The sequence below is a fragment of the Hetaerina americana genome, unplaced genomic scaffold (genome assembly GCF_022747635.1).
Source record: "Hetaerina americana unplaced genomic scaffold, ioHetAmer1.1.p SCAF_10, whole genome shotgun sequence".
In the NCBI taxonomy this organism is placed as follows: Eukaryota; Metazoa; Arthropoda; class Insecta; order Odonata; family Calopterygidae; genus Hetaerina; species Hetaerina americana.
The window spans coordinates 58,506,688-58,576,727 of record NW_027286070.1 but is presented as its reverse complement, the minus strand read 5'-3'; the positions used below and the strand labels follow the sequence as shown (position 1 = coordinate 58,576,727).

Genomic DNA, 70,040 nt, shown 5'->3' with positions numbered 1-70,040 from the left:
CCAGTTCCTTTCCCTTTGCCGGTTATGGTTTCCCAGGAAGACCTAAAAATCACAAAGCTTGGGTGAAGCTGCAGGTAGCAGAAAAAGAACAGAAACTGTAATTCAAAGTGGAATAATTTTTTTTATGAAAAGGCCATCCCCGAGTCAACGGGAGAATTTTATAATTTGCGCTTTAAAATACATGTAGTTACATATGAAACGGATGTTTTTATTTTAACTTAATTGCCTTTCTGGTGTAAAGACTCGTGCCATAGCAAATTTGCTTGAATAAGGCCCAATAAACAAGTTTGGAGTATCATTGACAGATAATACGAACTCCCTCATGCATTTCATAGATCTCCCTTTGGATTGAAGGACAGTTCTTCTGTGGAGGCTCCATTATCAACAGTGAATGGATTATGACAGCTGCGCACTGCTCACAGTGAGTACACCAACATTGCTTTTCCTTTAGAAAATTAAGTTCCTATTATTTAAAAAACATTTGTCTATGACTTCAACGAGTAACTAACCGGGAACGTAATTCACTCTATCGTTAAATCCCTAATGGCATTTGCTTTTGGTCCATTTTTTTCGGTATGTTCACGAATCCATATGACATCGTTCCAGGTTTCTCCCATCACAGGCCACGGTGATTTCAGGATCTAATTTGTTGAACAGTGGAGGAACCAAACACCAAGTGGTGGAAATCCATTTTCATGACAAATTCGATCCGATCGTTACCTTGTACAATGATATCGGTGTCATGAAGGTAATAATTTTAAAATCATTCTTTTGCTTTTCTTTTTTGCCTAGTAATACAAACGGGTAGAGATAGAAATGCAATCGATCAGAAAATGGATGGAAGCAGCACTGAAAGAAATAAATGTTTTATTGAAATCTTTGTAATGTCAGCAGTTATAAAACACTAACGCCTTTGGAAAGTGCACACCATTAACCATTAATCATTACATTTTTTCATTTATGTATTCCACAGTCTAGTTCACAAAGCTATTTGGCTCCATTGAAAATCATGCTATCTTTCATGTTTAATGAGTATTCGTATTTTTTTAATGTCACTCTTGCACGAATTCGTGCTCATCACTCGGATTTAATAGTTTAACCCTCGATTAGTAATCGAAAGTACAACTCACTTGATTAATAAGCCACCATTTTGTCTGATGTGTTGATAAAAGCTGGGTCACCGTCGATGAAACAATATTTTTAATGCCTGGAGTCATTTTTTGTGGGGCAATTTACGATTTAATTTAATGATTTTATATTTTGCCTACTCAATTTTCGTTAAGATAGGAACCGTTCATATTGATGGCAAATCATTGAAAATCGTATTTGATTCCGTAATAATTTTTCTCTATTAAAGTTGTCCATATTTTGCTTTAAAATATTTCATAAAATAATTCTTTCATAGGTGACTCCACCTTTTGTTTTCGGAGATGGCGTTTCACCCGTCAAATTACCAGCGAAAGGGCAGGAGACCCCAGGCGGTAGCGAAGCAACTGTTGTGGGCTGGGGTAGAACATCCGTGAGTATTACTGATTTTATCTTTTTTAAGAGGGACTCGAATGCATTGCAAGGGATATCCAAGATTACATAATGCATTTTCCTCGAAGCATTCCTTGAATGCCAGAGGAGAAATGTAAGTTGATGTTTGTTGTTTCCCTAAAATTAATTGAGAAAGGTGAATAAATACTCGTTCTCTTACAGAAGAGGCCATGACCTTTCGCGTGCCTTTATTCGAAATTTTATAAATTAATTTTGCTTGTGACGCTTAAAGGCATGCATGATATTTCAAATCAGGTATGGGGACCTATACCGAACGAGCTGAGGAAGGTCGATATCAAGATTGATGACCAAAAGAACTGCAGTTACGTGTGGTCAACGAACGGAATGGATATCGTGGACACGCAGATATGTGCAGCAGGGGAAGGAGGGAAGGACGCCTGCAACGTGAGTGAATGCTTTTGTGATCGTTTATTGCCTGCGTTTCTCGCGTTTTGGCATTATTCCTTTGGATTCAAAGATTGGTTTCCGATTTTCTGCATAGGAACTAACTTTTTCATCTCCTTTGCAATACAGGTCACAATGGTGACACGGCTATTATATAAAGTTATAGATGAAAATAAATTACGATTATGGTTCTGGAATGTAAAACGAGAAGCTTATGTTTAATTATGACGAAACATTTAAGTGCTATGGCTGTATATTCCCAGGTTTAACACAAGTTATATTTATTGGTATGCCAAACAGAGTATGTGAGGCCTGTTCAAAAGGTGTCGTGACTTTTGTTTTTTTTTCCAAAATTATTTATTTATTCATGAATATCTTTTTGTCCCCGTCAAAGTTATCCCCATTAGATATTATACCCTTGCGCCAACGTTTTTTCTAATCCTCGAAGCATTTCAAAAAATCATTTTTTGTGATCTTGTTCAGCTTCTCCTTCGAAGCAGTCTTTATCTCGTCAATCGTAGTGTAGCGTCATCCTTTTCAACGGCGCTTTTCGGTTTTGGTTCGTGCTGCACGCTTGGCACGCTTTTTTCGGTTATGGCTCGTGCTGCAGCTTCCATTGGGATGATTGAGCTTCAGTTCCCACATCATAGCCATAAACCCATGATTTGTCACCAGTTATGACCCTCTGGAGCAAATTTGGGTCGTTGCAGGCAGATTCCAACTCCTCATTAGCAATGTTAATGCGTTGCTGTTTTTGGTCTAAATTGAGCAATTTCGATATGAATTTCGCGGCAAACCGTGCCATGCACAAATCATTGGTAAAAATTGAATTGCACGAACCAATCAATATGTTAAGGCCCTCAGCAACTTCTCTAACGGTGATTCGACGATTGGCCAATACTATGTTCTTCACTTCATCAATGTCAACTTCGTTTGCTGTTGACATGCTCGGGCGACCGGCACGCTCTTCGTCGTTCACATCTTCTCTATACTCTGAGCACATTTTGTACCACCGATAAACGTTGCTTCGGTCCATGGTAGCTTCTCCATATGCCAAAGTCAACATTGGGAATACACCCGCGCACTTAATTTCATTTTTCACACAAAATTTGATACATATTCTTTGATCCATTTTTTGGAACAGGCAAAAATCGAAGACAAGCCGAAACTGGTCCAAGTAAAACAGCTGTCAACAATTAACTGATCATTCTAAATGGCCGAACTTTTCGGCATAAGTAAAGAGACAATAAGTGCCAACATAAAGCCACGAAAAAATCGAAAATTAAATATACGTAACCCGCGAAAATTCAAAATTCGCGATACTTTTTGAACACAACTCTTAAGTATCATTTTCCAATTATAAAATAATGTCAATATGAAAGATATAATGATAAGGGTAGGGATGCTGCGATGCCATGCATGGAATTAATGGTGCGGCATTGCCTCAGCCTCCTGAGTTTCCTAAAGAATTTAAAAGTGTATATTTCTTCACGTAATAATCATAGCACTGATACTTCCCCGGCCAAGCAATTTCTGATTCGAGTGATTGAGTTTTATCATATGTGGTTTTCTCTTCCTTTTATTTCTCCAAGTGGTCAGATTGTTAAAATAATTATGGCTTGGGTTTCTAAACACCAAGATATCGAAATAACCGTGCGTAAATTGACGCGAAAAGTTAGCCTTTAACAAAGATTGCATACTAATCAACCAACATATTTTGGATCGTTCCAGGGCAATTCTGGAGGACCACTGCTGGTGAACAACGAGATCGTCGGAATCGTTTCTTGGGGAAGGCCATGCGCCGTGAAGGGATACCCAACCGTTTTTACGAGGGTTGCCGAATACATCGACTAGATAGAAGAGCACACGAGGTCCTGAATCACGGCTGAGATTAAAATCCCCATTGCCAAAGGGAATTATCAGTTTTATGCTTCAAATACCTACTCATTTACTGTTAGCTAGCGGCATGTTAATTTTGAACGTAAATTTAAAATAAAAAAAGCTATTCATTTGGGCAGAAGTGGTTGCTGTCAAATTAATCGGATCATATTCCTCATGCGTGAAATTGCCAGGAAAGCTTGAGAACGGAAGTAATTGTTTCCAATGAAGGAATGATGAATATATCATGGAAAAGAACGTGAAAGTGAGAGATAGTTCAAATTTTCATCAGTTCACTTTTTAAGGCGAAGAAGAGAGATCGACTTGGGACTGGGCGAAGCTCTCGTGCCTCTAATCGACTGCAGTTCAGATTACGGGACATCAAAACCAAATAAAAATGGGAAATAAGCAGCAAGTTGGGTGATACCGAGAGCGACCGCGACTCACAATTGTTGAAGATGCATTACGATAACATCGAGCGACTTCGTCGGTCTGCACCAATTGGGGAGGCCATGTATTAAACCAACTTGAACAATTAATGAAAGGTTTTTTATCATTAAGATTACTTTCAGATCACGAGCTGGCACCTTGAGGCATGAATTCATTACGTGTATGGGAGGGGAACAATTGCCTCAAGATGACGAAATGGATAATTTCCGCTTTGTTTTTTGTTTACTTCTCCAATTACATTAAAACCTATGTTTAACATTCAAATCCTATCCATTACTACTCACCAGATTGGTTTTTTGAGCTGCTAGATGTCTTCAAGAGATTAAAGGAACTACTTAATGTTAAATAATAAAAACTTTGGAAAACATTTAAATATGAAAGTGATCTGGTGATACCCATTCCGTCGGCCAAAGTGTCTTGTCATCGTCTATATTAGCGTCATTATGTCGGAAATGAGATAAATACTGAGGTATAATAGATAGTCAATTGATTGAACTTGAAGTATATAGATGAAAATTCCGGGAGTCAATGAATGAATTTTTCAGAAGAGAGCTTCTATTTTGGAAGGGTAGATGACTATCATCAAAGGAACTAGTCAATAGTGCACGCCTTTGCATCGCCTTTAAAAATTTTAATTTAAACCATCTGCATCAATTCATCAGTCATAAACAATTTTTAATATACCTTCACTCAATATTTACAATTACTCGTAAACTTACTTAGTGGCAATGGCCATTTCTATTCAATATTTTCTAACACGAAACCTATAAGGGTATTACAAGTTTATTTCTCCCATAAACATGAATTTCTTCAGTCAATGGCAACGCATTGTCCTTGGCCTTTTGCAAAACAAATACGTATTTTATTTCGTAAATTTAAGTCAGCATGGTAATCAAGATGCCAGAAATAGATGCAAGTAATAGAGTGTTATGCAACAGCCTTAATGTAAAAAGTCTTATTTTCAGTTATGCGAGTTAAAACATTCATATGTTACATTATACATGGGAATGTCATCTTTCAGTCACGCTTCAGTTTAGCCATGGAGATGGACTAAAAGTTGTGCTTTTTATGCACGAATTTTAATGCACATGAGTTCACAAAAAACAATAAATTGTATTATTTGGGAAGGATCTAAGTACGAGTACGTCGAATCAATCCACTAGTAAATAATCCAACAATGATTCCGTGTTAGGTTTAGGTCAATCACGACTTTATGCTTTTCCCTTAACATTTTTTTTTGTTATAAATTTCATTTGGTATAAGAATGGGAATAGCTATATTTTAGCAACTATTATGTGTTTGAGGGATTGCGGATTTTGCGTTAGCGAGGTGAGAGAAGAGTGCCCTCGTGGCGAGTAACCTTAAGCCAATGATGTTGACCTAAAATGAAGTTTAAGGGCGTCTCTCCGTTTGATGTTCGAGCCTGATAATCATAACGCGTATTATAATAATACGCAAACGAATGGCTACAACTTTTATCCAGGAAAATACGTCCTTTTCATCCTATAAATTAAAAAATGTCATTAACTATGTTTTTAATACACTTTTAGGGGACGTAAGAATAAAAATACACAGATTCAAATAGGAATAATAAAAAAAACAAATTAGAAGTTAAAAAGATAGTTGGCATTCACTCAGCCGTTATACGCCATTTTTCGATAACTTTGTTTACTTCAGTTCAGTGATCCCATGAGAAACAATGAAATCTCACGAGAGAAACGGCATTGTAAGTGTCGATGTGTTGATAAAGGAGAATATTCGTCGACTTGTCTTAAGCAATAGGGATAAAATGAGATTACAAGAGTAGATTCAACTGTTTTTTATCTACGTCGCAGTATTTAAGCGTGCATACGATTATATCAAACGTATTTATGCTCCACGAATGAAGCATAGGGGTTAAAATTCCTCTTACCAATAGCCTCGATGGTCCCCAATTAAAGAAAATATAAAATCCTACGTTGCATAACTCAATTCGGGCAATTTATACTGTCTTATGGAAGCGAATTTTCAGTTTGTACTTTAATTTTCTTCCATTCACCTTTGCTAGAAGGCAGTTGTATCGTTCTTAAACTATAGGTAAACATACAAAATGAAAGAACGACAATACTTTGGCAGGCATTAAAGAAGTTTCGGAAACATTAAACTATTACTATTTGAGAGTGCTATTCAAACTATGCATCAGTGCCTACATTCTCTCTCTCTCTGGGTTTCTAAATATCTCTTTTTAATTCATATGAAGAGAATTTTGGACCTTAAATACTCAGTCCCAAAAACTCAGACCGTAAAACTTACGCCTGGTCTCTAACGAAATACATGCCTCATTTCTTGGATTTTTATTTTAGAATTGTCGGTTTTTGATGGGGGATAGTAGAGCTCACTCCGGAATATAGTATGCCTCAACAGGTATGAAATTCGCGTACATTCAGGGTGGCGGGTGGCTTTCATTTTGCCATTGAGGTGTTCCCATTAAGCTCTGTTGAGCACATAGAACACCCCATAATACGATTATGTAGGACTAATTTTTCAAAAAAATAAATATTTCATTTCTCAACAATATTTGTGATGACCATCAGAAAAATTTCATGTTCAATCTGGCTGGATTCGTAAAATATTCATACATTAAATTAAAATTGTGAACATTTCTCGACGTTTGTAGATTCGACATCTTGGTCTTAAGTGGAAACGAAATCGTTATTGTTCCTCGTTGCCTGAGTTCATAACTGATTACTCTGATTATTAACAGATTCATAACTGATTATTTATTTTTAGATAAAAAATGATGATTTTTCGCGAAAAAAATTACAAGGAGAAATAATAAAATACAGTTAATTCTTGGAACCATTGTTCTTCAGATCACTCGTTTTATCAGTGGCTAACTAATTTACGAATCAAAAACATTTGCGGCTATGGACATTCAGAAGTCGAATGACTTTATTGATTACTTGGTGCAAATATTTTAGCCGCAAACTAAATGGAATGGGATGACAGTATAAAGCTTGCTTCTATCGACATGCAATAAGAAATGCCAGGTTGCCCCTCAATTTTCGTTATTTTCATCTAGTTCTGTCTCCTGTAGACAATAGGTGTATGCAATAGGGATTTTTTTCGATACAACTTTCTGGGAAGAGTATTTTTGGTGGATTTCCGAGAATTTAAGCATTTTACCATGATTTCCTTGCTGGATGCAAAAAGGGAATATTGGTGGATGAAAAGTCTGCCGGCTGACTGTTGAATGATGGGTCACCCATTTCGTCTTCAAGGATATTCAGAGAAAATCGTAGACAAAAATAAACCTAGCATCGCGGAAATACCTGTACAACTACCACAATTTGTAACCTACACATTGGTGAGGGTAATTTGGCTTTAATTTTTATCTGAAACAAAAACAAGGTAAAATAATTCCACCAAAGAAAATATTATACTACATTAATTCATCTAAAAACCTTGATTAACCCCTCCACGCTGAGTTCCACCGCAACAGTGGAGTTGAGATAACATATTTAGGCCAAAAATATTGTAAAAAAACTAAGTGAATCGATATGAAAGTGACCTGTTTTCCTATAAAAAGTGTTCATATTATATTTTTCATGCTTAACTTTCCATAAATTCCTTCCTATTGGTATCTGAGACCGATAAAGACTTCATCTTGGGTTTAGAATTGCTATCACCTGGCGACATTACACCAATTCCACCCATATATCAAACCAATTATAGAAATAATGACAGAATATATTTCGCAGTAACTGTATGTTTGGTCTTGAAACATGATTTATTCTCAAGAACAAATACTTATTTTTACATGCACTGACCTATCAATTACTCGGACAGAAAATTTACCGAGAACTTATATTATTCCCTTTCTGTGGACGTTGAACCTGAAATATTTTATCTAAGTGGTATAACTCCTCGATTTAATCTTATTGCCTCAAGTAGCCCTAGGCAAACATAGTGCAATCTACAGTTATAGTGCGACGCTTTCTGCTCGTTCATAACGACTTTTCCTGTATTACTTATAAGAAATACACTGCTTTCTTCGGCGTATTTCTTTTATATCTTGAACATTCTGCATTAGAAGCAGCATAATTTTACCGATTTGACTTATGACATTTAATTCTTGCGACACGAAGCAATCCAACGCAAGGATTTGATTTTCTTGTGTCTCTAACATTAAGGAAGTACCAATAGGTAAGTCCAAACCTGTCAGCAAAAAGCAAAACGGTGTCATCATTGGGATATGGTGACCTCCAAATGGACAGTTTATCTTATCAAAGCAACGGGGAAACTCAGGTGACGTACTGTTCATAAAAATTCATATCGTTTAGTCTATGGATAGAAGAAATCCGACGAGCATGGTGTCGTAAATGGGGAAATCCCACGCATATTAATGAATGTGTATACAAAATGTACATATATATATATATATATATATATATATATATATATATATATACAGAAACAGATATAAGGAAAAGGGATAGGAACACATATAAAGGACGAACACATATATGTGTTCCTATCCCTTTTCCTTATATCTGTTTCTGTATATATGAGTATTTATTCGCCGTTTGGCGGGATTTCGTGTTTGAATGTATATATATATATATATATATATATATATATATATATATATATATATATATATATTTCATCTCCACTGCCGAAGCTGTGCGGCAATCTCTCAGAATAAAAATAATTGAAAAAAATTATTATGAAACTTCACAATATAAGTTTCAAGCGGCTAAAAAAAGTTTAGAAGGCCTAGAATAAACCCCGAGTTTTCTCAATGACAAATAAATACAAGGCAGACAATACTAACCTGGAAGGAAAAAATTTGAACTAATGCTAAACCACATGATCAGATCATGACAGGAGGAGGGATATATCTTCAATATCCTTGGGATAACGGAAAAATATGAATTTAGCCTTGGAAAACCATTGTATTATCACTAACACATTTTTAGACTCTATCTTAACGAATAATGATTTAAAGATTTCTTCAAATGATACACTATTACTAAAATATTACACAATATGCAATATACTGCAATGTACTTGGCAAGAGACGCACCATTTCTTCCAAATTTTATAGGAATAAGAAATATTTGTACGGGAATCGATATTATCAGTTTAAATTATCATTTTCCATTGCAATATTGATTCATTGTAAATTGTAAGGACTTTGATTTATGCTATAAGGTAATTTCCGTCGAAGGTACCAACACATACAGTAAATTGTCATCTTATCAAAATTGATAATTCACCGCAGGTATGGGACAATTTTAGTTTTTCCGCTCTCAAAATAGCTTAAATAAACTTTTATAATCAAACAACTCTATTTTTGCAGAGGGGTTATTCGTGTTAGATAAATATTTTCATGATTTTAGTATCACTGAGGTGATAACGTTATAGGCTCATCAATTAGTATCGGATAATTCATTGGCGGCCTTCATTAGCAGCTGAGGATACGACTAGCTACCATTTTTGAGCTAGAAAATATAAGAAATCATTGAAATAAAAACTCTTTGGACTCCCAACTCAAAATTAAAATTTAAAATAAGACATATTATTCACTCTATGTGTACCACCGTCCTTAGTTTCCTTAGAAGGTAGGAAATACAAAAATAATAAGTAATTGCGGGTATATAAACAAACTTTATGCATCTACGAAGAAATTAAAAGTAGTGTATATGATTGCCATTTCTATAACGGACCCAATATACGAGTATTAGGTATCAAAAAGCTGCTTACTAGGATGCAAAAAGTAATTGATCGCCAAGGCGACTACGTAGAAAAATAGCTAAATGCTCAATCTTTCCAACGACGTACGCAAAGTTGAGAATAAATTTGGTTTTTCATGAAAAAAGTTGGAGACCTGACTTTTCGAATCGCCCTCGTACTAAAAAGCATCCTCCCATTCAAGGCTATCGCTTTGACCATAGTTCAAAAAGAGAAATGAGTTTGATTATTTATTAACTGCGAAGTTCCTAATCACACTTATTAATCCATAAAATCAAATTATTATTTAGCGGCGATCACAAATCGTCTTATGATGTCATAGTCTTGGAGACAATGAATAACCGTAGCACTTTTCCACTTGATTAAATGTTATCAAGTGGAAAAGTGCTACGATTAGTTATTCCTTATTTTCGACTTCCACAACATCACGCCTGGAGCTACTCAATTTAGTCTTGGAGACCTTGAATGAATTTTTCCTCAATTAAAATGCCTGTCTCTGTCGGATATAATCGGAGAAAAATAAATTCTTACCTTTCACTTCACCGAGGTACTAGGACTAAAAAAATGAAAATAATATAGGCTTTGGAACCTTTTTTCAGTGAAAAGTGAACGTGAAGACTGGCGGGCAAAGGGAAGAGAAAGGAAAGGAGGAAGATGTAATTAAGAGTAAGGTGGAGCTACCAATGCCGGATTCGGTACGCCTAGAGTTACTTCATGAAAATTTCTTATATCCATGATAAAAGAATAAAGAATGACCACTCTGTTTTTTTTAAATAAACTGACATTGGTTTCAAAAATTTGTTTCATCATCAAGGTTTTCTCATGAAAATTAATATTAATGGACGTTTTTTTTAAATATAGTGTGAAACTTTGATTATTATTGCATCATAATAGTGCCCGCTAAGGATGTAAAATTAAATGCACTATCTGAACTTTAACGGCTGTGACATGTCCATGCATTTCGATAACTTAGAGTTGAGAGTGCTTCTTTTCGTGAAAAAATCGTTGGGCAAAAATGAACTGTGCTCTTACCACAGTTCAACTGAAGGGTGACATTTTTTTCTCCAAACTGAGAGTTAGAGTTTAACTTCGAATATATCTCATGCGTATATATTTTCAGTTTCTAGTACTTCGTGAATGTCCTATGCATATTTTTAAAACACTCAATTGGCTAACATTCACTGAAACTTTCCTTAAGCTAACAAATGCAAATGGCAGAAGTTATCTTGAAAAAAATTAGTCAGTCTGAACGGCATAAGAACTCGTTGATTCCAGAATAAATTAAGAGAGATAGATCGGTGGTTCTCGATCTTTTCTAAATGCACAGTCATAACAAATTGAAATGAAAACACTCGTACATTTTCAAATCAAAAATCATAAATTAAAAATTTTTCTCGAGCACGCCCACTACTTCATAATGTAGAGAAGAATGTGTGAGTGTGCGTACGCGTAGGTGTGCTAATATACGTATCTTTGAAAATATATATTTATATTCAAACGGTAATGGTTTTGCCCTATCATCCCCAACACACGCCCTTGCGGAGCTTGAGATATATTATTTAGCATAAAGCCGTGTTGAAAGAAATCACACCATTTTAAAGCAGCCCTAAAATGTAAATAACACAACTGATTCCGATTGGTTTGTGCCATTCTATTTTTGGGACTTCTAAATCCCTTGTACTCAAGAGTACATTCGACCAATTTAACTATTATTTTCGATACCTCTTATAAAAGCTCGAAAATGAAAAAAGTGTTGTCGTATCTCAAATATCCATTTTGTGATTAGACCATCATTAATTCTGCTGCATGAAAGAAAGGGGAGTACATTTCGTCTTCAATCATTTATCACTGGTGTATATAATGCACGTTTTTTCATGACCGACTATTTCTCAATCTTCCCTCTAGTGTTTTCCGTAAAACCTTCTCAAGCAGGCATCCCATTCCAACTAGAATAAAATATTTTAATAATAATGAGAATTGACGAATATTGAACAGTTATGGATTCTTCATTACAGAAGGCATTATATCAAGCAAGCAACGCAATGTCTCATTTACTTTATGCTTAGTCTGGTGTGTAATCACCTCCGCCACACACCCTAGTGATAGTTTGCATGGTGCTATATAATGTAAAAAAGTAATGTATGGTTTCGTACTTTAAATATTTTCATTAATAACAATGCTATATATCTCAAATACCTGTTTTGACATTCCCTTGCCATTTACAACAATATTAGTGAGTGATATTTGCATTACAGTCTTATCGTTGCCCATTTCTGCCAGCATTTCACAAGACAACAACGAAGCCTAGTAACAAGAAAATGCACGTTTAAGTATTACAAACAGTTATTAACTATTCTGAATTACTATCTTGATAAATACTTCACGTGCCCGTGTCCCACCATTGGGAGGAATGCGCAGTTTACGGGCACAAGAGGACATTAGACCTTGATTCCTATTGACAATTATTTGTTCTTTTTCTCATCTAAAAGTATGCCTAAAAGATGAGAGATTGCTGCTGGCTAATATGTTTTTCGGTATTCAACTGGTACAAAAACATTCAGTAAAAACAATCATGTGCTAATCTGGGATGAGTCAACATTTGATAAGGTTAAATTTTAATGCTACTCATCCATAAAGCACCACGATTTCATTGCCGCAAAGAAACGATTTAATCTTTCGAAATAATCTTTCCGAATTGAATCTTGACCAACGTAAAGCCTTGCTGGGGTAAAATTATTGCATCCATCTCCTCTCCACTACTTTCAATATATCATTTCTGTTATCTGATTGAGAAACCGATAGTTGAAGACCTATAAATAGTGAAGCTTAAAAGCTCTACCGTCGTCAGTTACTGCAGTTCTAGTCGAGATGGTCCTGAAAGTAGTAATAGTAACATTCCTCTTTGCCGGCCTATCCTATGGTAATGTAACATTCCCCAAGTTCTATTAATTCAATTATACTCTATGCAAAAGTTTTGTCTGGTAGCCTAGTGAGTAGAGTGCTGGGTCGCTTACCGGAGGGTCCGGGTTCGGTTTTGGGTGACGCCTCTGGGTATCCTCAGCTTCACCCAAGCTGTGTGAATTTTGGACGTGTGGTTTTCTTGGGAAATAACAGGAGTCACGGGATAAGGAACCTGCCCACCTATTCTAATGTGTAAATTTCACACGTCGTATTAGTATGAGGTGAGCATTACACCTATCTAATCAACCTTTCGGTCATAGCTGTGGTTGGTTTACATACGAATGCGGATACATGTTCTCCGCGCCAAATAGAATTTTTCTTAAAAACTACATATACTATAGAATTTGTTTTGCATTCATTTCCTCGTCAATAATTGTCGAAGTACTATTGGTATTTATTTTTATTATGATATTAAACTAGTCGTACCTTTTTTGTCTTGGTTAAACTGAAACTTCTCCGTTAGGTTTAATTCCCACTACTGAACTTATGAATGTATTTTCAATAATAATTTTGCATATATAGTATTTTTACGATAGGTAGATAGTATGTTCAAATATCATTAGTGATTGACAAAAGTGAAGAATGAGCTCGTTTCAAGCCAAATACATCTGACAAGATTGGTTCGGAATGAGGTAGTCAGTAAATATACCAAATTTTACGTACGTTCTATTTGCCTCTCATATGTGTAGTGAATCTCCATAGCATAGGGGGAAAATCAGAGTGCGTGCGGTTTGTACGTATTAAAATAATAGTGATAATATGTGCGTGCCAAAAAACAGTAATTATTTTTTTAGGCTTTTCCAATGTTAGTCAATTGTACGAGGGTCATCCGGAAAGTAGTACCCGTTCGTGCCGCATGAAGTGCTGACGACGCGAGTAGCCGCTGGACGAGGTCAGATAGCTTCAGTGGCTTGTCTGCCTTCTCTGAGCCAAGTTGCGTGACGCTAGCATTGCCTGTGTTGTTTCTGTGATTGTTTACAATGTTTAAAAAAATTGAGAACGCCGCCAGTTGTGAAGTGAGGGCAGTGATTAAATTCCTCAATGCAAGAAACGTTCGCCCATGTGATATTCATCGCCAATTAAAGGAGGTGTATGGAGACAATGTAATGGACGAGTCGTCTGTTCGGCGGTGGTGTCGCAACTTCAACATGGGGAGGGGGAACACACACGACGATGAGCGTTCGGAGAGACCGTCTGTCATTACAGACCAACTGGTGAGCTCAGTTGACGAATTCGTGAGGAACGATCGGCGCGTCACAATTGATGACATCTGTGAGCATTTTCCCAATGTTTCTCGAACAATTGTTCATGAAATTGTTAAACACCATCTGCTTTATGCAAAAATTTGTGCAAGATGGGTCCCTCGCGTATCTCAATGAGCTGGCGGCGAAGGACTATGCAGCAGGAATACAGAAACTTGTCACACGTTATGACAAATGCCTTAATTTGCTTGGAGATTATGTTGAGAAGTAGTTTAAAGTATCCTCTTTCAAATAAATTTTTTTATGTTTGTTAATATTTACTTTTGTGTCTTTAATTCACGAACGGGTACTACTTTCCGGATGACCCTCGTACATTGCTTCTCTCTTTATCAGTTCTAATGCTAGTAGTTCAATCACCATTTATCAGAGGAAAATTCCTTTAAGTTATATAAAATAGTTTCTTTTTCTTCATATCTAATTTTTTATTTTTTTCACTCGAAATCCCGCTGAAATTGTGTCTTTGTTTGGCATGTATTTGAACAACCAGTAGCCTTAATTTCTCATTCAACGAATAAAAGACTATTTAAGCTTCATTAATCACTTTCTGTCTCATTTTCTCCAGTTGGCTTTCATATCTCCTTCCGGGAAGATTAATTTTATTCTATTTTTTATTTCAGGGGGCCCACATTCGAGGATAGGGTGGATAGGGGCCGCGTGGGACAAGCATACCCACGCTGATCCGTACATAGTAGGAGGTGATACCGTCGAAGGAAGGGAATACCAATCACAGGTAACATGCATTCTTAGTGATCTTCATCTCAAAACAGTACGAAAATATACATCAATTTTGCTCATGTACATTGCCCTTCAGTTGATGGACGATATCGAGTACTCTAGGAGGATTGTGCTGTTGAATATGGGAAGAAAATACAGAAGAAAATAGGAATTTGCAATTTAGTTAAATAGTACCGAGGTGATAATACTAGTACTATAATACCTCTATGTCTGTCGTGATATTTCATTAACGAGGGTTTTATAATGCCGCAGTATTAGCAAAAGTATTAGGGTTATCTAAGTTATCCATAGTTATCTCGTATCTATTAGGTGTCTATGTGCTGGCTTCCCACTCAGGAGACCCGTGTTCGAATGGTCAATATTGATGCTAGATTTTATCACTGGTATCCCGATCTTTACATGCGGTGCAATGTGGAGAGCACTTCACTTGGAGTGCGCCGTAAATAGGGCTTTATGTGTTTAAACTGAGGACCCCTTGCAGCCTTTTGTTTAGAGTCGACTGATGCCGACGCCGGGTTTCTCTACACAATCCTCCATTCTATGAACATCCAACATCTACCAAATAACTAATCTGCCCATAATGGCGCAAATGACCTCAGCTGTCTGTCGCCTCCCCTAATAACTACTACTGCTTCATCTTTAATGTAAAATGAAAACACTTTTAATGTTTTTCCATCCAATCCAAAGTAAACAATGTTTTAAGATTTAATATAGAATACAATTTTTTTGTTTGCATTCAAATTAAATATTTTTGTCGGCATTGCTTAAAAAATGTAAAAAAATATGCAAATATTATAAAAAATTCATTGTAAGAGTGGATGATGTCGATTTACGCCACGAGATTGCAACAAAATGCTCCTATTCGGTACAATTTGAGTGGAAACGAAACATTTTTATTGGTCTCCTCCAAAATGTAGCACATATTGTTCCGACCCACTAAAACTGCTTGCTATACGATAGATGAATAACCTAAGCTTGTACATTTCCACTACACTTTTGTTACGATGTAAAACGAATACATAGGTTAGTACGTCATTTTCAGGTTCATACAAATATGTATTTGGGCGGTGGACGAGGGAATTCCGCTAAGGGGGGTGGGGCCAAGGGGAAAGGAAGAAAGGAAAAAAGGTACTGGAGGAGGGGAGATTATTTTGAAAGGGGGAACTTATTATCATGTATAATGAAGATGGAGTGAGAAAAGGGAAGTACATCAGCTTAGGTAGGATTCTGAAATGAGAGGGTCTCTTGGAGGTAGGGGTTGAAGGTTAACTTTAAAATGGTCGAAAGTCGTATCATTCAATAAGTTCCCTTCCTTGATTCGTTGAACTATTTCGTACTGCCTTCCTTTCGTCTGTAGGTGTGGTGTTTCCAGTGAGAAAAAGGGACTATGAGCCTTCTCCGTCAAATGTCTTGCCAGTGAGGGGGGAAGAGTCCTCAACCCCAACTTTACTGGCATGCTGCTTGAATCTGATTATGAAGCTCCTCCCTATTTGACCAATTTACGCTTTGTCACGTGTCGCACTTCACCTTGTACACTCTAATTTTGCTTTTCTCCTCAATTTTATCCTTTTTATTACTTAAAATTATGGAAAGTGTCCTCAGAGTTTAGAATGCTACTCTATGTGGTTAGCCATTGGGTAAGAAACTTTACCCAGGAAAGATAATTTGCATAATTTTGTCATGTTTGTTTTCTGTGGGAAGAAATGGTCAGTACAGCGGAAAGTTTACCCGTTAATATCTCATGAATAATCTTGCCTTTAGGGTCAAGATACGCAGTAGTTATTTACCGAGATGATGTGCTAAATTACTCGATATTCCCTGTTGTAGAAATTTTCTGGGAGCGAAATAGTCACTAATCTGGTGACTCATACGTGGAATATGACTTATTTTTCGGACCAATGTGTGCTTGGAATCGTCTAAAATAATTCTATATATGGCTGCAGGTTTCCTCTACATTCAAAACTTATGTTTTCGGTCCTTTCTGGTGATAATAGTTCTAAAAAATCAATATTTTCTTAATCATCTTCCTCCATCGCAAAATGTATATTTGTATGTTGATTATTTAAAAAGGTACAAGGCTGTCCAATTGCCTTTGACTACCCGGAACACAGCATTAAATATTTTAAATATCCAAACTACTAAAAAACATGCTTGCGTGTTGATTCATGGAATTATAAACATTATGGTCAAAGCCATTCATAAAAATTACCGCTAATGTATATATATATATATATGTATATATATATATATATATATATATATATATATATATATAGTACAATACACAGTAACACATTATATAGAAACACAAAAAAAGAGAACACTCACACGTTACTGTGTATTGTACTATTCGGCACTTCCGTGTTACGTCTATGAAAGCATATATATATATATATATATATATATATATATATATATATATATATATATATATATATATATATATAATAAAAAATCAAAGAGGAGAAAGGTGAACTAACTGCTATTCTGCTTAACTGGATGGTAAAACTTATGATAATGTGAGAAATAAACCTGATTTTTGAACACTTGAATAAGATGAACTATTCTCTTTAAAAACACCTGATTCACCCTGGCATAAAATATTTTCTTCTAATTATATAACGCGTCATTATAAGCTATCGACCTGAAAAGATTGGCCAAAACACAGGAAATAAATTTCTCTCCTCAAAAGAGACATTCTATTCAATAAATCCGTTTGAAATTCGAAATTATTAAGATTATAATTATGAGTAAATTTCGTGTAATCCTGGAAAATGGAATTACTTTGCCCACCAATTTGTCACATTAGGCTCCCAGAAGATGACGCATTAACTTCCAATTGCGTTGTACATAAAGGAGAGCGGAAATGTAAAAACCTAAGTTATTCCTTTAAAATTGATTTCTAAATGTTGAGCCTGCCGAGATTTTCGTGATTCTATATGATATTATCTGTTTTCGTAGATTTCTCTACGAGTTGAAGGTTCTCACAACTGCGGTGGAACGATCTTGAACGCCGAATGGATCCTGACGGCAGGTCATTGTGGACAGTGAGTAGAACTTTGGTCATCCCTTCATATTAATTGAATTAGAAATTATTATTAAAGCGTTGAGACTGCAATCAATTTATTACAGTTGCACCTATCTTTTTCTATGATATCTATTTTTTATTTTCAAACCCAGTTTATAAAATTAATGTGAGAATGGGTTCGGAAAAATTAGTAAAAAATATACACAAAAATGTTAATGTTTTGAAAAAATGCCCATGAACCAAATAATAATTATGGGCTCCCTGTTGATCAAGGTCAATCAAGGTCGATTCTTTGAAGTCAGTTTTCAAAAATATCATTAAGGAGATAGGTAAAGTTCCCGCAAAAGATTCACTCTTCCCACCTAATGCTCGTGTGTTGTCAATTGCTGACACCCTTTATCTATTTAGGATAGTATAAAGCCACACGAGTCCAGTAATTGCTCTGCGTTAACAAACTAAAACTTCGACGAAATTTCTTAGGAGTATATTAATATTATCAAATGCAACTGTCCCATTCTTTTTTGGTTAAATATTGGTAAATTTAACTATGATATGCAACTTCATCGATATAACTCTACTATGATTTTATATTTGCAGGGATTACGACCCATTATACCTCCAAGTTGTTACTGGGTCTAATCTTTTAGACAAGGGTGGAGTGGAACATAAGGTCACAAAAATAATAGTTCACGAAGAATTTGACCCAGCACAATCCTGGATTAATGACATATGTTTGATGAAGGTAATTGTTTCCTTCAGAAAATACTATCTTTTGAAAATGAATGGGTATAAATGGATATTTTATTGATAACCAACCTTAATTCTTCTATATTTGCTGATAATCAAGTGAATCATGCAAACCGATGAGATATAAGTGACCAGTTTCAAATATTATATTCATTCAGAAAGCATTTACCAACATACTCTCTACTAAACGATTGATTGCTCAAAAAATTAGAGGCACTTGGAGTTTATAATCATTAATTATGACGTAAAGGAATCACTTGAAAAGTGCTGCTTGTGCCAAGATAGTTTGCTTAACTTAACATAGAGAATTACTGAAAACAAGCTAACACGAGAACGTTAGTAGACATAACAACCTCAAATGTACAAAAAGTAATAAGATCTCGACAAATTTTAAAATAAACCGGGGTCTCCGGGGTCGTTGTTCAAAATTCAATCATTTATGTGCCGTCTGTTTTTATAGAATGAATGACTAGGGTATTAATATCTTTTTGGATGAGAAAATTATGTGTATCCCTAAGAGCTAAATGATAAGGAATATTATTTTACAGGTAAGCCCTCCAATCGCTCTAGAAAATGGAACAGCAGCTGTGGCTCTAGAGAAGAATCCAGTAGATCCAGCTGATGGAGCTGACGCAACAGTTGTGGGATGGGGAAGAGTGTCGGTTAGTATGCCACAAGAATTTGTATAAATTGTATCGAATTTTTATAAATTTAACTTTCAGACGTATCTCAAACGAAATTATCGTTTAACACTCATCCTTTTAATTTTAAACCACGGCAATGATTTGATATCCATCAATTATTTACGTAATGATTACACTAATATATGATTAACAAAGCTTCTTTTCTTCAATTGACCTTAGAAATGTCCCTTCAATTAATCAGTGCGGAGATTTCTAATGACATATTTAATTTCACCCCTCTCTCTGATATTTGAAACAAAAAAACAGAAGTTACTTACAAGGCATTCTGCCTGTTAACGAGAGGTTTCGAATGGTCCCGAACGAGTGCTATCTTCTACTTATCACAAGAACTTCCTTTTATTTGTCCTACATTATTTCCATTTACATTTCTTCATAAATTCTACCATACTTTATGCTGTCTCATTTATGTGAGAGGTTTCATGCATATGATTGCAAATACGAGTAGTATAATGCCTAGCCATTCGACAGTATCGGATAATGTCAATCAGTATTGTAAATTCTAATTCAACCATCCAGCATTCCACCTTCTGTTATGGCCTTTAACACTCCTTTACCTATTTGAATAATTTCCACTAACTCTGTTGTCTTTTTCGGATTCAACGGAGGAACCTTCTCAATTCAAAAAACATATGTAATGCTACAGCGTTCGCCTTCCTCCATGTCTAGCTAATTCCCCACACTCACATTTCAAAATCCCTAAACTAAACTCAACCTCTTGACTCAAAGACCAATGTTTTAATCCATGCAACGCGAATATCAATGTTTAAGCCTCTCCAAGTCTTATATTCACGTCCGACTTGAAAATAGTTCATTGGGAATATTTTTGAAGGAGTAGTTCGAAGGAAATATTTTATTAAGATTATTTTCCTGGGAAAAATTGATAACTATTCATCCGTAAAAATAAATTCATTTAATAACCGATTCAGGAAATAATACCCAGTGATGCCTAATATAATAGTGCCGGAAATTTTGCCGTATTTAGAAATCGTTTTTAAGAAATCGCCAGGAGATCACAAGGTTCTCCAATTGATTAGGGAACGGATAATCTAACACCTGCATTAAAAAAACGGAGACAAGGAGTAACCGAGCATTTGCAGACCTATTTCCGTCACATCCATTTCAAGCAAGGTCATGGAACAGAGTTGCTAGTTCGATCATGAGACACCTCGATAGTCAGGAGTTATCGATGAAAAATCAGCACGGTTTCCGAAAGGGGTAAATCCTACGAGAGACAACTTGCGTTTTTTGTTCATAATATTGGGACTGAGGAATATTCCAGTGGACTTGGTTTTTCTAGATTTAAAAAAGTGACAAAGTACTTTAAAATTAACTACTCACAAAGCTAGAAATATATGGCATAGATAAAAATATCCAGGGCTGGATTAAAAACTTTTTGAACGGTCGGGTACAAAGAGTAGTGATAGATGGAGTTCACTCAAATGCAGTAGAAGTTACTTCATGTGTTCCCAAGGGAATTGTTATCGGACCTCTCTTATTCCTACATTACTTAAACGACATTGACTCCGTAGTCACTAGTAAGATGTGTTTATTTCCCGACCATGCAGTGGTTAACCATGGTATTAGTGATCCTGAGGACAGAGCAGCATTGTTAGATGACTTAATAAGTGCCTAGTATTAATTTTCAAATAAGAGGAATTGCCTCCCGAATGCTTACTGCATCGGAACACCGAAATGGAATGCGTAGACTCAATTAAATACCTAGGCGTTACCCTCACTCACGACCTCTTTTGGATGAAACTCATACGGGGAATATGTGGGCACACTAACTAAAAATTAGGATTTATTATAAGAGTACTGAGTAAATGTGATGAAAAGGTCAAAAAGAAATGTTATCTGTCGCTGGTTAGGTCTCCTTTACAATATGTTTAAAGCATATGGCATCCTCACGAAGTCGGATTGATTGCTGAATTGGATCGCGTGCAGAGTGGAGGAGCCAGATTTGTGAAACATTGGCATGGCAAACTGAGCAGCGTATCAACATTATTAGAGGATCTAAGTTGAGCATCACTCATGGATCGAAGACTAAATTACAGATTAAATCTCTTACATAAATTGGAAGGATGCCTCTTTATCAATAATGTTGAAAATATGATATTAGCCCAATCGTATTGCGGCAGAAGAGATTATGCCAATAAAATTCGAGAGATTGAGGGTAGAACGGATAGATTTAAGGTGTCATTTTTCCCATAAAAGATTGAGCATCAGAATAAAATAACTTTTGTCCGACCGCGCTGGAAGGGAAAGGTGTTTTGAGTCAAGGGTAGTCTGATGTGTAATCACCCCCTACCACACACCCTAGTTGTGGCTCACAGGGTACTAAATAAAACTAAAAATATAGTCTATTAGTAACTACATGATAAAATTCCACTAAAGGGGCTCCGAATTAAATTTTCAGCAATAAAATATATTGAAATTTATGAATCACTATTCCTGAAATAATAGTACAGATCCAACATCCCACCATTTTGACCTTTAATACCTTATATTTTATGCAAGCAGAATTCAATCATTTTCAACCATCTAAAATGAACCACAAGAACAAAATACCGTAATTTTATATACCTCCCCTCAATTCCAAAGGAAATAATTAGTTTACTCGGGCATAACTTTAAAAATATTAAAGAGTGCAATGCAAAAATTGCAGAGCGTAAAAATAATTCTCCTCGACCGGAATACTCCGCAATTTTTGCGTTGTAATACACATTAGTGGATGACTCCGTCAAAAAGTTACTGTCGCGGCATCTCCGGCAGTTTCCTGTAATTTGTTAGCGAGTAGTTTTCGCATGTTTTCGTGTACGAAATGTACATGACAAAAAGAAACAGTTCAAAGTTCAAACAGCTCGCAAATTTTCTCGTCCTTATTCCACGATTTAAATTCTGAATGGCTGGTTACATTTAATTCGCCCTCTTTTTTTAATCTATGCATTTGACATACTTCTTGCAGGCGGGAGGGATAATACCCAATGATCTCCGTAAGGCTGTACTTCCTATTGTGGATCGTGACGCTTGCCAGAAAGCCTATGACACCGAAACCCTTCATAAAACGCAGGTCTGCGCCGGTGGAGGAGGAGACAAGGATGCCTGTAATGTGAGTATTTGGGAACAGCAGCAAGCAATGAATCCCTAACCCCAAGCATTTTGCATTCAATCGCTGGTGAACAAACCTCGAGAGCGCAAGCAAAACTTACTTCTTTCGGCGAAGAATAAACTCGCCAGGCCGACCAACGGCCTCACGATCTGTTGAAGCATCCAAGTAACGTGCAACTCTCACTTTATTTTGTTTTTTAACGAACTCATTGTTTGACCCAGGCTTAAAAATTTGAAGTGGTTACACCAGCTGTAACACTCGTATTTAACCGAACACACGACGATGCGTCTATTTGGCATAATCAGTTACAAAGTTGAACGGGAGCCTCTGAATACTCTTAAAGTAATTTTATTCGTCACACCTCCCGCAGAATTTGCATGAGGCCATTTTATTTTCTGACTCCAATTTTCGCCTGGGTCTGACAAATAGTTTTGCTGGCGTACCAGCGATTGCCTCCAAGTAACTGGAGTGTTCTGAAATTCGAACGTCAGATCAAAGTAATGATCACAGTGAGAAAAGGAAATCTTAAAAAGTCAAGGGAATAATATAATATTACCTAAAGTTAAAATAATTTTTAATCCCTTACGGATCACGAAACGTTCTCAGAATATTTTTAATTAATGCAGTGGAAACAATAAAAATTGTTGAAATTAATCCTTAGGCTTCCGCGAGGTCTATCTGATGAATTCATGCTGCTTCCGGGAATTACCATCGCGTAGGTGGTCAACTGTTCGACTGAAGACGCCTCGAGGACTGGGGGCGAAACAGTTGACTATCAACTCACCAACGCGACGGTAATTCCCGGAAGCAGCATGGATTCAATTGTTGAAATTGTTGTGCATTCATTTTGTCTTAATTTCTTAAATGAGGGAGGACGTCTTTAGTCGCGCTCCGGTGTAGACGCTGAAACGGGGAGAAGACTCTGTCTTTATGTGGATTGTCTATAGACATGCCACATCAAATGATTTTTCCCTCCTCGAGAAATTCGTCCATAGACGCAGGTCTTTTGAATATATGGTACGCTTGTTTTTGCCATCTACTGTAATTTTTTGGACTCGATGGTGTTAGCGGTAGAGGAAGAGGAATCATTTAATTTTGTGTAAGTTTTATGGTGCCTTCGAAACGAAAGGACCTCTTACGGTGTTTTTTCTTTTACTTACCCTCGATCACTTCTCTAAGGGAAGTGGATTTAGTTTTGGTTCGCATTCTTGGTATACACTCAACTCTTTCATTCCCCCGACTTCCGCAAGGAGCGTAAGGTGAGGGAGGAAAGAAGGGTGGGATACTGTAGGGCAAGCAAATATTTTCATACAGGTTAATTTACAAGGAGTCTTGAAGTTAACAAAATTAATCATAAAAATATCCCTTTCTTAATTCTTCATACGTAAAATTAATAAATGTGTGGCTGCTGACAAATGCCATCAAATTACATCGGAACGAAATACGTAATAATAATAACTAAAGTCAAGTCGGAGTGGACAGTGCTAACAAAGAATGTGCTCATTCGTTTCAAGGAGTGTGTATTCATCTCTTCTTACGTGTGTATTTCAGGGTGACTCTGGTGGACCACTATACGTGAACAAGAAGCAAGTCGGCATCGTTTCCTGGGGAAGGCCATGCGCTGTTGAAGGATACCCGACAGTATTCACGGAAGTCTCGAAGTACATTGACTGGATAACAAAACATACTCAATAGATATATATAATGCAATAAAAGTTATATTTTTATAAAAGAAATTTTAATTTATTAAGAAACCCTTATAATTCCCTACTGCCAAATATATTAACTGAACATTACGTTAATTTGGAACCTTGACTGAGAGTGAATATGGTCATCTTAAACGCTTGGTGAGTTAAGCGAAAGTGCAGTTTCCTTAAACCACATTTATGTACGTTATGCTTTAAATAAAGATTAATGATAAATAAACACTTCATGATAATATAGATTATAATAATCATTTAATTATCATAAAATAATTAAATCAGACGTCATTTAACATGAATTGCATTAAAATGTCTTTACTTAGCTTGCAACGAATAAAATATTAAGCAAAATCAACCCAGTTTCCGAAATAGTCCCTTAACTAGAATAAGCGATTCTTTCGTAATATTAAGGAATAATAGATATATCCTTCCGGCATTTGTTGGAGGATATAAAGACAAACGGAATAAGTAATTAACAGGTATTTATATCTCTTGGCACCTTAAGCTGTAAGAAAAAGAAGAGGGTAAACTAAAGGGCGGATCAGCTGGAGGTAACGCTTCCATCGTATCACCAAACGGGCTCCAGATAGAATTTACCCTCGTTCGAGGATTAATGCCCTTTTGACATTACTTGTCTTCAACTCCTACATGACGCAAAATCATAACTGTGTTTGTACACTGGATGGTAATGAGAAGAAATCAGACAACTTAGAACAGAGAACATGGAAGTATCTTTTCCAACTTACTCCAAATTATCATAATAGATAGATATGATAGAGGAACCTTTAATAAGGCCTAACACGAAACTTCAATATCAATATTATCTCATTGGTAATTATATTAATTCCATGATGTTCCTTATAAAGTGTACATATTTCAAAGCTACCGTAAAAATATTCATTTTTACAGGGGCGAAACAAAGATTCCTCGGAGTAGCCTGTTTTGACGCTACTTAAAACGCTAATTAATGTTAAAGGTATGTAAACGCTAAAACAGTATTTTATGTAATATGGCGTCTAACTCTTTCACTTTGACCTCGCCAAATCGATCAAAGATATTACTTACACGTATATATTTCTGCATTACTGTAAACATGTCCTCTCAATGCATATCTGAAATCTAATAAAGAGACCATACGAATTGGTATTATATGCTCAAATATTTAATACATTTTTCGGAAATTCAGTTTGTAACCTCTGTATTAGGTGTGATATCCCAACTTCAGTTCGGAAGCTTTCACAACAACACTGGTATCCCAATGCTGAAATTCCTTCAGATATAGCATATGAGAAATAGCAACACCACAACAGTTACCAGTTCGTAAGGCAGTAAAGCATCAATACTTTATTTTTTTGTTTCACCCATTCTTCGTTTTTGTTTAATGTTGGGGAAGGATAGAAAATGTGGACAGGGAGAAAAACAAACGAGGCAGTGCTTGGCATGGTGGGGGCGGGTGGAGAGAGAGAATTGCTGAGCGAAATGGAAAGGGGGCAGTAAAGATGGATGCAGAGCGTTTTTATTGGCCATGGAATGTTGAAGACTGTGATAGGGGGAGCATTACGCAAGCGAGGAAGGGGTAGGATTAAGATGGAGATATTGGACGCAATTAAGGGAGGAAGGAAGTATGCAGAATTAAAGGACTCATTGTAGTGTAAGATGGTAGGTTGTGTCTTTTTAGGAGAGGCAAGGGAATTTTCCCTGCACCGTTTGGTAACTTGTGGCCATCCAAAACCTACTTCAACCGGTAGACTAGCGATAACAATACGTGTAATAGCATGATTCTCTTTTTCCCAGGAATAGATGTGCATTTGGATTGCACATTAGCGCCCATGAAGTGTAATGTCAAATCAAAGTAAAAGAGAAAAGGAAGGAGTAAAAGAAAATGGAATGAAGAGAACTTAATTGGGACGAAAAGAAAGGAGTATCAGGAGGCAGCTTATAAAATTCTGAGCAAGGATATGTGGACGGGTACAGCGGAGGAAAGATGGAAATATATCAAACAAAGGAAAAATGTTGGCGGCGAATAAAACAATAGGAACGATAGTAGAAAAAGGGTTTAAAACGCATGCATTATTAAACAAATGAGATGGAGAATTGTGTCGCATTTCCTGCCTTTTAGTGTCTCCTCGGGGGGTAGTGTTTTGTGGTGCTTGTTCATGTGGTAGTGGTGTTTCACATTCTTGCATGTTGTAGGATGGCTTTCGTGCTGCATCCTGGGGTGCAGTTTTTTGTTGGTTTGCGGTACATGTGTTTGCATGAGTGTTGGATGAAGGGATTGTTGCAGGAGTGTTTGCGCTGCTGTGGGTGTAATTTTCCACTTTGTTGCTTTGCATGTGGTATTGTTCCTTTTTACAGTTGGTGACCTAACACTCCCCGCCACACGCCATTGCGGCGGCTTGCGGGGTATTATGTAGATGTAGATGTAGATGAGAATGAATGAAAGAAATAATGGAATAACACAGAATTAGGGAGAAGAAAATTCAAGCGGTAAACAATAAACTGAGGTGATAAAAAATTGGGAAAAATAATCACGGTGGAAAAAGTAGCGTGAGTTTGTGGAGAGTTTGCAATAGGAGCGCTATAAAGGAAGATGAGGATCTATATGGATTTAAGAAAATCCGTTAACAGTATAACAGCCGAAAGTAGTAATCGAAGAAGAGGTTCTGACAAGATGGAAAGATTACATAGAGAAGCAATGGCCATAGATAATGGACCAGTGAGTTCGGATGTACGTACAGAGGGAATTATATCGATAGGTATAATATCGTTAATGTTAGCTTTGGACCAGGAATACATGCCTGCGAGATGGTAAAAACACTGAAGGATATAAATTCGAAGAAGCCCTGGGGAATAGATAATATTCCCGTAGAGCTAGTCAAGCATTCAATAAAACAGGGAAGGAAGAGTTTTGATTTGGCCATTTATGAGGGAATATTTTTACCGTAAATATTTCTTATATCCCCTCCCCGGACTACAACCTTGACGTGGTGGAAGGGCTTGTGCGTTCCGATGACCCCTAGAGCTGTACTGGCGGGAGTAATAAAAATTGCTCCTGGTAGGGTCACCCATGCCAGATAGGTCGAAGGTTAGGAGCCAGACGAAAGGTAGTCCACGCAGCGTCTGTGCCTCGGTGAGGCGGCTGCAATGGCGTCTGACCCCAGTGGGGCGGCCAGTAAGTGATGGTATCCCGTGAAAAACACTATTGAGGATGGCAACAGGAAAAAATTTCGATTATCATTCCCAAAATTAAAATGATGGACAATAGAGAGAATATGAGTCCTGGCAACTACAGGGCTCGGCCCAAACGGCCGTGTGTCGTGCCCGGCAGCGGGGGAGGCAAGGCTTCCGCGTTCGTCATCCCACGAAACCCTTGCAAGGGAAAACCAGCAGCAGCAGGACAGAAGACGCAGGAGAAGAAGACCAAATTAGTTAGAATAGGAACGTGGAATGTTAGGACAATGATGAGGACAGGGAAATTGGAGAATGTTAAGCGAGAGATGGAAAGGGGAAATATAGATATTTTAGGTCTATGCGAGGTGAGATGGAAAGATAGCGGGGATTACTGGAGTGATAAGTATAGAATAATATACAAGGGTGGGGACAAGAGCCAACGAGGGGTTGCCATAGTATTAAATGAAGAGGTAGGAAGAAGCGTAGTCAACATAGAGCAGGTAACGGATAGAATACTACTAGTGGAGATAAAAGCAGAACCGACGAACTTAGTTATTATTCAGGTATACATGCCACCGAGCAACCATAAGGAAGAAGAAGTCGATAGGATATACGATCAGTTAGAGGACATGATCGCGTGTGTTCCTGCAGGGAAACATTTGATAGTGATGGGGGATTGGAATGCGACGGTAGGCGAAGGAAGACATGGTGATGAGGTGGGGGACTACGGTTTAGGCCCGAGGAATGACCGCGGGGAGAAAGCAGTTGAGTTCTACAGGAGACAGGGGTTAGTCATCACCAACACTTGGTTTAGACACCACAAAAGACGCAGGTACACATGGAAAATGCCAGGTGACTCAGGAAGATATCAGCTAGATTATATCCTGGTTAGACACAGGTTTAGGAACAGTGTGATAAACTCCCACAGCTTCCCGGGAGCGGATGCGGACTCAGACCACAATTTAGTTGTTATGAAATGTAGCGTACGTTTCAAAAAGATAAGGCAGGGGCGGCGAGTTAGAAAATGGAATGTAGAAGCATTAAATGGGTTGAAAAGAAAGGAATACAAACAGGCGGTAGAGAAAATCATGGAGGACGGTAAAGAGCTAAGTACTATTGAAGAAAAATGGGAATGTATCAAAAAAGGGTTGTCTAAAGCGGCAAAAGACACTATTGGAACCGTTAACGCTAAAAGGACTCGTAAACCATGGATCACGGATGAGATGATTACAAAAATGGATGAGCGGCGAAAATGGAAGAATGTAAATACAGAATTAGGCAAAATGAAGTACAAAGAATTGAACAATAAATTGAGGCGGGCAACAAATAAAGCAAAGGAAGCATGGTGGAAGACGCAGTGCGAGGATATGGAAAGTCTGCAGAGGAAGGGGGAAATCGGTGCGCTGTACAGCAAAGTTAAATCGTTATCGGGAAGTAAGAAAGGAAGAGCTATGCTAATAGTTAGAGATAAGGCGGGTAAGGTAATAGTTGACGCAGGAAAGATCCAAGAGAGATGGAAGGAATATGTAGAAGAACTGTATAGTAAAGAGCTTAGACCAACAAAGTTAGACATTGAAAAGGAACATGACGTAGAGGAAGATAGCTTAGGTCCAGGCATACTAGACAATGAGATAGAAAGGGCATTAAGGGAGATGAAACTAAATAAGGCCGTAGGGGTAGATAACATTCCCGTGGAACTTTTGAAATGCTTGGGAAAATGTGGGAGGAAGAGGCTATATGGGCTGATCCGTAGTATTTATGAGGAGGGAATCTGGCCGGAAGACTTTGTGAGATCAGTTTTAGTTCCTATTCCGAAAAAGGTAAAGGCCACGTCATGTGAGGACTATAGGACAATTAGTTTGATATCCCACGCAGCTAAGGTTGTTCTCAGGATCATAAACAAAAGGATAGAGAGTAGGGCAAATGATTACTTAGGGGATGATCAGTTTGGGTTTAGGAAGGGGAGAGGTACGCGTGATGCCATTGCAGTAATGAGATTATTAATCGAGAGGAATATAGAACACAACCAGGAGGTATTTGCCTGTTTCGTAGATTTCGAAAAAGCGTTTGATAGAGTGAATTGGGAAAAACTAATGAGTATATTGCAGAAAATAGGAATAGATTGGAGGGAAAGGAGGCTAATCCGCAACCTATACATGTCTCAGACTGCTCAGGTGAGGGTGGGAAACGGGGAGTCAGGATGGGCAGTGTTAGGAAGGGGTGTAAGGCAGGGTTGCCCATTATCACCGTTGCTGTTCAACCTGTACGCAGAAGAAATGATCAAAGAGGCATGGGAAGAACTCGAGGTAGGAATGAAAGTGGGCGGGGAATTCGTAAAATCAGTTAGGTTTGCTGATGACCAAGCTTTAGTTTGTCAGTCAGCCAAGGGGCTGCAAGCATTGCTTAGTGAATTGGAAATTCAGTGCGACAGGTATGGGATGAGAATCAATATTAATAAAACAAAGGTTATGCGATTTTCTAGAAAGAAAAAGGCCAAGCTTAACATTAAAATTGGAGGGCAAAAGCTAGAGCAGGTAGAACAGTTTACGTATCTCGGTAGTGTTTTGGACCAACACGGTCAAAGTAGTAGGGACGTAAGGAGAAGAATTGCGCTAGGCAAAGAGGCTTTCACAAGGAGGAGGGAGTTGATGACAGGGACTTTGAGTAAGGATGTTAAGAAAAGACTCGTAAAAACTTTGATATGGAGCGTAGCTATGTACGGAGCGGAAACGTGGTCATTTAAGCAGGAGGATAGACGTAGATTGGAGGCTTTTGAAATGTGGGTGTGGAGAAGAATGGAGAAGGTGAAATGGACAGAGAAGAAAGCAAATGAGGAAGTACTTGGTATGGTGGGCGAAGAGAGGGGTTTGTTGGGAGCAATCCTATGGAGGCAGGAAAAGTGGATGAAGGGGGTGTTGACCGGCAGTGGGATGTTGAAGACTGTGATAGAGGGTAGAATGTTGGGCAAAAGAGGAAAGGGAAGGAACAGGATAGGGTTGTTGGACGGGATGAAGGGAGGAAGGAAGTACTCAGAGATGAAGAGGGACCTGATATAGAGTAGGATGATTGATTTTGTGTTTTGTTAGGAGTAATAAAATATTTGTTTGGTAGTTGTGTCCGTCTATTATTTCGTCACGCAAAGCTGGGAGGGTGCTACGGGCAATTCCGCGGTGATCACTCGATGGGTGGGCACGCGAGTCAAGAGTATACTTTTATTACCAACATAAACATTGGTAATTAATCGCCAAAAGGCTCACCATCCCTGCCTCTAAATCTGAAAGTACGGATTGCGAATGGGATGGACCGTGTTTCCGGAGAATGGGATGGACCGGCAGGGTATCTAATATCACCTGTTCTTTCCAATATACGAGGAAATGCAGAGGAAAAGGTAAGGGAAAGAGGAAGAAGGGATATGGTTACGAATAAAAAGAGTCGGCGAACTTATCAAATCTGTCACGCTTGCGGACTATCAAGCATAGTTAGTCAGTCATCCAGAGTGTTACGATCATTGCTTAGCGCATTGCACGGTCAACGTGATAAATATTAGATGAGATTTTATCATAAGAAAGCGAAGATAATGAGATTTTCACAAAATGGAAAGACCTTAAAATAATTTTACCACAAATAAATAGAAATTTTAAAACTATCTATTCCTTACTAAACTGGAATTATGTGTTTGAAGTGAAATTTCGAGTGTCCGGGTAGTACTTCTAAAGTATAAAAAAATATGTTTAGTGCACAGAAGCATTAATGTTTAAAACAAATACTAATTATCACGACAAATGTATGACTGTGTCGGTCCTGATAGTAATTGAAGTACATCTGTCAATTTAAAAAAGTTAAACTAAAGTTTTTCTTTTCGACTTTTTCAAGAGAATGCAAACATTATGCAATTCACGACGATTCATTACGTTTCTCTAACTTGCAGGGATTCCTGTATTAGGGATAATTAAACTCTTTAAGTGATTTTATTGTTTAAAGTAAATTTTGGGTTCCAATTACCTTTCTGACAATAAATTAAGAGACAAATTATAAGACATTCATCTTAATCACCAAGAAAAAGAAAACTATCACATTAAGGAACCTGTTATTTTAGTATCCACAATGGGAAACGGCTTCGTACTGCCCCGCCCCGCCTCCTTGACTACTTGAAACTTCTAACGGTTGGTTCATGATTATGCATATTATTGACCTGAATTAATTAATTTAAGTACGAATTCATATACCTGCCTCTTCCCGAAGAAAGAAAACAATTCACCATGAAGTCCATTCTCACGAGCTGTGGCAGAGTTCATTTGGAATAATCAGCTCTTGGAGTAATCTTGGAAAATTGTATCTTGATCGACGTGAAGCGCTTCCTATCAGATTTTACACGTCTCCACTGAGTGAGCTTTAGCAGTTTGACACTATCAGGGTGAAATTTGATAATTTTTAATCTTATAAATTGAGTACTAAATAAGTTGAAGCATCAACTCAGCTTCTGAAAACCCGTCTGACATGATCTCAAAAATATTGGTGGTAGCTTTCCTCTTCGTGGGACTTTCCTTCGGTAACGTATTTTTGAGAAAATAATATTATGGCTATTCCATTAAATTTAATCTAAACATATACTGATTGGGAAAAATCGTGGAGGAATGGTATGAGGGAGTTTAAGGATAAAAGGGAAGAGGCAAAGAGGTTTCGTAATATAATACCCAGAGGTGGAGGGGAGAGGAATTATGGGTGGGAGGCAATAAAACTTAAGGTGGCTGGAGGAAGACTAAATGCATTGATGGTTCTTCCGTCCTGTTTGTTACTCTGTTTTATTAGATTTTTTGGCTATTAACTTCCTTTTTCAATTGAAAGTGAAAACAAAGCGTTGAAAAAAGAAATAATAAAAAACATTTTTTTTTTGGTGCCGGACAGTGTTTTCCTCAAATAATATGTTATTCCCCCTTAAAAACGCGTTCACCTAAGGTTATCAAAACCTTTCAACATTTTCAATGGAATTTTTTTTTATTCTTTCATTGTTTTTCCAACGATATTCTTTATTTCAGGAGTCCCAAACCAGAGGCACAAATGGAGAGGTACTGCATCCGATTCGTCTTTTCCCTCTGATCCATACATCGTGGGAGGCGACGTAGTTCAAGGAAGGGAGTTCCCCTCAATGGTAAGGGGTTGAGAAAGTCTCTGTACCCAACAAATTGGGGATACTCACTCGTAGTAGTTCTCATTATGAACAAGACAAGCCTTCCTAATACCATAGAGAAGCAAGAACAATGTTATATCTACTGTGTGGATAATTATATATATATATATATATATATATATATATATATATATATATATATATATATATATATATATATGTATATATACACATGCATACAAATGTATAATTGTTTTCCGAATTTTATTCAATATGCCATTCGGTCAATGTGTTTGATTTGCTGATTTACCACTTGAAAATAGTCAAGAGTACAGTTCGTTTTCGAGCCTTATTATTTAATGGCCCTCAATTTCAATGATTATACAGAGAATATCGTAAGAATACTGCTAAACATAACGTTTTAGTAGGTTTAATTAGAAAAATATTTCAGTAGTCATTTCTAAGACATCGAGCCGAAATATTTCAATGGAATTTTAACTTTTACGCCTTTACTGTATCTTCCGTAGTTTTTATTTCTTCTTCGACAATAAAGAAATTTCACAAAAGCAAGGCTGATATCGCTCATTGTAAAAACGAATTTCACAGATTATATGACCGTTTTTACTTTAAACAAAGCTTTTCAATGCGCAGTGAATAATGCAAAAACTCCGCGTTTTGCTACTTGAGTGAAGCTGAAGGATTTTCCTGTTTCTTCGTAACTACCTGGCACTATGGCCATGCTGGAAGAAGATGATTTAACGCTCGAGAAAATGGATTCAGCATATAATTATTTTTTATTAGATGAATGATGAAACGAAATATCATGGGCCAATAACAAGTTGTGGAAGTTTTTTCGCTTGTCTCTCAGTAGTGTTCTACTTAACACAGATCAAATTTAAATTTCATTGTCCAGAGTCATCTCATATTTTATCTCGAAAGGAATAAAACTTTTTAAATACCTCATCTATGAAATCACAGCTATTTATTAGTTTTATGAGATGTGATTGAAAGTCCTCTCCTTTTCATGCATTCCCGTTGGTTATTCTACCTTCCCAGAAATTGAAAACATGCGAACAAAATCCAAAACTATGTGAAATAATTAACATTTTTATTATATATACTGCTGAAATAATCATAACATAAAATTGTGTTTATCTTCCTCTTAGATTTCTTTACGAGTCAACGGTGTCCACAACTGCGGTGGAACGATCTTGAGTTCCGAATGGATTCTTACAGGTGCACAATGTGGAAAGTAAGTATATTTTAAATTTTCTCACTAAAGAGATAAAAGATAACATACCAAGTATTTTATCAATTGCATCAATTATAATTAATCAAATATATCATAACTTACATTAAATTATGTAGATTAAATAAACAATAATCTGCTTCAAACTCAAAGAAATTTAAACAACATCATCACCTAGTTGAACCACTAATGTAAATAGAACTCTTCTCGTTGTTTATCATCATCATTAGTATTTCAATCCTAAAATTAGTTTACTCCTGTTCCTATCTATTCAGCGTTAATTCCCTCACCCCCAGATAGCTTTTCTGTTTCATGTCTTTCTTGATTTGTCCTATGTACTCTCTTGGCCTCTCTTGTGGGATCTTTCCTCCAGTTTTCCTTCTTTTATGTTTTTAGCTAGTCATTGCCCGATCCATCTAATTATTCTTTTCCGGAGAGTTCTCCATATGGTCCAATCCCCTTCTGCTCTTCTATGCAATTCCTCGTTTCTCATCTTGTCTGCCCATTTAAGCTTCAGAATTTTCATCCCACACTATGCTTTAATGGATTTTATTCCTCACGGGTCCAGTTATGTAATTTTTCATGTGCCTGGTCAGTAAAGTGTTATGTTGCTTCCTTGTTTGCATTCTCATGTTTTTTATATATTGTTATTGCCTCTTTCGCATGAACGCCTTCTTAGCTTAAGTTATTCTTTGCTTGTTGTTGGTCGAACTTCTTCCATCTCAAGTTATACTGCTGCCCAGATAGATTAAGTAGTCCCTTCATTTTTCCTGTTTTAGTTATCTTCTTGTTGATGCTCAAGTTATATTCCCGAAGTATTTGGTCAATAGCATAGAGTTGCTTGAAGATCCTCTCACGTTTCAAATAATAATGCGATGTCATTTGCGAACCAGAACATGTTAATTTCTTCGCCGTTCACCTATACTCCGTTGGCGACCAATTGGCGTTAAATTGGCGTTAAATTGGCGTTAAATTGGCGTTGGCGCCCATTGGCGTAAAAGAACCAAAAGAGCGGCGCCAACTGCGCCGCTCTCTTGTGGTTATTTTATTGCCTCTTCTAGTTGAGCTTTGGATAGTGTAGGTGAGAGTTTGTAGTCTTGTCTAACTCCTTATTTTCATTACGAGCGCATATCAGGACAATATGCGGATCCACTATTAAGAAACTCAGCTTCATTAAACGAATGGTGGGGAAATGTAGTTCTATAGAGGGCTTTGTTTAGACGAAATTGTGTCCAAATGGTCCATTGTTTTATTTGACTCATCACCATATACATATTAAAATGGCCATAAAATTTATAAGTACATGCATACACAATGAGTGCACGTGCAATACACTTCTATACATATTGAGACGGACGGATACGCACATTACGCACAGATATACATATCTACACAAATATATGCATTCATACTATGCACAGATATATAAATAAATATGCACCTACACATGCACACATACACAAGGTAAATTACAGTGGATAAAAAAAACAATGAAATAGGAAAAGTCTAAGAAAATAATGAGGTTTGTGGGAAAAGCTAGGGATAACTTGGCGTTGCTGACCTAGTAAAAACCCACGCAGGAAAACATCCACGAAGAGAAGGGGGATTGAAAAACCTGCGGAAATCCTATAAATGAGAGGAAAGATGTATAATGTTTTTTTTCACATAGTATACATGTTGTCATGTCACAGATGTAATGAAGAAATTAATAACATCAATCACACATGAAAAGTAATGAGAATCATTTAAACTACAAATAATGACCATGAGGTAAAATCCTACAGCTTAAGATGGCAAAAGGAAAGGTGGCCTGTATAGCAGCAGAAAGGAGGAGCAGATATGCTGGTTAAGTTTTGTACCTGAGGAAAATGAACTTTTGAGTGCTCTCTTAAATGTTGTTGTGGATGGAAAATTGTTTTATGTCGTCTGGGACAGAGTTCCACAGCCTATTTTACAGATTTCCGTGCGATAGTGTGGGACAAAAAGTTTCTTGTCACTCCTAATGTTCCTGTTGTGGATTGAGCTGATTTGGAGGAAATTTTGGTACAAACACTTAGGTGTGGGCTTCAAACGTATCCTGCATAAAATTGAAAGAATGTGTAGATGCCCGCTACCCTCTAATTTTAGCCACGATATTCTAGTAAATGAGTCAGAAAAATGATCGTATTTTCTAAGATCACATATGAACCGCACACAGGAATTATGGGTCCTCTTGAGTTTGGTTTTCAGTTCGCCTAAAAGGTCTTGGTGTACAACATCACGGAATCAAAATGGGGTATGAGAAGAAAGGATACAAGAAGCATCTATAGGGATGGATTTGGAGGGTGCTTTAATCTTTTCAATGAATTCAAGGATGACTTTATTTTTCTACATAGAGAAATTGCATGATCAGTCCAGGATAATATTTCATTCATAGTTAGGCCTACATTATTTACTGTCCTCAGGTATGGTATGATAGACCTTGCGATATCAGTGGTGGGAGTTCCTCAATATTATTTTAGACTTTAGTATATGGTATCCAATTATAATCGACTGACTTTTGATAGGGTTTATTTTCAGTAAATTTTGTGTACCCCATAGTAACAAAGAAGGAATTTCTGAATTAATTTAATCAATAATGCTATTTAGGTCACGAAGGCGGGAGTGGTGTTACATTTTTAAATCATCGGCGTAAAGGTGATGATTGCAATTAGAAATACCTTTACTAATATCGTTTATAAACAGGGAAAAAAGCAAGGGTCCAAGTAGGGATCCTTGTGGAACACCTGGTGTATTTGAAGCCACCTTGAGGATGATCAGGTGTGTTGACTCTTTGAAACTGGTTACTTAAGTATGAACGAATTTATTGTGAAGACGAGAAAGAAAAATTCAGAATATGAAGTTTTGCTAAGAGAATATCTTTGTCGACAGAGTCGAAGGTTTTCGTAAAGTCTAGGTGAGTCATTGTTGTCACCTTTTCGCGATCCATGGATTGTCAGATGTCATTTTTTATCTTGAGGAAAGCGGTATCTGCGCTGTGAGAGGACCGATAGCCAGATTGTAGAGGATCAAGTAAGTCATTTTTATTTGAGAAACTTTGAGATTTGTTCATGTATGAGTCTCACGAATGCTTTTGATAAAGAAGGCAAAATGCTGATTGGCCTGTTTTCGGCTATGTTAGGAGGTTTGGCTTATCTTGGGATGGAACTGACAAAGGCACACTTCCAAAGAGAGGGATATGTTCCAGCAAGGATAGATCAATTGAAGATATGAGTTCAAGCAGGAAGCACATTGGGAAGTAATTTATGTATAACTGAACTTCCGTCAGCTCCATCTGAAGAAGACTTGATTTTTATAAGGACCTGCAGGACGCATTTTTGTGACGGGAGAAATTTTGAATGAGCTTACAGCTTAAACTGGAGTTGGTCCATAGCTATACAGATTGCATTAGAATTCATATTTTCATCAAGATCGATTTTCCTCGGCGGGGTTGAGAATAAACGGTTTAGATCGTCTGCAGAAATGTCCATAAGTAACGAGTGTAATGCAATGAGAAAGTAAAATAGAGGTGTTATCTCGATCTAGTTAGACTACATTTGGAATGCACCGCAAGTATTTGGGATCATTGGGAGAAAAAGTGGGTAAAATAATTTGATAAAGTTCAAAGGAAATCCGGTAGATTATTCAAAAATTGTTACGATATGAAGACGAGTGTGATGGACCTTACAGAGGAATTAGGCTGGGAGCCACTTGAGATGCGAAGAGAACATGCTAGATTTAGACTTACTACCTTGATCAAATATTTCCCGGAATTTATTCAGAAAATTAAAAATACAAGTTTATTCATCTAAATCTATATTGTCCCCTTCAAAGTAATCCCCATCGACTGCAACACACTTATGCCAGCGCTTGATCCAATCCTCGAAACATTTTTTATATTCGGTTTTCGGTATGTCCATCAGTGCTTCCTGCGATTTTTCCATTACTTCCTCTCGGCTGCTAAAACGCGTTCCCCGTAATGGTTTTTTAACTCGATTGAACAGAAAGAAGTCACAGGGAGCCAAATCAGGTGAATTCGGTGGCTGTTGGATGGTATTTGTTGCATTTTTCGTCAAAAAATTACGAATAATGATAGCACTGTGCGACGGTGCGTTATCATGGTGCAAAATCCACGAGTTTTCTGCCCACATTTCTGGTCTCTTTCGGCGAATTGCTTCACGCAAACGTCTCATAACGCCCAAATAATACTCTTTGTTTACTGTCTGGCCTTCTGGCAAAAATTCATGATGCACTACACCGTTGTAATCCATGAAAACCGTCAGCATTGCCTTCTTTTTTGACTGAAAACGACGTGGTTTTTTTGGTCTCGGCTCATTTGGTGAACGCCATTCACTTGCCTGATGTCTGGATTGCGTGTCGTACTCATAAACCCACGTCTCGTCTCCAGTAATGATCCTTTTGATGAATGTGGGATCGGATTCAGCCTCGCAAATCATGTCTTTTGCGACGTCAACACGGTCTCTTTTTTGCATGAAATTGAGGTCTTTTGGCATGCTACACGACGGAAACCCAAATCATTAACCACAATGTCTTGGGCGGATCCATAGGCAATGTTCAAGTCCTCCGCTATTTCTCTGATGGTTAATTTGCGGTTATTGACCAACATTTCTTTTACTTTATCAATTTTTTCACCGACTTTCGATGTCGATGGTCTGCCACTGCGTTCATCATCTTCGATTGACTCACGACCACTTCTGAACCGCTCGTGCCACTGGTAAACGACCGTTTTTTTTAGAGAATCGTTGCCGAAACACTTTTCCAACATTTCCAACGTCCGTGCGCCACTAAATCCGTTTTTTACGCAAAATTTAATACAAGTTCGTTGTTGCAAATTTAAATCCATTTCTGCAATTGTAAAAAATCGCCAACACACACAGAGATAGATGTACTCTTGGCTACGTAACTTTTGCAAATGTCAAGTTATGACACTAAGATTTAAAGGGAATATCAACAACAGATGTACCAATTTAACAAAAAAGACAGAACTCAAATCGGAACGATGGGAGCGCCACACGGTGGTTATTCCGGGAACTTTTTGATCAAGGTAGTATAGAAAGGTTCAGAACAAAGGACCTTAACAATGATACTAAAGGAATTATTATGGCTCCACACTATTTACGTAGGTTAGAACACAAAGGGAAGATAAGGGAGAGTAACTCCAGTACAGATAGATACAAATATTGGTTCTTTCCCCGGACAATGAGGAATCATAATAGTAAGGAACCTAAGTCACAATAGAAATACTGAAGACATTCGCCTGACAAGTCAGGACCAGATTAAACGCTGCGTAGACATAAGGTATATTCTTAAGCGCATGTGAAATTTTAGTTGATAGTGTATTTATTTGCACGCGAACAAATTTAAAGGGTTCTGTATGAATATGTACGCCCCTGTGGGTGTAGATTGAGATGAAATTGTTGCTTTTGCATGTAATTTTATTTTCTTTTACGGGTGGTGACCAAACAGCCCCCGCCACACGCCCTTGCGGCGGCTTGCAGGGTATTATGTAGAAGAAGTATCACTTTAAATTATTTAGCACATTTTCATTACTTTTGTTCAGGGGATTCCAGACGTCAGAACTCAGCATTGTGGCAGGATCAAATCTTCTAGACGAAGGTGGGAGTACACATGAAATTCTAGAAGTAATCATCCATGAAGATTATACTGTAGGACAAATGTGGAAGAATGATCTATGCGTCATAAAGGTGAAACAACGGGTTTTTGTATTTTTAATATAAGATAAAATTATTTCGCTTAAACATAACCTGTATCAAAATTTTTAGAATAACTGAACATTATAAAATCGCGAAAATATGAAATTTTGAAAAAGGATATTTGCTTCTCAACAGGTGAATCCACCATTTGCCCTGGAAAATGGAACTGCAGCTGTTATTCTGGAAACTAACGCCCAAGATCCGCCAAATAATAGCAATGCAACACTTGTAGGCTGGGGATCCTTGTCTGTGAGTAATATTGCATTCTATTGGTATTGCTGTGGCTTCTATTCACTTATTCTAGATCCCTAATTATCCTTAAAAATAATTTCGTGCATATTACATCTCCTTCTGAAGATAATTACTATTATAAACTCATGATTACGGAAACATCTCCGGATGTGCTCGGGGACTGTGTGTGTATATATATATATATATATATATATATATATATATATATATATATATATATATATATATATATATATATATATATATGTGTGTGTGTGTGTGTGTATATATATATATGTGTGTGTGTGTATATATATATATAATGGGCTGACACAATATAACACAAATAGAAAAGAATAGACACATTTAAAAGAACACTCACACGGTAAATTGTTCGAGCTTTCGGCCCTCTCAGAGGCCTTCTTCAAGAGAGCACTCTTGAAGAAGGCCTCTGAGAGGGCCGAAAGCTCGAACAATTTACCGTGTGAGTGTTCTTTTAAATGTGTCTATTCTTTTCTATTTGTGTTATATTGTGTCAGCCCATTATTGTGCCGCTCGTGTGAGTTTTTCCGTACAATCGTTATATATATATATAGTATATATATATATATATATATATATATATATATATATATATATATATATATATATATATATATATTTATACATTATATATATAAATATGTATAAAAGAAAGAGAAAGGTGGTCCAAGCCACCTTTCTCTTATTTGCGAAAGTTGGCTTTGACCACCAAAATTCGAAACCGAGTAAGCTTCTTTCTTTTTTTGTGTGTCTGTGTTTTTGTCTTTGCCCACTAGTGCGAGCTTCATATACATTATATAAAAAACCATAAACCCATAAACACAGTAATCAACCCGAAGGTCGGTTTGGTAGGTGATGGTAGAGTTCACCCAGTACTAAGCCCGACGGCGTGTGAAATTCACACAACAGGGTAGGGGGGTCAGTTCCTTTCCCTGTGTCGGTTATGGTTTCCCTGGCAGATCTGGTACCCGAAAAATCACATATGCTGGAACTGCAGGTTCCCAGAGTGGCTTTCCCGGGAATTGAACCCGGGTCCTCCAGTCAGTAGTACAACTCAGCCCCTGGACTACCGCGACACACACATACTACGACACACACATACTCGTATATATTTCGATTCCTGGGCCAGGTACTCTGGGCACCTGCAGCTCCACCCAAGCTATGTGATTTATCGGGTACCAGATCTTCTTGGGAAACTCTAACCGGCACAGGGAAAGGAACTGTCCCCCCTACTCTGGTGTGTGAATTTCACACCCCGTATAAGGCTTAGTATTGGGTGAACTCTACCACCACCTACTAAAAACCGACCTTCGGGTTGATTACTGTGTTTATGGTTCATATACGAGGGTCATCCGGAAAGTAGTACCCGTTCGTGAAATAAAGACACAAAAGTAAATATTAACAAACATAAAAAATTTTATTTGAAAGAGGATACTTTAAACTACTTCTCAACATAATCTCCAAGCAAATTAAGGCATTTGTCATAACGTGTGACAAGTTTCTGTATTCCTGCTGCATAGTCCTTCGCCGCCAGCTCATTGAGATACGCGAGGGACCCATCTTGCACAAATTTTTGCATAATGCAGATGGTGTTTAACAAATTTCATGAACAATTGTTCGAGAAACATTGGGAAAATGCTCACAGATGTCATCAATTGTGACGCGCCGATCGTTCCTCACGAATTCGTCAACTGAGCTCACCAGTTGGTCTGTAATGACAGACGGTCTCTCCGAACGCTCATCGTCGTGTGTGTTCCCCCTCCCCATGTTGAAGTTGCGACACCACCGCCGAACAGACGACTCGTCCATTACATTGTCTCCATACACCTCCTTTAATTGGCGATGAATATCACATGGGCGAACGTTTCTTGCATTGAGGAATTTAATCACTGCCCTCACTTCACAACTGGCGGCGTTCTCAATTTTTTTAAACATTGTAAACAATCACAGAAACAACACAGGCAATGCTAGCGTCACGCAACTTGGCTCAGAGAAGGCAGACAAGCCACTGAAGCTATCTGACCTCGTCCAGCGGCTACTCGCGTCGTCAGCACAAACGGGTACTACTTTCCGGATGACCCTCGTACATATATTCAAACACGAAATCCCGCCAAACGGCGAACAAATACTCATTCACATAGAAATAGATATAAAAAACGGGATAGGAACACATATAAAGAACGAACACATTAGAGGCGGGGAAGGCGGAATCAGGCAAATCACGAGTGTGAAAATATTTCCTAGACCGGGACTTGGACGCCGAATCTTTCCACTTGCCGGGCGGATGCTCTCAACCACTTGACCAATCCAAGAATCCGTTCCCTTGCACCTTCCGCACTAACTCAAGTGTTCGTACATCACGTGTTCTATCTTCTTTCATTACTCGTTGCTCGGTCTTGCAACTTTTTCGTGTCTTTGCCCACTAAAGCAGCCAGTCGGCCTTCTGCTTACCCCGATGTTCTTTTTCAACCGTCGTCCGAAGGAAGGGAAAAGGAAAGGGCTTCTTTGGCATCCAGGTTGGCGTTTGGACGCTTCGAGCGGTCCCACGGGTAACCTCGGTGTTTGGCAGCTGTCTGATGGCTTCATCTCCCACATCTATATACGTGCACATATGTTTGCGTCGTCTGACGTGCTTTCCTGTTTCATTCTATATTTCACAAATATGGCTCATTCCCTTCTTCTGGCTGCGTGTGCCTTAAACTTCACAGCACCTGCATTTTATAACGTTCCATGATCGCTTTAACTGAGAGCCTTTTCACTTTTGTGTCCATCCATTTCTTTGGTATATGGAAAAATAGATCCCGATCATCACGTCTTGACCAAGGAATCAGGGCATTTGGTTTCGTAAATTTCAATCGTTAATACGTACGTATTCCTTAGTAGCTTAGAATTCAGACCATTGGCGCTAAATTTGAACACCTGTCGTTCAATTTATGGTCAAAAAATCCTTTTACTAAGTAAAGTCTGCACCCTTCACCATGACTACTGACCCTGTATTGTCATTCCTTTTCCCCATTTCCAAAAGCGTGGCAGAATTCTAGTGAATGAATTCTAGTGTCAAGCGGTAGAACATTGGCACCAATAAGATCAAAAACTTTTAATTACATTATAACCTAAGTCAGTTTTGAGCGATTATTATTGGTTATCGACGGGAATTGATAAAACAATTTAACATTAAGTTACTTATAAGAAAATGAATTCAAACTATTTAATTGATAATTACTGACACTGAGATGAATATGATAAACAATGGTATCGATGGCTATGGAAATGAACACTTAGTGTCTGTCCGTAAATGTGATCTCCATACATTTGCTATTTTGCTAATTGTTCATTTTTTCAGATCCAGAGTCAAATTTCTAATGACCTCCGGAAAGCTGCCTTGCCGATAGTCGAGCGTACAGCGTGCCAGAAGGACTATGGGATCGATGCAGAAATTTATGAATCGCAAATATGCGCTGGAGGAAATGGAGACAAAGACGCCTGCAGGGTGAGTCGCCGTTAAAATCGTATGTCTCACTACTTTCATAGGAATTATCCATTTGTATCCTATATGATTTGTAGACGTGATGATGCATGAAAAGTTGGTCGCGGGGAATGCGCATTTCTGCTAACAGGCATCTCTAAAGCCATTTGTTATTACGAGAGGAATTCAATCCAAAGCTGATTGATAGCCATTAGGTTGGATTTTATCTGTTCCGCATTAATAACATATCCACTTGGTGTGGCAAGGGAATGATCGAATATCATGATAATTTATCTAGCAAAGCGTCCTGAAGATGCACGAAGTGCTATAGTAGCACGCCCTTGTAATAATTAAAAAAAAACACTCTTGCCAACTGAAAAGTATATCGAATTTCATTTTATAATCCTCAAAATAACGGATACATTATGTTCAACTCAAGAGACATGCGTTAATCTTGATTGAATTGGATTTATAGATTAATATGTGAGAATTGAGGAGAAAATGGCCGAAAAATTAAGGACAAAGTAAAAGAACGCAAAAATTATATGTATAATTACGAAATCAGACACCTCACATTGATGTCTATAATCACAGAATCACTATACCGCCCGTTAAAGAAAAATATTCAATCAAAAACATTCATTTCCAATGATTAATCATTTATTAGTTGACGATTTTTTTATGAAAAACTGAAAAAAATAAAAATTATAAACAAAGAACAAACCAAGTGAATAATAAAAATAAGGACATTTTCTTTTTTTATTTTGTTCTGATGATAACATTTGTAATATTTCACGTTTACCAGATCATTTCACTTTGCATGTAATATGAAGTTTTTTTTCGTATGCCTTGTGCGTAGTAGAAAAATATTTGTTCAATCTTTTGTTTTCCCCACTTGCGAATATGGCTATATTATTTCCGACGGCCATTATCGCACGAAAAATTTCTGAAATGGCCAAGTTCATTGCAAGTCAAGTTCCGCAAAACTTTTGTTCAGATCTCTCTTAATTGAAAAATTTAGCGTAAGTCATTTTTCAACTTTCATGAAAATATAAATTTATTTTTTGAAAGTCATTTTGGTGGTGCTATTATGGATCACTAACTTCTCATGGTCTCAGGCATTAATTTTTCGGGCATTTGTGAAATTAAAGGAAATATATTTTGAGCGACTTCATCTGAATGCCTCTTTTTACCCATATTCCAGGGTGACGGTGGTGGACCACTTTTCGTCGATCAGAAGCAGGTTGGAATCTTGTCATGGGGGAGGCCTTGCGCTTATGCTGGATTTCCTTCAGTTTATACCAAAGTATCTCATTACATCGATTGGATAAAGCACCACACCCAGTGATCATGAATGTACATAGCATTTAAGTGATTATATGCCAAATTTTTTATTAATTGTTTTTTATTACACAATTATTAGGTAGCCATAAAGTCCATTTCCACCCTTGTGCAACAGGAAAACTTGATACACACAGTAAAAAAAAGATCAACTTTGTGTTTCCACGATAAATGGAAAAGCTTTTCCCTAACACAAACAAAATTTTACTCAAAAAATTATTTCAATCATTCAATAATTTAATACATTTTATGTCTTTGAGCAGGTAGCCTACGATAATTTGATCATTTTTTCACCCTTTTAAAATTCTCTTCAATCCACTTTTAAAACATGGGTTGAAATCGGACGGTCTGTTAAATTTTCTAGACTTGACTACATGCCTCCAGCATAACGGACAGCAATTCTCTATTCATTGGAACACTACAAATATTGACGAAGTTATTCATTCGGATTCATGCCGCCCCCAAATACAAAAGAACGCCTCCTTTCATTCAATGGCCTATTTTCTAGTAAGTATGCCCCTTTCCAGTAACAGAAGACCCTAAATATTTAAACATTACAACACTAAGGTAACGAGCCCTCACGCGGCCTACTCCTTTACTTTTTCTATTCCATAATCAACCCAAGTGGAGCAGAATAAAGTCCAACGACAAAATTTCTAATCCCATTTTTCATGCTACCCCAAAGATTAGATGCCCCGCATAAGATTTGCTTTCATAACATCACAACACTGAAACCGCTACTGATTTACACGAAGGATCATTTTTCATTTTAGCACTTGTGATACAAGTTTTGAGAATAATACCTCATTATGTAGCCTTCCAAAAGGAAAACAGATTTGTATATGCATACATATCATGGCATATCTTGCATACCGGCGCCGGCCTTAAAGAGATGAGCAAAAAAAAATTAATGCAGTATCTTCTTCTGGAAATTCATTATAAATGTCTCCGAATTGTCCAAGGGGTTGTTAAGAAATTGAAGTAATAGTAGTTTCAGCGGAGGCAATTGACTGCTGAGATCATTTGCGCCATTAGGGATGATGGGAAATAAAAGGTGGAGAGAAACCCGGCGTCGGCATTATCCTAATCTTAACTAAAGGCGCCAAGGGGTCCGCAGTTTATCGTCCTACCCGTCGGATGTCGTACTCACTCAAAGTGCTCTCCACAAAGCACCTCAAGTAGGGATCGAGATACCACTGAAAAATATCTGTCGTCTCCAGGATTCAAATCTGGGCCCTCACAGCGGGAAACCAGTACGTTAGCCACCGCACCATCCACATCACACGCAATTAAATACGGTGATTAGTCCAACTATTACCTATTTGGTATATCAGGATATTTTTCCACTAGAATAAATTAGGAAAAAACTAACTCCGCAACAGAGATGAACGTTTTGCATACATCTCATGAAATAGAGCCATAACAGAGATATCGTAGCCTGAGGTACAGTATTTTTTTCCAATACTACAAGCTGTATGCCTGGTAGCCATGGGATATTGTCCATTAAGCCAAATAGTAGTAGCCTCTCCTTCTCAATGGTATCAAATTCTTTAACTTTGACCCGTTTTAATCAGAACTATATCCCCAATCCAAACTCGATACCATCCCGAACCACCCACCTTCACCCTTCTCCACTTCCATTATCCCCACCTCCGGGTCATACAGGTAAAAGTATAGGTCGTAACAGTCCCTCATCTGCCGATTTTAAACTTCCCTCCCCCTATAATGGCATGTACCCCTCCGAACTCCATCCTTCATTTCCCCCTCTTTTAGTGACAGATGCACCGCACCAAAAGAAAAGAAGTGGAGAGGATGATACGCATCCAGTCAGCCAAAGAAAAATAATCAAGCTCGTTAGAGAGTCATCGTGAAACTTTGCGTTGAAAATAAATCTTAAAAAATCAAATGAGTACCATCGTCAAAAGTATGAAGACCAAATAAAACATCTACGTAGATGAAGACTCATAAATATGAGTAGGAGGAACACCTTACACATTTCGCCAGTATTTTGGACAAGAATGAGCTTATCATTTAAAAAAATTGGAGAAATATTACAGTAGAAAAGTTATATTACAAGGAAGAGGGGATGGACTATCGAGAATCAATTTTAAGGGGCAAAGAAAAAAATTAGTGAAGGGAAAATTTCTATGAATTCATAACCAAGTCTTTGAGAAAAGGGGAGAGGGTCATGGCATGGTGGACGGAAATGGAAGAAATACATTTCTAGTCCACAAAAATACTGATTGGAAAAGATCTATCACAGTATTGAGGTTTGTAGTGGAATAGACAAGGAGCGAATGCTAATCAAGCAGTAAAGAGAGAGAAGAGGTACTTTGGATGGCACAAAGAGGGACACATCCTTCTCTTTCTACGTGTATGTCTAACCTCGCTGGCCTAATTTCTTATATTTTTTTCATTTAGTTCTCTCGTCCTATCTTTCTAATCGTCTCATCCGTAATCCATGGTTTTTTTGTCCTTTTCCTATTTACTATTCCTATAGAGTCACCGATATCCGTATTTGATATATTTCCATTTTCCCTCTGTAGTGCCTAGCTCCCTCTCCTCACTCAAGATGTTCTCAACAGCCTGCTCATACTCCGTTCATGTCATTCCAGTTAATGCTTCTAAATTCCATTTCCTAAACCACCGCCCCTACCTTATCTTTTTGAATCGAACGATACACTTTATAATGATATATAACTTCAATTTTGACCTGTTTCAGGATTTGTCCTAGGAACCTTGCTCTTCCGATTCTATAGTTCCATTGAAGTAATTAATTCTTTCGAGCTTCAAGCTCGTGTATTATGCTTCGAAAAAGTGCGAATCACGAACTTGACGAGAGCCTTGATAGACATATTTACCGGTTTTGCGTATTTCGAAAAGGCATTTGATAGAGTAAAATTTGGAAAAACTAATGATTTGATTGCAGAATATAGGAACAGATTGGAGGGATGGGAGGCTAATCCGCAACCTGTACGTGTCTCAGACTGCTCAGGTGCGGGTGGGGGACGGAGAGTCCGGGTGGGCAATGTTAGGAAGAGATGAAAGGCAGGGTTGTCCATTGTCACCAGTGTTGTTCACGCATATGTAGAGGAAATTATTAAAAAGGCATAGGAAGAACTGGTGGTAGGTATGAAAATCCACAGAGGAGGACTAGGAGGAGGACATCCTAGAGGAGGATGCTCCAAGGAATTCGTAAAATCAGGTTTGCTGATGACCAAACTCTAATTTTTCAGGCAGCCAAGGGGTTGCAAGCATTGCTGAGTAAATTGGAAATTCAGTGCGACAGGTGTGGGATGAGAATCAATATTAATAAAACAAAGGTTATGCGATTTTCCAGAAAGAAAAAGGCTAGGCTAAACATTAAAATAGGAGGGAAAAAAATAGAGCAGGTGGAACAGTTTACGTATCTCGGAATTGTTTTTGGCCAAAATGGCCAAAGTAGTCGGGATGTAAGGAGAATATTTTAAAAGGAGGAGAGATTTGATGGCAGAGACGATGAGTAAGGGTGTTAAGGAAAGGCTCGTGAAAACTATGATATAGGGCGTATTTATGTACGTAGCGGAAACATGGTCACTGAAGCAGTATGAAAGGCGTAGCCTGGAGGCTTTTGAAACGTGGATGTGTAGAAGGACGGAGAGGGTGAAATGGAACAAAATGAAAACAAATGAGGAAGTGCTAGGTATTGTGGGGGAGGAGAGAGGATTGTTGGAAGAAATCGTATGGAGGCAGGAAAAATGGATGAAGGGCTTACTGATCGGCAGTGGGATGTTAAAGACTGTAATAGCGGGGAGAATGTAAGCAAACGAGGAAAGGGCAGAAACTGGATAGTGATATCGGACGGGATGAAGGGAGTACACAGAGATGAGGAGGGGCTTGATGTAGAGAAGGATTTGGGTGATGTTTTGTTATGAACAAAATATATATTTGGTAGTTGTGTCCATCCAAAAGCCTACCTTAACCGGTAGAATACCTTATAATAATAATTATATTTATCTGAGTATACATACGTACAGGCATCAATAAATATTGCATGCATGCGCATTTTTTATGCATGTACAAAGTAAAAGTCGAAGTTTATGGATACTTAGAGAATAAACCGTGATTGCACAAGAAAAGACGAGTTCAGCAGCACTGTTAAATCTGGTCTTTTTGTCATTATATTTTTTAATACTATCTTTCAAACAGTAAGTGAATTGCGAAAAACAGTGGGGCTCAAATAATTTACCAAACTTGTTTTGATACCTTATGTGCTTTATCCGTTATCATAGATAACTGAAATAATCTTTGCTGATAACGAGAGCCAGATTATTACTGTATCCTCGTATAATATCGATAAAAACCATAAAAACTTTCACATATTTCACAAAAAGCTTACACCATTCTAAATCGCTCAAAATATACCTTCCTTGATTATTCCTCCCCTCTCTGCTGGACACGTGCTTGGTGTAGACAAGTCTTCATAAAATATTTGACGCGCTTCTTCATATCGTTCTCTGTGCCTCCTGTTATTCGAATGACGAAATCTATTTGAACTCGTGTAAATGCTCAGTAATATCACCAACTACGAGGGTAATCCCAGAAGTACCCAACCCAAAAAGTTAAACACCAACAATTTGGAAAAAAATGTGTTCATTTTTCAGCATAATCTCCTTTCAGCTCTATACACTTTTCCCCGTGATGTTCAATAAGTTCGATACCCTTTTTATCATAAGAACTGCCTCGCTTCTCAAAAAGCCATTAACTGCCGACATCACTTCTTCACGGTAACAGAAAATAATCTGAGGAGGCTAAATCTGGCGAATAGGGTGCATGAGGTAACAATTCAAACTTAAATTCATGAATTTTGGCCATTAAAATAACGGATTGGTGAGCTGGTGAATTGTCTTGATGAAACAACACTTTCTTCTAAGCCAAATGCGGCCGCTTTTGCTTGATTTCGTCGCTCAAACGTTGCAATTAGTTCGCATAATACTCGCCTTTGATAGTTTAACCTTTTACAAGATAGTCAATGAAAATTATCTCATGCGCATCCCAGAAAACCAATGCCATGACCTTGCCTGCAGATGAAACGGTCTTCGCCTTCTTTGGAGGAGGTTCTCCCTTTTGAATCCATTTTTGATTGCTCTTTTGTCTCGGGTGTGAAGTAATGGAGCCATGTTTCATCCATGTTAATGAAACGGCGCAAAAATTCTGCTTTGATGCCGTGAAACTTTGCTAAACACTCAATTGATTCATCTTCACGACCCTGGTTTTGCTCAAGTGCGAGCAAACGCGGCACCCATCTTGCACAAAGCTTTCTCATGTCCAAATTTTCAGTTAATATGCAATGCATCGCACTTTTTGAAATGCCTACCATGTTTGCTAGCTCGCGCACTTTCAGTTGACGATCATCCAGAATCACTTTGTGGATTTTCTTCACCGTTTCTGGAGTCGTCACCTCATTTGGTCAACCAATTCGATGCTTGTCTTGCCAGGTCGTGTGGCCTCGTTTAAACTCTGCCACCCAATATTTTACTGTTGTAAACGAAGGAGGAGACTTGCCCAGAGTAGAATCCAGTTCAGCTTTTATATTGGTTGGGCTGAGGCCTTTCAAATAAATGTAATTTATCACATAACGACGACCAATTTTCTCCATTGTCACAAATTAACTGAAAACGTTCATTATTGATAGCGCCAAACAAATACCAAACAACATAGCGACTTCCAACTTGAAACATATGCTTTATAGATTGCATACTTTCATACATACAGCGATATTTTTCAAACAACTACCGCCATCTCTTGGTCAGGCAAGGTACTTCTGGGACCAACCTCGTATAAACAACGTACCGGCGAAGTCGTAGAATAAATTAACTAAAGTCAAAATCGCAGACGTCAATTCTCACCAAAATTGCTACTCAAAAAGCTATTCTGACAGCAGCACTTCTATAGAATATGTTTTCTCCATCAAGAGCTATCAATTTTTCAAAGCGTCAGTAAATATTTTCCACAATCTCTATTAGTCTTCTCTATTTACCCATCTTTCAACTTGAAAGGATGACCAAGCTTCCTGGTGGGAAAAGCTTTCGATTGCTGAACGGAGGGTCCCAGGTTTAAGTATAGACACCCCAATCTAAACAAAATATGCAGGAATTTCTGGACACAAAAAAATTCTGGAAAGTGTCAGGCAGATGAAATAAAGTGTCAGTTCTACTCTGAATGTGTGAATTTTAACCCGGAGAAGTATTAATGCCACTTTAGCTCATCCTATACATACCAATAAGGGAAAAGATCGGATAAAAGTATCGAATAAAAAGTCGGATATGCAGTGAGATCACAGTTTAATTGTAAATTAGGTTTGAATAACTGAAAATTTTTAAAATTTATTTGCATATAAGCTGACCGAAAATGATTTTAATTTTGAAATTTCTCATGGTATGCGAAGTATTGGGCCGAATTTGTCCGTCTTGTTCTTCAACTTTATTGATTAATAAGTACACCAGCAGTGACTATATTAGTGATTTAAGAAAAGTCGCATAGATTTTCGTTGAATGAAATTCGCTAAATATATTTGCAACAGCTCACTACCTCTAAAGATCCATTTTACCTTAAACAGCTCTTTGGATCGTCATTGGCGCATTTGAATTTGCAACACACAATGAAAATTCTGGAATGTCAAAGTCGGCTATTTCACGTTTCTCAAGCAACCGTAAGGAAATCTTTAAGCACATTTCCTTTGTCGCAATGGAACATTCCAGGCTAACTTTATTTTATTCGTTTCTGCTTATTAAATAATGAAAAATAACCACTGAACACACGAGCCCTGATAACATATCCAGCGTCCACACTCAATCAATTTGATGGGAGCGATTCGTTGAACCATGCTCTTAAACCTTAGCATCATGCATAAGGAAAACAATTAACGTTTCATAAATATCCATTTGCACTATTCAAATTTTGTCGTTCTTGCATCAATTTGTGTGAGCAAGGTGGAGAATAGAAACACACAAACAAACAGTAACAAAAGAAGAGAATTGCTATCGTGATAAGCAGGCATCTATCTATTTAATCAGGAATTCTGTCTTCAATTAGGTTTAAATACTATTACAAAACATTCCCATTGTAAATGATAAGATTGCTAATAGCACACAGCTTGTGGAAATAAACCAAAAATAATAAGTACTGATGAATGCAAAATTCAGGTGTAAACATCATCAGGACTGGCTATGAAACTTGTTAATATTAATAAACATCACTTCACTCAGGAGTAATAATATTGAAAAAGTTGCCGCTCTTTCCAGGTGTCTCTGCATGTTGAGACAGACCACATCTGCTTGGTGAACCTTATCAACCCAGATTGGGTACTCGGTGTCGCTACCTGTATGCAGTGAGTCCATGACTAAACCCTATCTCCACATGATGTACAATACAGCTGATAATTAATTAATATAATGCCATTTGGTCTGAAAAAACGTCAGCTTAAAACTCTTCATCATCGATCGTTTGATATCGTAATACAAATGAACAGCCACAGCGATTTAAATTTTAGTTGGCGTCGGTTGTAAATCTTTGCGATTTAAATGCCAACTTTCACTCATTAGGGAAGAGAGAATAAATTAAATATGTGAACGGGAATGATCAACCAATTCCTGGAATAATCAACCAAAGAAAAAAGACTACATCTTGGCAAACCAATTTGGATTTGGGAGAAATAGGGAGACCACACTACGGATACAAATAGAGAAAAATAAACACGTCCCACAAACCGTCGTGTATGTGAATCGCAGATATGGAAAAAATCTTTGATAATGTTGATTGTAACAAATCTTAAAATCTAGGCAAGCCTTTGCCATTGATTACAACGACGGAGGAGCGATTCTGGGCCAAGAATCATGAGTGACGCGAATCAAATCGGCACAATGATCGTTGATCAGACTTGACCGTTGCCACCAGAGCAATTCCCTGATTGGAGCGAGATTTATGTAATACAAGGTCGCACCCAAAAGTGGTAGGACTGATTTTCTCTGGCGCGAACGGAGCGGTGGAGGGGGGCCTGCTTGGCAGGGTAAGGTGGAGGGGGCTCTTAGCAACAGACCGACACCAACCTCAGTTGCCTGCGGGCTGTCGTTGAGTGAGGACATCGTTTTTAATGACGCAAGTTTTTTGTCCGCGTCGAAAAACAAAATGAATCTGAATTTAGAGCATCGTTAATCCGTAAAGTTTTGTGCGAAACTCGGGAAGACGGCAACTAAGACCCTCGATATGATCAAGCAGGCTTATGGAGACACACACGTGGCACATGGCACACTTCCGCGTCCCCACGTCCAAAAAAGGCTCGCATGAGCTAATCAAAACGATGTTGATGGTGTTTTTCGACCGTCATGGAGTGGTTCACAAGGAGTTTGTCCCACCAGGGAAGACTGTGAATGCGAACTTTTACGTGCAGGTGCTCACCCGCCTCTGAAAACGCGTGAAAAGAGTCCGACCGGCCATCGCAACCTGCTGGGTGCTTCATCATGACAACGCGCCGTGCCATGGCGCGCTCGTCGTCAGACAGCTCCTGGCCAAATACGGCGTTGCCACGTTGCCGCACCCGCCCTATTCTCCCGATCTGGCACCACCGGACTTCTTCTTCTTCCCCCTGATGAAAAGACAACTCAAGGGACGACGTTTTGACTCGATAAAGACCGTTCAGGAGGCTTCGACGAGGGTCATCAACGGCATCCCCAAAGAAAATTTCCAGCGGGCGTACGTGGAATGGGAGCAACGTTATACTAAGTGTGTAGCAGCTCAAGGATCATACTTTGAAGATTATTAAGTCGATGTAAGTATATCTTCCATAAAATTCTTGTAAAAAAATCAGTCCTACCACTTTTGGGTGCGACCCTGTAATTATAATCACGGGCATTCCTCACCTTGGCTTAAGTTGAGTTTTTAAAGGTAAAATGTATCACAATAATCCAAATCGTAAAGGTGCATGTTTCATAGAACTTTCGTCAAAATGCGTTTTGATAAAACAATTATAGTGAAACAATAACAAACAATAACAAGAGAAAAATAGCCAGTAAAATGAATGAGTTTAATTAGGATGGGAATTCTAACCTGGACTATTCGACATATGCTTGGAAGCCGCAATGAAAAACACGAGGAATATGGATTGAAGGAATTTGAGTGAGTGAGGATGAAATCAATGCGCCCCGGTTCGCATCGAGGCATCGCAACAATAACAGAGGATCCAGATGGCGTGCAGGTACCACTGAAAATATGGGACGACTACTCCAGAGTTTAAATATTACTGTACACATTAAGAAAACTAAAATCCTTGAGTACGGATTATTAATACTGGCACGTAGCGTAAAAGAATAAGAACAAGTGAACACTTTCACCTGCCTTGAGTGTTCATAGCATGGGATGGAAGCTCAGGGAATATCGAGATCCCATTCATGAAAGGAAAAGCAGCCCTATGCGAGGACTCTGAATAAGGTTGATTCTTTAATATTCAAAAATGCAGAGAAATGAAATAAATATGAGAAGTGAAATAAGCTTTATAGTAATGGAGACTAAGGATATAGAGTGCTATAAAGCGGGAGTTAGAATTTTAACAGTGCTTACTCCATGGATCCATGAAAAAACTATTACATCTAATCTCAATAATATTGCACTGCGGCAAAGGCCTTTTTGTCCTGATGGTAAAATTTCGTAAGAAAATGGCACCAAATTGAGCGAGGGGTAAGAAAAATGTATTTTAGGCACTTGAATAATTAGACATCGAACCATAATTAGGTTGAATGTAATAAAATCTTCTTGAGTAATGTTTAAGGAAAATTGGCGTCTACATTATTGGTTTTATGGCAATAAAAATGAAAATACCAGTGGTAGCCTGGGATATTAGATAGGTCTTGCATTATTTAGACCTCGTCCTGATTGTTCATCCAAGTTTGAAGCATTTTCGGAAAGTAATGGTCGTTTTCTTATATTTAAATAGAGGCAGGTCAGATCAAAATCGTTCACATGCAGCGTCATCTATTGATTGTCTCCAAAGCCACGGAATTTATTATTTTTTTCCAGTAGTTATTTGCCAGTTAGTGAATGCAAATTACAATATCCGCTAAAATCGCTGCTCCCACCAGTTGCGAAGTGCGTGCTGTGGTTCAACTTTTGTGCGCAAAAAGATTATTTGAATAAAAAAGTCGATTTGAATCAATACTGCTCGTAGTCGGGAGTATTGCTGCTAATTAAAAGTGCAGGTAACTTTGCATGATTGGAAAGAGAATATTTTGATAAAAAAGCTACAAAGAGACGAATCCTTGTGAAAAAATACCAACCACATGAGCGTAAATTTGGCGCAAGGTTCCGGAAATGGCGAAAATTTTATTATTATATTCTTCCTAGAGGGAAAGGTAGATTATTACATTCTCGTATTTCCTTATACATTTTTAACTGGCTGCTAATTTTCAATGAAACTCAACTCTCTGCTACCGGGATATAAAGAAAAATTCCGATATTATTTATGTTTTAAAATCATATAATCGTTACAACTGTAATATCATACTTCTTTTCACAATTTTGAGATAGATTTTCCCCATGTGATATTGGACACTTCTGATTTATAGAGTAATGGTAAAGTTTTCCAATAATTTCTTATTTGAAAAAAAACATGAAAACTTTTTCTTTTCACCAACTTACATTGAATTGACTATTGAATTTTCCAAAGTAAAAACTGCTTTATGGTGGAATAAGGGCTAACTTTCTAATTTTCCACAGATCATGGTATCGACATGGCATCAATAGGGGTAACCATACAGTTTATCCTCGTATACCATAATGTTTACCCCTAAAAGTGAATCTGAGACGTTGAAATGGCGAAAGGAATAATTAATCTTTTGTGTTAAAAAGTCATTTTTACACTACAGGAAATGTGTTAGTATTCCTTTTGAATTTCCACCGCACCTCTCAAAGAATACAAATGGAAATGTAATAGGAGTTTTTGGCCAGGCAAGATGTGCATATTCGTCTCTTTGAAGTTACAGTAATGGTGCAGGGGATTTTGAGATTCGTTGAAAAGTTTGTTTTTCACAAATATTTTTTTCTACGACACTTTAATTGGTAATACTTTTTGGCGCAAGTTTTTCGGGTAGCTAATGCGAAAATTCTCCCATTTGTTGAAGTCTCTAAGACCTGAATAGCTGGTAATATTGGGGTAATGAGTAGATAAATATCACGGAAGCCATGTTTTCTAGTTTAAGTGTTCCCAAGATAAGTTAACGGCGATACTAATGCCTCCACTGCTGATTTACCTAAATGATACTTGGCATAGCATACCAAGGCAAAGCGGCTGGATAACTTTTGCCCTGACAACGACCTCACTTACAGTTGCCCCGACGGCTCCTTGGCAGAAATCGTCCGATATATTATCATCGCTCCTCTTTTCAGCTGTCAAGTTTTGGATAAATCAGATGTGATAAACCGTCGGAGTATCTCTTGGCAGATTATCATGACGCACAGTTTAAAAAAAATTATTTCTTTATAAAAAATATTTCTGTTTGAAAATAATTTGGTTCACCCATACAGATAACCGACCAGGCACGGCCGGAGGATATCTTCAGTTGCGTGAATAGCAACCGAAAGAAGAAAGGTAATTGAAATTTAAGGTACTCCCTCACCAAAATGTTCCGGTTTTTCATCACGGGGACGTTAGCTTTACTATTATCGACTGCTGAATCAAGAGGATTTGTCAGAGGTGAGTAAATCTTTCCCAGAATAAAATTAAAATATTTACTACTAATAATAAGAGCAGGAAAATCATACATATGTGAGTGTGTATATATATACATATCCACACACATATAGATGTATATAAAACCATAAACACAGTAGTCAACCCGAAGGTCGGTTTGGTAGGTGATGGTAGAGATCACCCAGTACTATGCCCGACGGCGTGTGCAACTCACACATCGGGGTGGGGGGGGCCAGTTCATTTCCCTGTGCCGGTTATGGTTCCCCAGGAAGATCTGGTACCCGCAAAATCACATAGCTTGGGTGGAGCTGCAGGTGCTCAGAGTTCCTTGCCTGGGAATGGAACCCGGGACCCTCCGGTCAGCAGTCCAACGCTCTACCCCCTGGACTACCGCGACCCACATATATCCTATAGTACTAGCATATTACTGCTTCACTATTTTCTTTGGAATAGAATTATTACTGATCAAACAGTCTTCAGACTGAATTCCTCCCTTTTTCCATCCTCATCCAATGGATGACAACAAAAGCTCTTCCTTCCACATTCTTTGATAACATTTCTGTCATTCTACAGCCATGTGTTCTATTCTCGTGACTTTTTTGTTTTAATTTCCCTTTAATGCCTTTTCTCTTTCACTATCAAGTATTACTGGGTCTAAGCTATTCTCATCTTATTTATTTGTTTGACTGAACTCAATGGATTAATGTCTTTACATATGTATCCATAACCTAAGCTCGTGGAGCTGAGACAAATGATTTACCATTTCTTCTGTTTTCTTTATTGCTTTCAATGTGCCTGTTTTAAGAAATCCGCACCTCTACTGCGCTCATTTAGGATTTTATCCTTTTGTGCTCCTTCATTTTCATCCCAGTTAAAGCTTTCATTGTTCCACTTAAATTTTATTCTTCCTTTTTGTCTTCTGGAATTTGAAATTATGCTTCATCTCTACTAAATTATGACCTGAACCCAAATACACTCCCAGGCATACGTGAATTTATGATACTGTTGCTAATGTCTGCCTAATCATAATATGTATAATCTACCTTATGTTTACTTATATCTCCCAGCATTTTCCATGTGTACCTACATCTATTTTGGAATGTTAACCTGGTGTTGTCCGTTATAACCCATTTCTCCCACAAAACCGATGTTTTATTCTTCACCATCATTCCTTGTTCCTCAATTATGCTCTTCTACCTCTCTCCAATCTCCCCCCCCCCCAGCACACTACAGTCCATCATCACTATGAAGCATTTCTTTTCAGGGACACCCACAATTATTTCCTCTAATTGATCAAATTCACTGATCTTTCTCTCAACTTGTCAGCATATAAAGCTGCATAAGAACCTAGTTCATGGGATGAGGTTGTATGTGAACTTTTAATATTTTTCACTTGCCTTATCAATGTTTTACACTCATCATTATACATATTTGTTCTATATTATTTTTTCCCCAAGTAATATTTTTTTCTCTCCTCCCCTCTGCTGACTCGGTAACTATTGCTTCAGTAATTCCTGCAAATCTTTTCCCCTCTCCTTCTACAGTCCTAAAATGGCTGCATTTCCTTTCAATCATTTGCCTGATTTTTTCTAATTCCCTGGCCTCAATACCATCCTAACATTTCTAAGCCCCATTACCCACTGCACGAACAGGCCAGCTTTCCTGTTCTGCCCTTAGAAAATTTCCTACTCGATAGGCTAGATTTTTCTGAGGTGTGAGTATGGATGACAAAAAATGAGATGGCTGATGAAGAAAACCATCCTGTGGCATTAATGAATGATACTGTACATATGAGGACTGTCGCGTGCCTGCCATCTGACATTATTAAAGATTAAGATACTGGGAAGGAAAGCTCAGAATGAGATTAAAATATTTACAACTAATAACAAGATCAGGGAATCATATATATGCGTGTATATATATACATACCCACATACATATAGATGTATATAAAACCATAAACACTGTAGTCAACCCGAAGGTCGGTTTAGTGGGTGATGGTAGAGTTCACCCAGTACTAAGCCCAACGGCGTGTGCAAATCACACACCAGGGTAGGGGGGCCAGTTCATTTCCCTGTGCCGGTTGTGGTTTCCCAGGAAGACCTGGTACCAGAAAAATCAAATAGCTTGGGTGGAGCTGCATTTCGATTCCCTCGGGGAATCGGAATGGTATCGGTTTCATATCTAATGGGAATTGCTTTGAAGGGGACAAAATATATATTCATGAATAAATAAATAATTTTTGAAGCAACACAAAAGTCGTGATACTTTTTGAACAGACCTCGTATATACAACAAACAGGTATTCGAGGTAGCGGAATGGCAAAAGCAACCTGGGTATTTAAATCTTGAACCTTTTTTCTCTCTCGAGCAGTCCAACGGATTAGAGTACACTTTTAAAGGACTATATTATACAAATTATTCGGAAAAAATGGTGTTCCATCCCCATTGCTAAAATGCAGTACATTTTTCTACACCTTATGTTTTGCTTTTCCGTCAATTTGACTGATATGCCGCACACCACAATTTTCACGCTCCAATTGGGGGTGAAACCCAACACCATTTCGGTATCATACACAGAATATTTTATGTGTTTTATTTTCTCCCATTTTCGCTACTTTTATCTATATTTATCTTATTTTATGTATATTAAGTTTTTTTTTACAATTTACGCCTGAAACTCTTCCCTTTACTAGAAGGGAGTTTGGAAGAAAGATTGCGTCAGATATAGAAGATTTTTAGCTTCGCACGGCTTGGAAATTTTGTTATTTAAGCAAAAAGATAAACTTAGATTAAAGAATTTTGAGATATGGGTATGGAGGAAACAAAAAAGGTATTCCTGGGAATATTCAGATGACGAGAGTGGTTCGCTCGTAGAAATTAGAAGGAGGAAAGAAAATTGAATGAAGAGAGTTTCTGTTAAATCATCAGTAATTATTGTTCAAGAGTAAAACAAACATTGAATGTCGCGATTAGCAGTGATAGACTTATTTAATGAACGTTAATATATTTTATGAACATTTATGCACGGTAGTTTTGATATCAACAATGAGCATTTGATGCTTTCAAGCTTGAAATCGCGATATTTATATCATACTAAACACAATGTTAATTATGCGACCACAGGTACGACCAAGCACCCTCTACTTGCTCCCGAAGCCGAGCCGCAACCGTACATTGAGGGAGGAGAAATAGTGGAAGGCAGGGAGTTCCCATGGATGGTGAGCTTTGATGATAATTTCCCCTGAACACATAGTGATTTCATGAAACGTAAACACTGTCAAATTAATTTCATTTCCATTACAATGCTTCATGATTATTTAACAGGTGTGAAAACCATCATATTCAAACGTCTCGATATAAATTCAAACACAATTAAATTTTTGTTTGAATTGCATATAAGATATTTTTAGGTTTTAGTTATTGCATATTTATTTTGACATGGTTAGAACTTCCGTCAATCTTTAACAGGCTTCTCTGCGCGTTGACGGATATCATTTCTGCGGTGCCAACATTATCAACTCAGAGTGGGTCCTTGGCGTTGCAAGCTGCATGTTGTAAGTGTTAGAATGTTGGCATCTACCACGAACACTATAACTCTACCAGCATAAAACGTGTCATGAGCCTATAATTTGTTAGCAAATTAATACTGTGAAATCTTATTCATTGATTAATTTACTTAATTTCATTCGTAAAACAATTAAACAGAGGTTTTATGCTCTTCAGTAAAATGGACTACTTATCTATTTTAATCTACCTTTTTAAAGTAAGCTTTAATAGTGGCCAAATACTTCTCTGTGCAGCAGCGTACATATGCCACATCAAAGCAAGATATGAATGGCCAAAAAATAAAGAATATATCTGAAAAATAAGAAACATATCTATGAGGAAATATTTTGCCCTTATATAACATCACCTAATGTGAACATGTAGTTGATATATTTCATCATTGTATAGTTACAACTGGGACTCATATTCCGTAATGGTTGGAAGTAACAGCTTGGACACGGGTGGAACAATTCATGATGTAACCGAAGTCATTATGCATGAAGCTTACAATGAGACAGATACATGGATTAATGATGTAGCGGTGCTTAAGGTAAGAAAACCTTGGAATGGTTGCGAACTAACTAATCCTCTACGAATGAAATTTGACATAAGTAATCAATGTTGACTTAGAATATTTATTTTATTGATTCAGTAGAAATGTTATTTCGATATGTCAATTTAACCAATCGATAAGCACTGGGTCAACATTTAAATTAATATATGAACTGTTTATTCACAAGATGGAACCATTGCAGTGACAAATATTAACTATAGAAAACACTTTCGATATTCAACGAATAACCTCAAAACTACTACCCCTGCCTGTAATTTAATGCCTATGTGTTGGCGCTACTCAGAAAGGGGAAAATATTACGTGTACTCCCTTAACCCGTAATTTCTCCTGTAATACCCCTCTTTGGGATTCATATATATAGATATATATATTTTTTCTATATATATATATATATATATATATATATACCAAATCGAGTGTAAGTCAATATTTAATAGAAAATTAGATGTGAGATTAAAATGGAAAACTTATTTGGAAGCTTATGGAGTCAAAATCCCCATAATTGAACTAACGAGCGATAAATTGAAAATGTTGCAAATAAATGGATTCCTCAATGTATTAAAACATTTATCAAGGCATTAAAGACAAAGACCTTCACCTATGTCTACCGGGGAGCCAAACTCGGCACTCCTGTGTTCTCTTACCCTGGGTTCAGTTTAAATGGAAACACTACAAGAGCCTGATGCATCAAGTAGTCAAAATTACGAATACCTTAGTGCTCTGTAGTTCTATTCTAGAGTTTTTCTAGAAAATCTTAATAAAACGAAAAGTTGTTTTCAAAGGAAGAAATAGAAATGGTTTTACGTGTTACACACAAAGTCTTAAACTAATCATGCCAAAATTTAATCTAAAAATCCACAAATTTGAATACGTTTTACTCGAACATTAAGGAATCCGTCGTTAGGTCAGTAAACCGTCTAATCCATTCAGAGGTGGGAATATTCCGATTTGGTAATCCTCAGCAATCTAATGGGAAACTCTCATAATATCCTAGGTTAGCCCTCCCATAAAAATGGGAAATGGGGTGTCCCCAGTTGTCCTGGTGGACCAAGGACAAGCGGCACCTCCGGCAGGAACGACCGCCACTGTTGCTGGCTGGGGATCACTCCAGGTAAGCGCAAACTGGCTGTGTCCAGAATTCTATTCATCCTGCTTAACACGCAGAGCTGAATCGCATTGCTTTACAGTAAAGAATTGAAGTAACTAATGAAAAACTTCGTCATCCGAATTGCATTTATCCAATCCAAAATGTATTTCTCCAATAATATCAGTGTGTTTCAGGCTTGTAAGAAAGTAATTTATAAGTAAGAAGACCCTTGCTTTTGCAGTTTCCTGGCCCGCCGGCTAATGATATGCAGAAACTTGAAGTTGTGGTGGTTGACCATAAGAAATGCGAAGACATTTACGCCCCGTTTCCGAAGAAAGTCATCTACTCATCTCAGATCTGTGCTTCAAGTAGATTAGTCGGACAAGCGACGACTAATGTGAGTGTCGCAACAGGAATATTTTAATTTCTAGTAAATAGTATTCTTATGCATAATTATTTCAATAAGATTCCATTAATGCGCACTATATTTAAGCTATAAACGGCCATGCCGTCTGGATAAATGTTCATCGCGGGTAACTGATCCGAAGATTAATGCGTACTCCGACAAATTCTAAGAGTTGCCAATAATTTATATTTGAAAGCTCGTGCTACGATGTCTTCCATATGGTATAAGTATTTTAAATTCGTCTTTGGCTCCTAATTTCTATAGTCCCGTGCTAAATATAGAGTCTCCGAAGGTTTCCACATAGCTTTTTCATCTTCTTATTCTTGTTTTGCTCTTCACTCATTAACTTATTTTTCTCTTCATTCATCACCCGGAGGATTTATTCCTGAGACACTGAGTCTCACCCTGTCTCATCATATGTTTGTTGATTTTAATGAAGCGGCTTACGGATTATTTACCACGGAAAATAAAACTAACCTTCCCACTATTACCCCACGGGGACCTACTGAATACAAAGTCAGAGAAACAGGTGCTAGAATGTCGAATGTTTATAGTTCCGCCGACAAAACGTGATGTTCTTAAAGTAGCCCTCTCCCTATTTCCAATTTTATATTTAAATCGGACATGCACCCTTTGATTTACGCAGCATAGTGACTTCTAAGGAATAAATTTCGTCACAGAAAAGGATAAATGCGATGCAAAAGAACTTAATTTATTTCCTGTCATTCTCCGTTTGGAAATTTTCAGTAGTGGTAGTAGTTTTACCGGAGGCGACCGACGGCTAAGGTTATTTGCGCCATTTGTCATGGATGGGAAAGGAAGGGTGGAGAGAAACTCGGCATTAGCCTACTCTTATCGAAAGGCGCCAAGGGGTCCGCAGTTCAACGTCCAATTCGACGGGCGTCGTACTCACTCAAAGTGGTGCTCTCTACAAAGTACCACTAGTAGGGATCGGGATACCATTGAAAAATATCTGTCGCCTCCGGGATTCGAATCAGGGCCCTCTCGGTGGGAAGCCAGTACTTCAGCAACCGCACCATCGCTATACCTTGAAATTTTAAGTTCGTATGAATCGAGTGAATATGAAACTAAGGAGTGATCATTTATGAAAATCAAGAAATGAGATGAGAAAACAAACCTTGACCGGGATTCGAACCCGGATCCCTCAATATCTGGTCGAGTGCTTTAGCTAGTCAAGCTATCGAGGCGTCCTCTTAAACTCTGAAATTTTGGGAGCTTTAAAGGAAAAAGGTGTTGTGACGAAATACCGTGCATACAATGTCACAGGCATTCGTACGAAAAATAGCTTGCACAGCGTCTGTAGGGACGAGGAATTGATGTCAGAGAAAACGTTTGGCAAAGGATTCAACAGTGATTTTATGCTTAACAATTTTTGGAAATAAAGTCAAGTTTCAAATTGCATCTTAAGGTTAGACGTGAGGGTCAAATTCTGAGAAGTATTCGTACAAACGTGCCGTTTATAGAACTATATTTTTCATCATACAATTCATGACAGTAACTCCAAAAATATTATGAACAAATATTAGAGGTTACATTATTATGCTCTTTATTTATGGAAAAAATTGTACAAAACCATAGCTATTACAGATCTTAGTATTACTGCATTGTATTCCGAGGAGATTTTTCATTGAGGGAGCTAGAACCAGTCTCCTTTTGGAAGTGTATGCAAAGGAGACTTGTCAGACAGACGTTGGCTTAAACCTCGTGGCCTACGGCGCGTCGCGCACGACATACTAATGCCTGCGACATTGTGTATACGGTATTCCGTCACAACATCTTGTTCCTTTAAAGCTCCCAAAATTTCAAAGTGGAAGAGGACGCCTCGATAGTCTAGCTGGCTATAGCACTCGACGGATCATGAGGGATCCGAGTTCGAATCCCGGTCAAGGCAAATGATTTTTACACTCTGAAATTATTGCATTGAAAGTGTAACCATTAGATTATTGGAATGCTGATATTTTAAGAGCGGTAATCAGAAAGAGCACCCAAGGTTCTGACCAAAGATTTTCAGGATCAAACCCCGGGAGATCTTTTCGAGGAGGCCCATTTAAAAAATGAAAAGGATCAAATTTTCCCAACAGAGTGGAAATCCCCTGAAGGGACAGGGAAAGGCACAGACGGACTCCCGGAACTCCGTTCGGGTGGGGCTTTATGCTTTCGATACTAACAAAACAGCTTTGGAGTAGGTTAACCTGATTTGGTTTAAATAGATGAAAAATTTTATTAACTTGATTGGGATCAATATGAATAACATTATTTGTTCTTAACGGGCTTGTTTCATTTGGTGAATGACTGTCTAACTCCGTTTATATTTTAAATATTCCAGGGAGACTCTGCGGCTCCACTCATAGTGGGGGACAAAGTCGTTGGGATAGCGTCATGGAGTCAGATTGTCGGCGACCCTGGGTACCCAGAAGTTTACACGGATCTGTCATACTATATCGACTGGATTACTGAGCATATAAAGGACTGATTTAAATGAGTTTTAAACTAATCACTAACACCTTCTCTATATTCTAGAGTCCACAATCATGAATTACCTATGTAATGTATGTTACGTATGTAACCCATCCAATTAAAATTGAATACACTTTGAAAATATAAAACCTTATCATGAATTTAAGCTCAGACTAAGCTTTAATGCTCATGTTTTCAATAAAAATTTTGAATCTACATTCGCTGTACTTCCTGCAGTCTCGCTTTCTTACTTCCTCTGAACAGAGTATTATCGAAAGTATAGTTTTTATGAAAAATTCTGTCGCTACATTTGAACTGAAATTCATTGATCATTTTTCCGAATGATTTCTGTGCTCTTGTAATAAATTTTTGAGGGCATGATAAGTAAGAAACTACATGTATTAACCCTTGCTGAATGAAATGTCACCTTTCGCCTTATTATTAAAAATATATCATCTGTTAAAAGTTTGATTTAATATCCAACCGCCGGAAATAATGGTTCAAAGTTTTTTTTCAAAGCTTGTTAGTGTACTGCCACAAAAACAAAAACGAGAGGAAGTATTAAGTCATATGCTTATTAAATTATTGGCAAATTTCTGTGTGGGCTCAAGAAATTATTATCATTACATATTATTTTATTGATTTATTTATATTGCATAAGTCATTGACAATGAAATATGATCGATATCTATGGGTTCTTGAATACGCCCCCTCCAGCTCAGTAACGGACCGGCTATACCGGTCAGTGTCGGGCACACACTGCCACGGTTTGTACGACATCACCAATGAAAGATGACCATTCGAATAGAGCATGAGTGCAATGGAAAATAGTGAATAATTTAGGTGCCTTTTTGGATTGGGCTCTTTTACTCGTGAACTTCAGGCATGCCAAGATCAAATAATACTGCTGATTGTGAGAGAAATGACCACCTCTGGTCAAGTTCGGGATTTAAATCTACATTATGGAAATCTCACTGTGATCTGAAAGCGTTTTATGGAAATATAACGGATAACATAATCTGAGCGAATCCAGGAGGGATAAAGAAAAGTGCCCTGAATACTTCACAAAGGCTGAGAGAAGGAGTGAAATCTTTTTGACAATCTTTTAATCTAGCATTCGAATGCGGATGACTCCGTTAAAAAGTTACTGTTGCGGCTACTCCCGCGGTTTCTGCGTGATTTGTCTAGTATAGAACTTGAAGGAGATTAAAAAAACAGTATTCGAGGTAATATCGTCAAATTTTGACGAGTATTTCATCAAAACGACCAACTTCATCACACATGGGAGATAAGCATTTGTCATTAGGCGACAATTTAAAGACGAGTGTTATAGGAACTACATAATGGCTGTAAAAACGTAAGCACTTCAGGTCAATCAGGTTCTTTAAAGAACGAACTGATTAAAAATATATTTGTGAATAGCGTTGTGGATACTGAGTCGAGAGCTATGTTATTAAGAGGGCCGGAGGTAACAATGGCAAGGCCCTGAGAATCCTATAAAAGGAGGTGGTCGTTACAGAACGAGTTGAGCTGCTTCAGTCCAATCCAGAGGGTCTGCCGATGGATTAAAAAACCGTTGGAGGTGAGCGTACCGAGAAAGGGTAACAGATACGCCACGGTTATGTTAACAGAACCAGTCACCGTGTGTAAAGGTAGATGGTAAGGACATTGTCGGCAACGCCTGAGAGGGAACTAGTTGAACAGGAAAAAATGGAGAGCAGGGTTATGCAACAGATGTCGTTAAAAGCACATGCTCGGGTCCCGTCCTGCTTGCGGTAAACGTTAATTGATTTCTAGCGAGTTCATTCATGTTTCAAAAATTTACATGAGGACTTATGGGGCAAAAATGACTAATAAAGTTAATGAAACTGAGGAAAGCGACCAATGTCACGATGAGGACGAGCAATATGTGATGTACTTGCTAAGCACTGGTGGCAGTAATGGTCAATAGCGTTAGTTAATAGATATTAATGACCGTAAGATGCCCAAGCAGAAAATGTGACAGCCCAAAGTAATGTTATTTCAACTAATCAGTGTTTGATTATTAGGCTGAAAAATCGACTAGCTAAAAAACCGGAGAAATTTCTAAATCTTGAACCAATTAAGAGGCTGAAGTAACGGTTAATTGATTTTTAAACTGTTTATTCAAATTTAACCGTCACTAATCCAAGTTTTAGATGCTTGACAATATCTATTGCATTCAAATCTAGGAAACTTGAGCTCTAAAATAACTCCGCGTAAAATAACTAATTGAAGGGAAAGTCCTAAAACCGTAATAAGTTAGCACCACTCGTCCTGAAAAAAAAAATTTGTTTTGATGATTTGTGGGAAAAGAAATTCCACGACCGTGACCAACCGCAACCTCTCAACAATAATACCCTTCTCTAGTAGTTTGCGGTAATGTCACTTCCTCGCCAGTGACCAACTACAGACACAAACATTTAAACCCAATCGGGATCCGCACGAACCATCACAACACATTTATTTTTCTTTGTGGGACGAGTGGTGTTAATTTATTACGGCTATATGAGTTTTCCTTCAATCTTTTATCTATTGCATTGTTTTCGGGATTCTATGGGATCCTGGAAACTACGTTTCCTTTGTACTGAATCCTTGAACTTATCCCCATGGCTGATAACAACCCTTCCCAGAGGAGGCAGAAATTCATTCCGACCCGCCAGATCCCTCATTTGCATGTGGCTAGCTGATAATTAGAACACTCGATTGAATCAGCTTTTATTTCATTATCGAGGGGTGAGAAAAGCAGGGTAACTTTTTACTAAGGCGCAGGAATGTCAGGTAGAGCCTGACATTCCTGCGCCCTAGCCTCGCAGTTGCTCTGTTTTGGATGAGGTATCAAGAGTATATGAAAGAGCTCATTCAGTGTGACGTCAAATTTAAGAGGCAAAAAATAATTATACTGATGAGAAAGAGATAGTATCTCCAAGGGAACAGATGTTTTGTTAATTGACGGTAGTTAACTGCAGGAAATATGCCCAGATGATTCAAAATTACATCAGTAAATATATTAAAAATTAATTGAATGATCATTTATAGAAGGAATTTTTATTCACACAAACTGAGCAGTCTTAGAAGTCTAAATTAGGCATTAAATATGATAATCTAAAGACGGGGTAATACGTTCCTAAGCACCTATTTCATAATTTGGAGAACTATTTGATGCAAACAAAACTGTCTATTCACGTCTTTCATTAATTGAACTGGGGGGTGTACGAGCCGTTTGGGATATTTCGATTTGGTCGTTAGATGCAATTATAATAGGGAAGAAAAATTTTTACCCACCCTACACTATGTTAGGGCAATAATAGCCTCAGAGGACTTCAAATATACAAGGATTGTATAAAAAGTATCGGAATCGATTTTTTCCTGACGTGGCTCTACGTTTCAGCGCGCTCGCACAGCGCCTGCTCGGTGGTGGTGGTGGGGGGGTCTGATCTTCAACATACGCCAAGCGCTACTCGCCTGCGAGCGTCCTTTCAGGCTAGATCGTCTTTTTAGTGGAACCCTACCGAATGACTCGTGCAAGCGGAAAATGCAGCTTACGATTGAACAGCGGTACGCCGTCAAATTTTGTGTTGGACTGGGGAAATCGGGTGCGGAGACGTTGGACATGATTCACCAAGTGTCCAAGGATAAAAGCATGTCACAAACTGCAGTTTTTATGTGGCACAAGCTCTTCAACGATGGCCGAGATAGTGAGGAGAACGAACCCCGCGCTGGACGTGCGCAAGATCGCAGATTGAATTGGCATTGATAAGATGTCAGTGCACACCATTATCATTGAAAATTTGACGATGCGAAAGTTCTACGCTAAACTCGTCCCGAAGGCACCCATCCACACCTGCTCCAATGTAACCGACTACCTGGCGCAAAACGCCATCGCTACCATTCCCCAATCCCCGTACAGTCCCGACTTGGCACCAAGGGACTATTTTCTATTCTCAAAAGGGAAATTATTACCCAAAGGACACCACCATAGGTCCTTAAGTGCCGTCAAGGAAGCTTGCACGCGTTCACTTAAGAAAGAACTTTCCGGAATACGCCTACGAGGGACCCTTCGTGTCGTAGAAAAGCCGCTGGCTAAAGTGTATCGGCTCAAAATGGATGTACTTTGAAAACGTTTGAGGCATTATATCAATATCTGAAATACGAGGGTCATCCGGAAAGTAGTACCCGTTCGTGAAATAAAGACACAAAAGTAAATATTAACAAACATAAAAAATTTTATTTGAAAGAGGATACTTTAAACTACTTCTTAACATAATCTCCAAGCAAATTAAGGCATTTGTCATAACGTGTGACAAGTTTCTGTATTCCTGCTGCATAGTCCTTCGCCGCCAGCTCATTGAGATACGCGAGGGACCCATCTTGCACAAATTTTTGCATAATGCAGATGGTGTTTAACAATTTCATGAACAATTGTTCGAGAAACATTGGGAAAATGCTCACAGATGTCATCAATTGTGACGCGCCGATCGTTCCTCACGAATTCGTCAACTGAGCTCACCAGTTGGTCTGTAATGACAGACGGTCTCTCCGAACGCTCATCGTCGTGTGTGTTCCCCCTCCCCATGTTGAAGTTGCGACACCACCGCCGAACAGACGACTCGTCCATTACATTGTCTCCATACACCTCCTTTAATTGGCGATGAATATCACATGGGCGAACGTTTCTTGCATTGAGGAATTTAATCACTGCCCTCACTTCACAACTGGCGGCGTTCTCAATTTTTTTAAACATTGTAAACAATCACAGAAACAACACAGGCAATGCTAGCGTCACGCAACTTGGCTCAGAGAAGGCAGACAAGCCACTGAAGCTATCTGACCTCGTCCAGCGGCTACTCGCGTCGTCAGCACTTCATGCGGCACGAACGGGTACTACTTTCCGGATGACCCTCGTAAATTTATGTTTCCAAAACTTTTCCCGATACTTTAACACAAACCTTGTACGCATAGATGTTTTAAAGATTTTATAATAGTTTTGGTGCTATGGGTACTATGATAAATATAAGTTTAGTGAAAGAAATAGCCGGCGTTGCAATAAATAACCTTGACGTGACATTGAAAATAATAACACAGCCGTTTGGTCATTCCTTCAAATACCTTCAAGGAATTCGTTTTGGAGAAGATTATTTGATGCGTATATACCTTAAATCACAAGTTCAGGTAGTGAGGTATTTCACGTCAAATAAAACAGAACACGAGTCAAAATAGCTTTACGGGCAATACAGTTTAAAATGTACCTATATCGACAAAGTTTCTCGGAATGTACTTTAAAAGCACGCATAAATATTTTTACGAGGTCTCATCTGAGATATAATTGTATTTCTCGGTGAAAGCTTACATTAGAAAAACGGAAGATAATTCTTCAATATCGTAAAAAATCGTCATGGCTATTTGAAGTGTTCCGTCGAGGAGTTGACGGCTATACTAATGCTTTCGTGGCTGCTATGCCATGCAAATCTTTTGGAGGGTGTAGGACCGGACAGTGGCATGATATAATTTTGACTTAACAACTGTCTCGCTATCTTTTCCCATCACGGTTTTGTAACTGAAATCCGAACGT

At 37.9% G+C, this 70,040-nt stretch overlaps 2 protein-coding genes across 2 annotated transcripts; both read left to right on the top strand.

Moving 5' to 3' along the window:
* The first annotated feature begins 36,075 nt into the window (after positions 1-36,075).
* Positions 36,076-44,645, top strand: LOC139700338 (trypsin-1-like). Its single transcript, XM_071598978.1, has 5 exons — positions 36,076-36,080; positions 39,405-39,549; positions 39,694-39,807; positions 43,175-43,321; positions 44,502-44,645. Exons 1-5 carry the CDS (start codon positions 36,076-36,078, stop codon positions 44,643-44,645), a joined length of 555 nt encoding a protein of 184 aa, XP_071455079.1.
* An 11,642-nt stretch (positions 44,646-56,287) lies between these two features.
* LOC139700337 (chymotrypsin-1-like) lies at positions 56,288-64,466 on the top strand. Its single transcript, XM_071598977.1, has 7 exons — positions 56,288-56,360; positions 59,483-59,577; positions 59,828-59,913; positions 60,314-60,455; positions 61,474-61,590; positions 61,808-61,963; positions 64,320-64,466. Exons 1-7 carry the CDS (start codon positions 56,288-56,290, stop codon positions 64,464-64,466), a joined length of 816 nt encoding a protein of 271 aa, XP_071455078.1.
* Positions 64,467-70,040: the final 5,574 nt, after the last annotated feature.

Bases quoted from the DNA above. Each gene is read 5' to 3' on its own strand.
- LOC139700338 (XM_071598978.1), top strand. The intron at 39,808-43,174 runs GTGAGTAATATT...TCATTTTTTCAG, and splicing joins TAGGCTGGGGATCCTTGTCT to ATCCAGAGTCAAATTTCTAA. The intron at 43,322-44,501 runs GTGAGTCGCCGT...CCCATATTCCAG, and splicing joins GAGACAAAGACGCCTGCAGG to GGTGACGGTGGTGGACCACT.
- LOC139700337 (XM_071598977.1), top strand. From the start codon at position 56,288: ATGTTCCGGTTTTTCATCACGGGGACGTTAGCTTTACTATTATCGACT. The intron at 60,456-61,473 runs GTAAGAAAACCT...ATAATATCCTAG, and splicing joins ATGATGTAGCGGTGCTTAAG to GTTAGCCCTCCCATAAAAAT. The intron at 61,591-61,807 runs GTAAGCGCAAAC...TTGCTTTTGCAG, and splicing joins CTGGCTGGGGATCACTCCAG to TTTCCTGGCCCGCCGGCTAA.